This window comes from Haliotis rubra, unplaced genomic scaffold, assembly GCF_003918875.1.
Source record: "Haliotis rubra isolate DU_JTF1 unplaced genomic scaffold, ASM391887v1 Scf168, whole genome shotgun sequence".
Lineage (NCBI taxonomy): Eukaryota > Metazoa > Mollusca > Gastropoda > Lepetellida > Haliotidae > Haliotis > Haliotis rubra.
Genome location: NW_025765647.1, coordinates 1,602,174 through 1,674,262, shown reverse-complemented (window position 1 = coordinate 1,674,262; position 72,089 = coordinate 1,602,174). Strand labels below are relative to the sequence as shown.

Here is a 72,089-nt window from a genome sequence, read left to right as displayed (position 1 = left end):
AGACAACTCCGACTTCGGCAACAGCAGCCCGTTAATGTACGACTTCATCAGGCGACTTACGTTTTCCATGAGGAGACGAGTACAGGCTTACATTGATGCCCGTGGAGGCCATACAAGATACTGAATGTGATACCTGTTTTTGTGACATTTGGGTGTCTGGTAATCAACATTGAACTTTTCATCTGCAATAATGAAATGTTTCATTTGGACCCCGTGCATGTTTGACATTACCATAAGGCAATAATGTTCACGCTTAAAGTTTCATTTTATTGTGAGGAGTTCTGTTGACCATGTGCCTCAATAAACACATGAAATTATCTTTTCAAAAATTGTTAATATTGTGCTATTTGACCAAATCTTTGCCTGTGTACTTTCTTTTGAACGCCAGTTTACAAATACAAAAGTTTAATCTGCACAATAAAAATGTCAGAATCGAAGATCCTGTCGAAATATTTACATATTGTTTTGAAAAGTTGAAATAACCTATGTTACTGATATCACCATTCTTGTCCGTTTATGTAATAGATGTATATTTTTATTCTCTTGTACCACCGTGGGTGTTTTTTGAGAAAAATAAACTTGTCTTTTCTTGCCTTGATGAACGTTGAAATGTCAGGCAACTGCAGACTGCAAATCCAGAGATTCAAGGCGGTCTACGGCGATGTTTCGATGGCGCCACACGGTCGTGGCATGATGATTTCCTCTTTTCCAGGCAAAAACGAATGACAAAATTTAACACAACGTTTGCCTTAGTTTTTACAGTGATCGATACCGCATGCTGTTCCGCTTACTTGCACGTGCATTTTGTTTTGCATGTTTTCTTGGTGACGTTTTGGCAAATATTACTTCAAACGCTTCTAAAACAAGGGAAAAAGTTATAATTGCCGCGTTTCGGCGATAAGCTGTTTACAATCACACAAAGATGACGCATTGCTTTTGCCGCAGCTACAAGAGTCCAACATTCTCAAAATCACCTGTGCGTTTTTTGCTTGTTTTTATTTTTTGCTTGAGTGTATATGGCGGCGATCTCTAAATAATCGAGTCTGGACCAGTCAATCACGAGCATCGATCTACGCAACAGGGATATGATGACATGTGTCAGCGAGCCTGACCACCATATCGCCTCATACGACAAGTATGGGTTTCTGAACATTAACTCTAACCCGGATCTTCACGGGTGCCGTGTTTGTGTACGTTGGATATGCAATCAAGGAACACAAACTGAGGTACATGTAATCGAATTTGAATTTTATCATTAAAACAATATCTCAAATGTAGCTTGAGTATCTCTAAAAGAACGTGTGCACACAGGGGATGATCAAAGGATTTGGGATGCTTCACCGCAAACGCTGAAGTTTTTTTCAACAGCTTTGACTGTTGACCGTTATTGCAAATGCACTGTTATCTCTTAAGAGATTGTCAAACTGAACTCGCTGTCTCCTTGGCATATATGAAACGTCAGCGCCAGAGAATAAAGAGAATAACCAGTCCCGATTGCCTCTCCCATACCACCACCACCACCACCACCACCCCAGCCCACACCCCGTCCTCCGAGACCGCCTCCGTGGTGTAGTGGTTAGAGCGTCCGCCCGGAGAGCGGAAGGTCGCGGGTTCGATCCCCGACCGCGTCATACCAAAAGACGTTAAAATATGGTACTTGTTGGTCCCTGCCTGGCGCTCGGCATTAATGGGTACAAGAAGGACTGGTCGGTATAATGTAAGTCAGTATAATGTGTCTGATTGGGGTATTCATGCTTCACTGCGGCATGGTATCTCAGTGGGCTAGCACTATAAAACCAGCTTAAGTCTGGGCTAGTACAAGCAGCCGCACATACACACGCATGCACGTCGTCATATGAGCGAAATATTCTCAAGCACGACGTTAAAACCCAATTCACCTCACCCATCCTCCGAAACAGATTCCATTGAGTGTACAAGGCAAAACGGAGATGTAAATAATGTGATCGGGTCCATGGATATCATTGGTAAAACCAGGTATTACGAATGAGTCTTTCTATATTTATCTCATTAAGTGCTTCTCCTGGGATTTTGCGTTCCGCAATGGCTTGGAAATTACGGATAGTTATCCAATAGCTGTTGTTGAATTGTTAAAACATCATCATGCCTTTATACAAACAAAGCCTGAATTGAGTTTATAAAATAAATAAAGGTTTATTTAATGTCATGTTATGATAACTGATTGCGTAACCCACGAAGAATCACTGTTGGAATATGACGCCATCAATCTGTGTTTGTCTACTGAAGAGATCGGGTGGCCGTGCAACAACGACAAAATAAATATTATGCCTTCATTTCCACAATTTGATACATTGATTATGATTTGCTGTAGAACGCCGCTCTCAACAATATCTAAATAGGGCGGTGGGGTAGCCTAGTGGTTAAAGCGTTGGCTCGTCACGCCGAAGACCCGGGTTCGATTCCCCACATGGGTACAATGTGTGAAGCCCATTTCTGGTGTCCCTCGCCGTAATGTTACTGCAATATTGCTAAAAGCGGCGTAAAACAAAAGTCACTCACTCACTCACTCAACAATATCTCTACATGCCCGCGGCTAGTAAAATGTTCGAATTTGGACCAGACAATCCAGTGATTCATATTGTAAACAACGATCGACGCCATTGAGGTTCGAATACATGCCATCAACCCGATCCATTTAGACGGATCTTAAATGTGTATATCTGTTATATTACGAGGTTACATTTTATCTGCAATATTTAGGTTAATCAATGTGTAGTAGTCGGTGGTTACTTAAGGATTTTTAAAAAAAGTCACTTCACATTGTTTAGTTTCGCTCTTAATAAACCCCTGGGTATATATAATATTCACATAATACAGTTAAAAACGGTAATATTTCATTATACAGCTTGTATTAGGAATCTAAAACGCACCTCCCACGAAAGCATTTCGCGATTACGCAAGATAATGAGGTAGCTGGTCTCGTGGTCGCGTGACGTCATACCCGAGAGTCGCTACATCAACACACGGAAAATACGATAATACCGAGCCTGTTCGCTCACTCGGGTCTGCTTCTAGTTTAGCAAATAAATCAATCCACGAAGCCAAACCTGGATTTGGATGGCATTCTATCTGCAGATAATATCACATACATACAACCTTTTCAATTTGAAAGTATTTCTAGCGGCAAGACCCACAGGAATATTGACGACGACTCCACCAGTTGACAACATTTAGCCGTGGGACTATCCCGATCCCGACTATAGACCTACTGCAGACTGGTATGCAAGTCACTTGCCTATCACATGTTCATGGAAAACTGATTAGATACTGAATTGATTTTTCCGCGGTCACGGTCAAATTTCCAGTCATGATAACCTGATAACGGCAAGGTTCGATCAATGTGTTGAGCCTGTCTTCCGGTATACACCGGTATAGGAAGGCAAACACTGATATAGTTTCGTTTGAGGTTCATGATTTTGTGAACGTTATTAAGTAACTTTCAGCTTGATTTCATAAAATGTGTCTTCTGCTAAAAGGTTTAAGTATTTCATAAAATGTGGCTTCTGCTTAAAGGTTTAAGTATGGTGATAATCTTTTCCATGAAGTACGTACCGTTACGGAAGTCGATAAGTTCGATCTCACTACTGTATAGAGAAGTACCCTAAATTCGTTAGTGTATGTTTCCGGATAAGTCGGTGTATCGTCTCTGATATGGTGCATCAAACATCAGTTTTCTACATTTTCAATTTCCATACACATGTAAAGCATCGGTTATATGTCGTGATGCTTAGTCAAATCTGCAAAATATACATAAAATGTAAAATGATAAAGACCTGTACGTGTAACCTCCTTAACAGCTAATAATTGATAAAATAAATAACTATAGAGGCCAAAATTAGAACTGACAAATCCTTATCTTTCTCTTTAACTGTCAGCTAGTGAAAAAGAAAATTCTTGATTATGTTATAGTAGTAATGTGTAAAGTGTGATCAGTCCCAAAGAAAGACCATCATTAAATCAAGAAACCAGCACACAAAAACTAAAGCAAATATTTTATTTGCATACAAACTGTTTATGTCAAAATAATGAAACAGTGTGTACACCAACATCATGAAGGCAAAGGCTTGCGTGTAAGTTAACTGGATGGACTGGTAAAAGCCTAAGAAAACAAGATTGCTCTCCAATAACACCATGTCACACAGTGGTGACTGCAATTTGGAAACATTTACCATCTGAACAAGTCCCAGGATTCAAACAGACGAATACAACAGACCGCAAGACATCAGGCACAACTGGTTTCAGTTCACACTCTAAACACATATACATGATTTCATTCTATATCTTGATGTCAGTGAATTCACCAGTTCCTGTTTACTAGTTATAAATGATGTGTCTGGCAGAATATCCTGGAAAAATAGGCCTGTTGTGTCCTGCAAGTCTGTAGGAAGGAAACATGTTTCTTCTCTGAGAATGGCCCTGAGTAGGAATTCCACATACTCTGTGAATAAATTTTACATTGAATTAGAGACATTTTGTAACACAAATTCAGTATATTTTGTTTTGGCAACCATAATAATAATTTTCTTTGAAATCTGCTCTAAAGAGTAAGTACTTTTGTCTTAACAAATGCCGAGAGGGAAAATAGATATGAGGATTAAAAAACAATGTCTTTGCAAACAAGACTTAGTGTTGACTCATTAGTTGAGGAAAAACAAGCAGTAATAGGGACAATGTTTTTATTTCAAGCTTGAGTGCACCAGTTCAACAATAAAAATATTGATTGTCTGAATTATAAAACCACCTGTTGGTTCTTGTTCACTGGCTTGGCCTCTTTGTTTAGGCCTAGGGGGTAGCTGAATGCCCGCTTTGGGTTCTCCAGTCTTGGTCACTTCTAGGGTACTTAGGCTGTTTTCATTGATGTGAAATGCTGCCATGTCCTAAAAAATAGCATTAAAGTGGCATTTTTACATTTGCCAAAAACAAAACCCACAAAGAAATACATTATCTGAATGAACATATTTCCCTGATTTCCCATTTTTGAAAGTGGGTTAAAAGTTACCTATATATACAGCTGCCATGATGTTTTCACAAGGGGTCCATAAATACTTAAGTTTTATGCCAGTGGAGAGCAGTCATTTTCATTGTATTTATTGTACATTGCCTTGACGAGAGAAAGAGTGAGAGTCAACATTTTAATCATGCCCTAACACACACACGCACACACACACACAAATTCACATACCATTTTAACATGGTAGGGGACCAGTGTCTGGTGGATAATTATCTGATATGACTCATTTTTAATCATGTTTTTAATAATTATGTGCTCTCTCTCACCACCGCACCCATATGTTGCAAATTCTCATTTGTCCATGCCCACCCCCATCCCAATCCCTCCACACACACTCACACCACAACACACCCGTCTCGGAAAATAGCTGACTTGGGCCTACTGAGTTGCAGTAACACAAACAGTTAGTTCATATGAATAAACTCGTATTCCAGCCAAGGCCTACATCGAGTTTATACGACGAGTGCATTTTCTTTGACGCACCTTTCCGCAAGAAATTTGAGCAGAACAGTTTTAGGCAAAAATAAGAATGAAGACTCAACCTATCGACTAATGCATGTGCATGCATTACTGAAACAAACAATCATCTTCAAAACAAGACACTACCTCCACTAAAATCGACTCACTTTATTACTAAATGACCTGAAACATAAAGACCCCCCGCCAACTTTCCACCATTTGTCGACCATTTTGGTTATGGTAATTAGCAGTTGTATAAAAAAAAGGAATCGTATTAAACGGACCGTGATTACATGACGCTCTGAAGTCGGAGGAAGGGGAACGAACTTTTAGCAGTTTCTATTTGTGCCTAAATACGTTTTAATGCGTTTCCACTCCAAAACAACTACACACTTAACACTCACCTGCAACCAACGTCGCGTCCGGAATGCAACTCTCTCGGTCTCAGTCCCAAGTTGACATTTCGGCCTCTGTGTTTGTTTGGAATGTCGTAAGGAATGCCCGATATATAGCATCCTTATAAAGTTTAAGTTTTGCCTATTCGTATCTATATTTTGCCAGAGGTTAGGTCTCTTTCATAGCACTTCTTCGAAAAGTGTCACGAACTCAGATGGCCGTGCGTGGAGGGGTTCACAAAATCCGCACGACGACGGTAAACAAACTATGCCCTTCCTCTTGTCAAATAGAATTTCTCAGGAAATGTACATCCGTGTTGTTTACGCAGTTGGATAATCATTAAAACTCGAAGTGCAGTTGTCAGTTTCCAATACATAATCACAGCAACACTTCATTCAAAATATTGCGCTTCGTGTCACTTTCAACTCGATGGCGTATTCACTACTGAAATGTCAACACACTGAGCGGACTCTCGGGTATGACGTCATACCGCTAAAAATAAAAATATGCATACGAGTGTGCGGGGCTAAAGTGGTTTTAGTTTTGGTGCATATTTATAATTTTTATGACTATTTTTCGTAAATGGATGGTGCAGATGTGGTATATATTCATGTTTGAATGGCATTATGTAATAAAAATGCATAGTGTTTAACCTTTTTAAAAATCCTTTAAGGGAGTACCAAAAAAGGGATCGACATTTACGGATGCCGAGGCTCTCACCAATGCAGCTAATAAACATGGCCACCCAAAACAGACCACATCTCCATGGTGACACTGTAAATGGCACGGAAGGATAAAGCAGGGGCGGATACAGCTTTTTGAGAAAGGGGGGGTGCACACTATTGAGAAAAGGAGGGGTGCACACTTCATTTTCACCCGAGTTTCAATGGTCATTTAACAAAGTTTCAGCACAAAAGGGGGTATGCGCACCCCTACCCCCACCCCCTCTGGATCCGCCTATGTAAAGATCAACGTTAGATTCCTATAAACACAGACAAAAGTAAATAATGTCGCTGAATACTCCCAGCCAACCACAACATGATTTAAAAAATAATGTCTGCAGAGGAACGGGGAACTGTTGGATCATCATCTGTTCTTGTCACCTGGCAATACATTTATGCAAATCTTTGTTTACCTGCAATCAGGGTTGAAGCGATCTCGCTGACATACGGCATGACACGTAGAAAAACAGAATCTGATTAATCCATAACAGGTTTCGCAACGTCTCGCGTTGTCAGTGCTTTTCGGTAAACGTTCTTGAGTAACCAGCGACACAGCGCGGTCCTGAACGGAACTAATCACACAACTGCATGGAAAGTGACATGTCAAATGCACGATGCAAGGGTAAATGATGAAGAACCCGAGATAAAGAAGCTCATATAGAATGTCAGCGAAGTTCACATAGGATGTCGGAATAAGCTACCAGGTCAGTCATGTATCGTTCACACACACCGACCCAAATAGTCACTGACGCGTTAATACCATTCAAAGAAGTTGCCATCTTTATGTAATCTGTATGGTGTTCATATGTGAATATATTATTGTGAAAATAGTATCAAAGAATAAAACAAGAATTTTGGGTAAAACCCCATTAAGACAGTGAAACTGTTTCACCATCCCCTGAACCCCTCATCGTTTTCTTTTGATGGCTAAATGATAATGTTTTAGACAATGTTTCAAACACGAAAAACAATGCTGCAAAAGGAGCGGACGAAGGTTCTAATATATTTTCAAAACACATCTTTTGATAATTGTGCAGAAAACTACTTATTCGAGTAAAAATAAAACAAATATTCCTGTCCGGAACAGTTTACTATTATAAAAACACACCACACAAATCCCACTACTTATGTACCGCTATCAAATCTACTTATGCAGGTGTATTTACAGCTGATAGGTTTCTGAACAACATTCATAGATCCTTGACGAACATTTAGTTATAAAGTGAGCATATCCTGCTCCACAGGTGACAATGGTCAAAACACGTGCAATGGCAACTCAACTACCCTGAGCAAACACGACAACATATTATGCAATTGAAATTTGGGATTTGAATTGACATAAGTTTGGTCACAGAAACGCCAAATAGAAATGTCCTCTACCCGTGTACCATAAACATTTGTTAATGCTTTCCCGAAGCCTTTATACTGTAACTGTCTCTTCAAATCTTTGAAGGAGAATTGTCGGTTGTACAACGTCATATACCTCAGAAGATCAATGTAGTCATGGAATTCAAACATTCAGCGCCAAACAATAATGAATCCGACATATCCGAGAAAAAATGATGTCCGAATGATTCACTATTTTTACTTTTTAAGTTCCCGTGGGTTGGTTTTTTTTCAGGTGAACAATTGACTAACCTTTGCATTTGTTGTTTACGGGTAAAGGACTTGTTCACCTTTTCGGGAACACCCGTTATCGTCATTATTACAGTGATTCACAAACACATGTTCACGATAAATTCGGAATTGTACAAAGGACACTGCATTGGCAGATATATGGATGTACATGTATTTCGTTTAGTAGGGAGTGACGTCTTTGATTGGCATTCTATAAGTTGAGGAGATGAAGGATGAATGGGGACAAGTATTTATGGATATACAACTTCTTGTTCTGTCAACCTCTTCTATTGTATAAACAACTCATTTTCGCCTCATACATCATCTGTTGTCCAAACTTCTCTTGTATATATCACCCAAAATTACTTCTCATGTACCACTTGCTTGACAACGACATTAGAATCTATGTCAAAACGTCGCCTATACAGAATAAAGAAGTTGTATATCCATAAAAATTGTCATCATTCTTCAAGTATAGTGAGTTTAGTTTTACGCCGCGTTTAGCAATATCCCGGCAATATCATGGCGGGGGACACCAGAAATGGGCTTCACACATTGTACCCATGTGGGGAATCGAACCCGTGTCTTCGGCGAGACGAGCGAACGCTTTAACCACTAGGCTACCCCACCGCCCCGACTTAATTAGTGAAGCACAGTCGCCTGTACGGGGAAACTGATCACCCGGGGCACTATAAGTACCAAAGAGCACCTCCTGTTCTAAATATTTTATTCCAAAGAGATATTATCAAATAGAAAATCCAGTTTTCTTATCGGGGTACATGTATCTGAATATAACTGAGTATAGCTGAGTATAGCTCACAATTTGTGTCAATTGATCCTACTCTTCACCTGTATTCATTTTTAAGTATAAGTGAGTGGCATATAAGTCCAACATGAAATATGACCCAAACCGTGCATCAATCTTATTACTTTTTGACTTGACTCTAAAATCTGAAGACATTTCTGTTTCTCTTTTTGTACTTGAATCCATAGATCAATAAGAATCCGTGCGAGAGATATATTGATGGGTCCAGCAAATGTACCTCCAATCCCCAGTCTCCAAGATTAACCACAATGATTTTTGATTTAATCACATTCGTTCATGTCTACAAGAATGTAGTTCAGTTATATTCACATGCCCTGTTGCTTTTCTATATGACAATATCTCATTTAGATAGATCTATAACACTTGGGTGAGTGAGTTAGTTTACGCCGCGCTTAGCAATATATCAGCAATATAACGACGAGGACACGAAATGGGCTTCAATATTGTATCACATATGGGGAATCAAAATTCTGACGTGACAAATGCGAACGCTTTAACCACTAGGCTACCCTTCTGCCCCTATAGCGCCTAGACAAGGAGAAGATCCTCGTGGTTATTTGTAGTGCCACTCTCTCAGCTGTCAAGACACAAAACAATAACCAACTTGTGTAAATCAAGATGCTTCCGGTACGATAGGGGACACTTAGTCTTGATCAACACCTGGTGTCACTATGGATACAGAGGAGTGCTTACTCACTTATAAACACCTGGTGTCACTATGGATACAGAGGAGTGCTTTACTCATCTTATAAACACCTGGTGTCACTGCTTACTCATCTTATAAACACCTGGTGTCACTATGGATACAGAGGAGTGCTTACTCATCTTATAAACACCTGGTGTCACTATGGATACAGAGAGAGTGCTTACTCATCTTATAAACCTCTATGGATACAGAGGAGTGCTTTACTTCATCTTATAAACACCAGGTGTCAATATGGATACAGAGGAGTGCCACTCATCTTATAAAACACCTGGTGTCACTATGGATACAGAGGAGTGCTTACTCATCTTATAAACACCTGGTGTCACTATGGATACAGAGGAGTAACTCATCTTATAAACACCAGGTGTCACTAATGATACAGAGGAGTGCTTACTCATCTTATAAACACCTGGTGTCACTATATGATACAGAGGAGTGCTTACTCATCTTATAAACACCTGGTGTCACTATGGATACACTTACTCATCTTATAAACACCTGGTGTCACTATGGATACAGAGGAGTGCTTACTCATCTTATAAACACCTTATGGATACAGAGGAGTGCTTTACTCATCTTATAAACACCTGGTGTCAGCACGTAATGCCAGTGATTGATTCATGCACTTTCCACGTGTCCTTTATGTTTAACACACAGTTGAATCTGTGTCGTGGTAATCGATACTGCGTACTTTCTAGCGTTGACTTTATTTGTTGAAAAATACGTGAATATAATTTTATAATGACGCATTTACTTAATGCTGATATAGGCTCCTTAGGTCACTAATTGAATCCTTTGTCATGCAACAAAGCACCCAAAACATTATCGTGCGTGTACATTTTCACAATATGTGCACATGCAATCACACAAGCTTGCACACAATGTCCACACATTATAGTGCACCATACACCCTCATGACCGATCGACATGTACTGTATTACAGCCCTAATGTCTACTGGGGCACGTCCCAGTGTCACTTGCATCTTGTATCTCATGGGCCGATTCCATTTGCCTGATTCAAAATTAATGATCCACAAATATGAATTATTTGAAACCAGCTTCCGTTTCGCAGCGGTAAAAGCATCGACACAATTGATGCCACTACGAGACCGCTTACCTGGAACTGCAGGCAACAAGTCCACAAACACAGGAGTTAGCATGCGTCGCTATCAACGATGCCATTTAAATAGTTTCTTCATAAATACTGAGAATGAATGTGTTCGACGTGACGAGCTACCGCTTTAACCACTAGGCTACCCTACTGCCCCTGAAACAAATAAGTTTCCACAATGCTCCATGTCTGCAAGAATGACTGTACCATTGTTTAATGGTCATGCACTACACGATGGGTAGCCTAGTGGTTAAAGCGTTCGCTTGTCACGCCGAAGGCTCGGGTTCGATTCCCTACATGGATGCAACATGTGAAGCCCATTTCTGTTGTCCCCCGCCGTGATATTGCTGGAATATTGCTAAAACGACGTAAAACCATGCTCGCTCACACCACAGTTAGTTAAACCAAACTTAGACCTGATTTAGTTAATATGGACAGGAAAACCTTTCTGAAGAATTGATTTCTATCATTTTTGAGTATACTAAGAGGTGCTATGGCATTACTGAATAATTAAAAAAACATTGAATAATACTTAAACTCAAAACGACCGTTAATCAACGGAAGCAATATTTTCAGCACATCCACACACGATGTTCAATTACTTGATTGTAAGAGATGTTTTGCAGATATGACAGGTGGGAATTGTTTTTGATATTATCTGTATTATACTTACTAATACAGTAGAGACGGTGGGGTAGCTTAGTGATGAAAGCGTTCGCTGGCCATGCTGAAGACACGGTTTCCATTCGCCATATGGATACAATGTGTAAAGTCCATTTCTGGGGTCCCCCGCCGTGATATTCCTGGAATATTGATAAAAGCGGCGTAAAACATACTCACTCACTCACTCACTCAATCAGCATAAACTATGCCTATAACGAAAACGCTTAAAACAACTGTTTCATGTTTGTCAAATCGCGCATAACGAAGTACGGTTATAACGACTAAACATGTGGTCAGTTCGAGATAACCATAGTTTACTGAATCAACAAACAAAGGGCTCAAACTTAACCTTTTCCAAATGTCTTAACCAATGGGCATAGGTGTGTTGGAAAAGAAATAATCTTGAAGTATTTTCTTTGAAACTAATTATGCCAGCTATTGCAATAGTTAATGTCGACATTTACTGTAAACTATTAGTTTTTAATGTGAATTTAAAAATGTGTAACTGTGATGACCACTGACTGTGATTGTGGCCTGACCAGTAAATATTTTTTACACAGCAACAATGCGTGTGGACGTAAAGATGGCGGACACTGGCACAACAGATAAGCAGTCAACAAAGTATGGACTTAAAGATCTGTGGGATGAATTTACTCACTCCACAGGCCTTCATGCAATGGACAAGATTAAAGCTCCTTCGGTCAAGCCATTTTAGCATTCGTGGGTAAGTGTACTTGTTCCTGAAATTAACATATTATTTGTATCCAATGATTTGGTTGGTTTGGTAGGTTGGCATGTTGTTTAACACAGCAATATTCCAGCTTTATGACAGTGGTCTGTAAATAATCGAGTCTGTACCAGACAATCCAGTGATTAACAACATGATCATCAGTCTACTGGGCAACTGACTTGGTAGTGTGTAGTGATTGACCGACCTTAACTGAATAAAGAGTGTGTAGGGGGGATTCACCGATCTAAATAAATACAACACAAACCGAGTGAAAGAACTCCAAGATGGTTGCATCCGTGAAGCTCTGGGTTAAAGTGATCTTCAGCAACCCATGCTTGTCGTATGAGGCGACTAACAGGATCGGGTGGTCAGGCTCGCTGACTTGGTTGGCACATGTTGTCGGTTTCCAGTTGCGTAGATCGATGCTCATGATGTTGATCACTGGATAGTCTGGTCTAGATTCGATTATTTACAGACCGCCACCTTATAGCTGGAATATGGCTGAGTGTGGATTAAAAGTAAACAACTTTGGGTGTGTTTCATAACAGAAGTCTGACGTCATCCGTGAACGTTTACTCTTTTCTTGAAGCCCACACAGGGGCTTGTAACGCTAAAAACTGCCATCAATGTATGTACTATCACTAACGGGGTCCCAGCACTATATAAAAGGAAAGGGATGTAACGAGGTCAACACACCAAGTTCGTTTCAGGGCGAATTCAACAATGCCCACTGTATTTATCCCATTTAAAGTATGCACACATATCAAGCCAATAGATTTACCTACAAAATAAGACAGTTTGTAAATAATCGGGTCTGGACCAGACAATCCAGTGATCAACACCAAAACCATCGATCGACGCAATTTGGATACGATGACGTGTTTCAACCAAGACAACGAGCCTGTCCCCATTCCCGTTAGTCACCTCTTACGCATGTTTTGCTGAAGACCAATTGTAACCTAGATCTGCGCGCGTCACAAACCATGTGAATATAAATCACTATCATTTGATTCAACAGGCTCCTGTGGGTGTTAGCTATCTGTTCTACTACCGCGTTTCTCATCTACAACCTTATCGATGAGTTAGAGCTGTATTACAGTTATCCCAGCGTCACCAAGGTAACAGCCAAAATAACGCCCTTCGTTGAGTTCCCTGCCGTCACCATCTGCAACAGATGCACCCTCAACAAAACCCGTCTGGATGTTTACCCTGAAATGGAAAAGTATTTCTTCAATGTTTCTCAAGAACTGATCAGAAATAGATCATTTTCTGAACCAACTTCAGATTTGTTTCACAAACCATTGTCGTTAGAATGGTGGAGGAATGTTTCCATGGAAGGAGCCAAAATGCTGGTGTCATGTTCCTTTGGTGGTGTAGATTTTGACTGCATGAGCAAGTTCAGACCTGTTTTCACCACTAACGGATTGTGCTATAGCTTCAACTACAATGACACTGAAATTGTCAAAGCGTGGACGGCAGGTGACGATGCTAACCTCGTCCTCGTTTTCAACACCAACCAGAACGACTACACATACAGGGCTAACATGGCTGCGGGGATCAAGGTAAACTGTGTATGGATAATTTGTTTTGTTTGTTTGTTGTTTAACGCCGCACTCAGCAATATTCCAACTATCTGAGGGCAGTATGTAAAAAAACGAGCCTGAACGAGATTATCCAGGGATTGACATTTTCAGCATCGTACTAAGCATTAAGTTTGGATTACGATGACATGCATCGACCCGTGGCCTCTTACGACAAGTATGGGCTGCTGATGTCAAATTCTAACCCTGATCTTCACGGGATCTTGATAGTGTAAAATATGCAGGTGATATGTATAAGGTCCTGTATATATTTTCAGGTGCTGCTTCACAATCCTCGACTACACCCAGACGCTAGCTCAACCGTCGTGATGGCCTCGCCCGCATTCACAACATATGTTTCCTTGCAAAAAGAGGAGGTGGGTGTATCTGAATATGCAAGAATACATAGTAACTGAGTGAGTAAGTTGGAATTTCATCGCCGCTTGGTACAGTATTCCATTTTATGACGGTGTGTCTGTTTAACGTGGGAGAAAAACCCGAAGTAATCGTGGTATCTGACGTCTACAACTTTGGTGAAACCAACACGTTTTATTACTGACAAACGTGATAGCTTAACTGAGGTGAACAGGGATTTGATTGGTTGGTTTGTTGTTGTACGCCGCAGTATTCAATCTATGTGGCGGCGGTCTGTAAATAATGGAGTCTGAATTAAACAATCCAGGGATCAACATCATGAGCATCGATCTGCGCAATTTGATATAGATCACCTATTTCAAACTGAGATCTATCCCGATAAATAACTACAAAATACTGTGAAACTTATTGATTATTGCATCTGCTGAGTGCAGCGTTGAACAAGAAACAACCCGTCTTTTATACAGCTTTACATTTTATATCAAATTTATTTATAACACATTTTATAACCACGTCATGTAACGCAGTTCTCTCCATACAAGCCTAAATATAACATTTCTGATCGTTTCCAAGTGTTATTTGCTATGTTTTAAGGAAAACACTAACTGTTGTCCTTAATTTGCAGTTTATGTTCCTGCCCAGCCCCTACAAGGCATTTGGTAATGAGGAAATGTATGGACGCAACTAATCCCGAGTTTGTTAATCCTCTCAAGTACTATTCCCCTACACCTACGACCATTGCTTCATGGAGTGTGTCCGTGTCAAGGCCTTCAATGAGTGTGGATGTGTCGGCCCATCAGATCCACGTAAGTTTGTTTTGATTGATTTGTTAACTTATGATACAACCTCATGTGTTATTCAGAATGTACATCTCTCTGATTTTCTTCCCTAATGAGCGAGGTTGCAGGCAAGGTGATCCATTATCACCACATTTGTTTCTGTTTGTGGCTGAAATCCTTGGATGTGTGATAAGACAAAATAATAAAGGTTATTGTAATTGATGAGCAAGAATATTAGTTAGGCTAATATGCTGATGATACAGATTATTTTTGGACGGCTCAGAGGATAGTTTATATGCTGCGATTGATACAATTAATACTTACTACAATATGTCAGGGTTAAAATTAAATATAGATAAGACTAAGGCAATCTGGATTGGCTCTAAAGCTGGAGGCAGCTGCAGATACATACTTTGTCAAGACTTGAATATAGAATGGCAAAAAAATGAATTCAAAGTTTTAGGAATCAAATTTACTCCTGAGTTAAATCATCTGTGGGTTATCCACACAAAGTTACTGTTATTAAACCACTGGCCCTTTCAAAATTGGTGCATATCTTCAACACTTTACCTAACCCACCAGATGAAGTTATTGCTGTCCTAGAGAGAATATTTTTCAGATTTATTTGGGATAATAAAATTGACAAAATCAGACGGAACATTTTAAAAAAGATTATATAAAGATGGGGGTTTACGCATGATTGATATCAAAACCTGGTTTAATGCCATGAAACTATCCATACTCAGACTATATGTCAAAAAAGCAAATGTAAGTAACCCGTGCAATTTTCCATTAAAAGATATACAGTCAAATCCCGATGAGTCGAATCTCTGGGGACCAAGTAATAGATTTGACTTATCGATGTATTCGAGACATAGGTATGTCTATGAGGTAGAAAAAAAGATGATCCAGTCCTAATTCCTCCGCCTAAGCATTTGTTTACCTAATGATTTCCCTATCACCAATAGGGGCACCTTATCAGTTCCAGTCTGATTAGCACAGACAGTGATTTCCGTAAAATCACTAATCTGCCTTTTGAACCCCCCCGCCAAAGGCGGAAAGGTGTGAGCTGCGCTGGTTTGTTAATTGGATCAGTTTGCTAAACCAATCAACTTCTCATTGACTGACTTCGGCTTATGTATACAAGATTGCTGTTGTTTGAATCTCATGGGACCAAATTTTCTTCTCGAGTCATCGTGTGTATTTATGAGTCGAATTCGTGTAACCGGTATTCAAATGATGACAATTATAACAGGGAATGGTCGGGACCGACAGGTACTTCGAGTTATGCGTAATATTCGAGACACCGGCATTCGACTCATCGGGATTTGACTGTACATGTACTAAAGTATGGCACAAATGTTCAGGATATTGTTGAAATTGAAAATCCTTTTTGGAGGGATGGCTTGAAGGGATGGAAATCATACTGTACTAAAAACACCATTGAAGATGATAACATAAACGAAATCTTATCCCAACAAATATGGCTCAATCATAACTTTAAAAACCCAAACCACTTTATCAGACACTAGGCTAACAAAGGACTTGTAAATATTAAGGACTTGTATGATGAACAAGGTTTGGTCTCTTTTGAAGATTTGCGAAATACATATGGGATAAGGGGTACATATTTAGATCTTTAATATATTTTATGTATTTTACCTGAATCATGGGAAAAGACCTTAAAAGGCTACAGATATATGTTTACAAATGATCTTAGTATAAACTCCTTACAAAAGGATTTCATGACTTCAGCGAAAGGTTCACGAAAATTTTATGATAAATTGCTATCTAATAGTCTTTTACCACATATCTGCCATAAATGTGAAAATATATTCAAATATATTGTTTTTGAATGGCCTTTGATCTTAAATTTATATGATGTTAAACTTTCAGATTTTAAATTTAATTTTTGCATGGAATTGTTTATACCAAACAAAAACTTTTAAAGATGAAACTGTGTACTTGCTGTAATGAAGCGGATAAAAAAAACCAGGTGTCATATATATTGCGAATTCGAGGAAGCAAAACAAATTTGGAATGAACTTCAAATTTGGATTAATCAAAACCTACAGGAATTGCAAATGACAATATTTCACGTTTGGTTTGGTACTCTGAGTATTAACACACAACTTAACCATACAATACTTTCTGCTAAAAGACACATCTATATTTGCAACTTCCTAACTTAGAAAACTTTATAAAGATTTTAAAAGACATATTCATGGTTGAACAAAATGTATATCCAAAAGAAACAACGTTTTTGATAAATTCTAAACAAATGGTCTCCTCTATTCCGATTATTAGATCCAGAATGACCATTGTTAACCGCTGAAATTTGATGTGCAATATACTCATATATTTGATGTATCAGCAATGTCAACTACACATAAACTCGAAATTTGTATTGATCGGAACAGTAAAAATGGTTTTTTTAAATAGTTTGTTGTGAGTTTAGTTTTACACCGTACACAGCAATATTACAGCTACATGTATATGGCGGCGGTCCGTAAATAATCGAGCCTGGACCAGACAGTCCAGTGATCAACAGCATGAGCATCGATCTACGCAACTAGGATACGATGACATGTGTCAACCAAGTCGGCGAGCCTGAACACACAATCCCGTGAGGCGACGTAAGTGTGTACTGATCGTTCTCTTACTCTTACTGTGCTTTGGAACTCTCTCCGATCCCTTGTGTCATTAAAAGCTCTGGCACAATTGTCAGACTTAAAAAACACTGCTTTTCTCAGTATATTACTTATAATTGCATCTGTTAATACTCCAGGTAAACGACCCACATGGGTACAATTTGTGAAGCCCATTTCTGGTGTCCCCCGCCGTGATGTTGCTGTAATATTGCTAAAAGCGGCGTAAAACCAAACTCAGTCAGTCAGTCAGTCCAGGTAAACGTAAAACACTAGAAAATCGTCGTCGTCGTACTCCAGGGTAAATATTCTGTAGCGCTTTGATCATGCCTTAGGGTGTGGAATAGGCGCATTATAAATATGCATTTATTATTATATGTTATTATTATTGTAACTTACATGTACGAAGATAATACTTATATCTTATGTAGATTATACTTTCATCTGAGTAGATGATGCTTACATGTCCTGTCACGCGACTCGTGTGTGTGTTTCTCTGGGCAGAATCATCCACCAAAAAGAACTGGAATCTTCGTATTAAGTCCTCTCTACGGAACATCAACTTTAATATCCCAAGCCCAGATACTCTGTTGAATAAAAACTGTTACTAAAACTTGTACATAAAGTCTCCTTTGAAAGTTACGTGTCAGAGTGTGAGAAGAAATTACAAGCAGACACAGCACGTCGAGGGTTGGGCGGAAACAAACTTCGATCATACAGAACCTTTAAGACTTACGCCCCAGAAACGTATGTTCGAATCCCGATATCAAGAGCACAGAGAAGTTCACTAGCAAAATTCAGATGCGGAGTTGCGCCCCTTAGAATCGAAACAGGTAGATATGAAAACACCCCAGTGGAGGGGAGAGTTTGTTTTAACTGTGCAGAGTGTGTCGAGGATGAAGCACGCGTTCTTTTAAACTGTCCACTTTATAACGAAGAGCGCAAAAACCTCATCACAGCTAGCAGGGATAAGTGGCCTGATTTTGATTTTTTAAATAGGGAGCAGATGTTTAGTCGTATCTCACTTTTTACACTGCCAAAACCTGCCATGACATTTTAACGAAACGAAGAAGCATTCTTTATATGTAAATATATACGTATCTTTTTATTTAAATGTACATATTGTTCATACGGCAACTATATACATTTTACTATTTCTTAATGTATTTTATATTGTAGTTTTATTGTAAGTCTCTCATAAATCGCTGCGCGATTGGTTGTTTCTACATGCTTTCATGTGTACATTGTTAACGGCTGAAAAAAGATGTAAAACAAGTGAGACTGTAATAAAATAATCTGTCTGTCTGTCTGTGTTATGCAACATGGCCGTAAGTGCCTGCGCATTTGTTTATTCAGCTCATCTAGTTGAGCCGTGCGTCCCCTGTGTCTAATTTGTGCTTGTTATGCATTGTAATTAACATCTTTTAACACTTATGTATGTTTCCTCTTGTAGAGGAGTTTACTAGGTTTTTGTATATGTGACTCCCGTCACTGTATCTGTTTTTATAAGGGAGATATAAGCGTTTATGCCGCTCCAGCCTATATGTATACCCCTTATTATACCAGGGTTATGATTATACTAACTACAACATTGTACAAACTATTGTCTCAATATCCACCTATATCTATTTGTAGTACAGCTCACGCTCTTTTTATACATGTATTCCCCTTCAATGTACATACGCTTACAAGTTAGTTATAGTCGTTTATGTACCCAAGTATTAGCACACTTCTTGCTGGTCAGAGGCTAGATGCAAACTTTCAGCTCGCGTCGTGTATTGTCCCCTGCGACGTCCGCGCGTTTACGTTATAGCTGGACGTGGCCAGTTGTCCAACACACTTGGGAAGGTCTAGACTGCTTTGTGCATGTCGACCAGCTACCAAGTTCGCCGCATCGTGGGACGACCTGAGGAGTGAGTGAGCTCAAGACTGTTTTTTGTGATGGTACATCTTGCTCTGGTCTGTTTGTGCGATTGGTCACTTGGGGTGTTAAATGTTTATTGGCCCGATACTCTCCCTGTAAGTGGCAGTAGTTAGGTCCTTATTATCCCCCACTCGTTAGGTGTCACCAGTCAATATATGGTCTCATCCCTGAGCTTGTCTATTAAAGCGAGTTTACTTAGGTAGCTACTTGTTGTTTTTTAGCGGCTTGTTGTTGTGCTTGAGGTTCATTCATGCTTGGGCAGGTACTTAGCTTTAATAAATGGTTGTATCCCACAATTTTGTTGTGTATTTGAATACTACTCTGGAGCACTTTCCGCCCAGTCTCCCTGGCCGGTAGTTGGCGCCGTGACGGTACGAAGATGATGCTTACATCTTTCGTAGACGATGCTTGCATGTACGCACATGACGCTTACATTTAACGTAGATGATACTTACATCTACGAAGATAATGCTTACATCTTACGTAGATGATACGTACCTGTATGAACATGATGCTTGCATCTTACGTAAACGATGCTTACTTGTACGAATTGGATGCTTACATCTTACGTAGATAAAACTTACATGTACGAAGATGATGCTTAAATCGTACGTAGTTAATGTTTACATGTATGTAGGCGAAGCTTGCATCGTTGATATGATGCTTACATATACGCAGATGATGCTTATAACTTACCTTGATCATACTTACATGTACGTAGAATATGCTTTCATCTGCGTAGATATTCTGCTTACATGTACGAAGATGATGCGTATGTCTTACGTGGTTGATGCTTTGATCCCAATATATATTGTTGGTATCGTGTGTACGGTATTATTATTAGACATACATCACTACACTTCACCATCATACCAACATCATCAACTACATCATACCAACATCATCAACTACAATATATATTGTTGGTATCGTATGTACGGTATTATTATTCGACATACACCACTACACCCCACCATCATCCAACATCATCAACTACAATATATATTGTTGGTATCGTATGTACGGTATTATTATTAGACATACATCAGTACACTTCACCATCATACCAACATCATCAACTACATCATACCAACATCATCAACTACAAATATATATTGTTGGTATCGTATGTACGGTATTATTATTAGACATACATCAGTACACTTCACCAACATACCATCATCATCAACTACATCATACCAACATCATCAACTACAATATATATTATTGGTATCGTATGTACGGTATTATTATTAGACATACATCACTACACGTCATCATCATACCGACATCATCAACTACATCATACCAACATCATCAACTACATCATACCAACATCATCAACTACATCAGTACCACCCATCTAAACACCCATACATCCTTTCTGTTAAGCTAAAGGTCAACGATAGGTCATTGTCCATGACATGAGTTTTCACGGATACTGTGCCAGCTCAAATTGTTGATTATAAAGGACCAGCAATATGTAAAGGCTCCTGTGACGAGATGGTGTACTATAGGCGTAATTTGACCTGGAATATCTAAGGGCTTAGGTCATTCACTACAAAAAGAGAACTTAGACACAGTAAAAATGTTTGATATTTGTTGCAGAGGATGGTCGCATATGCTCTCTGGTGGAACAGCACAGCTGCTACGATGCCTTTGTCAGTAAGTATCACTACCATTTACGTGTCACGATATTCTTTGATGTTCTGGGTGGATGGGAAAGATCTGTTCCCAAACGTCCTTTGAGATTAAATCAGATTCAAGCAATGAAGATAAAGTGTACATTGGTTAGGCTATCTTGAAAAATAATACATTTACGTATTGTTTTTGCAGTAAACATGAGAACTTTTTTTCTTTTTAGACAAATTGTCCATTGTTTCCATGTTTTGGATCAAGAAATAAAGTCTCCCTTAGTGTGCTCGTATGAGATAGTGGAATAAAGTCTAGATGAGGTTTGGGGAGGACAGAAGAAAACTGCATTCCTTTCTGAGACTGCTAAACTTCAAGGAGATCCTTAAATATTTTCATCATAATGCTAACATTTGTATAGCGCCGATCATCCGCTCAAAGGCGCTTTGTTTTGAGATTCCGAAGACATTTGGTGTTTCGCTTTCTTTGTGCAACCACTTCATTTGATTGGTAATCCTCTCTCTGACAAAAGCCATAAAGTTGTAAAATTGTTTTCTGGTCAGAGACACATTGTAGGAAGAGTGTGGCCCAATCTGCAGCACAATAGCAACTGGTTAATACCGTTATTTTTATAGAATATTGTTTGTAACGCATTACTGCTTCTGAAGTAAATTAGTTTAATACAATTGATGATACACATATTAATGTGTGGAAGCACAATTTATATCCCAATGATTAATGTACTCGCAAGAGTGACAAATAACTTTGATTTGTTCATCATTTATGACCTAGACAGCGAAGAGAAGAACACAAGGTAGCAAGACGATCAAATCACCTACTGGTTTATCTATAAAGGTTGTTTCTGTGACAGGAAACATGCTGGCCTTATAAATTATTTAAACATGCGTAAAGACAATATGTGCATTAAATTAAAGAATGACAGATCAAAATGGAACGTTTTGTAAATTAAACTAATTACAGTTTGTAATCATATCGCAACGTTTACTTATTTACCAAGGAAAAATGTCAAAGAACGGTACCTTCGTTAAAGAATGTGGTTGTGTCGGTGAGTGCACCCTAAAAAGGTACACCGCCCAGGTGTCCTCCAGCTCCTTCCCAGCAAACATCTGGACCAACAGCGTCCTCAACACCACACAGGCCCGGGACGAGGAGACTATGGCGTGAGCGTTCCGCTTTGTCCAATTGCCAAAATACAAATTTATCGTCTTTGATTTGTTTCAAAACAATTAACTGCATGTGATACACACTCATGCGTCAGGTTTCCAGGTTGGTACATTGCCATCTTTGTCTCAGTTACGTCCCTTATATGCCAAGGTCGCTGCTTATAAGTACTGTTATAAGTAATGTGGCGACCTCAAAATTGATGCAAACAGTGTGCGAATAAAGCCGTACGCAATGGAAAACCAACACATTTCAAAGACATTTTATACCATTAAAATGCATTTAGAAATTTAGCAAATTTAGTGACAGTATATGATGCAATAACAGTGTTAATTGCAACTAAGTCATGAACAATAACATTCACGTAGCAGCAACTCTTGTCAAAATTCAACCACAGGCCCATATAAAGGCTGGATAATAAGGACCCGTGAAGATCCGGATTAGAACTGATCTTCAGTTAACCATGCTTGGCGTAAGAGGCGACTAACGGGATCGGGGGGTCAGACTCGCTGATTTGGTTGAAACATGCCAGCGATATCGTATCCCAATTTGCGTAGATCGATGTTCATGCTGGTGATCACTGGATTGTCTTGTCCACACACGATTGTTTACAGACCACCGCCATATACATGTAGCTGCAACATTGCTAAACTAAACTGACTAACTCACTCGATATCAAGGATGGAAATATGATCTTCACTCTGGTATAATGTCAGAGGAGGGACTCATTTGCTGGCCCACGTATATCGTCTAAGTACCGTCTAGAAAGGCCCATGCGATGCTGGATTAGTCGTTGGTTTAGAATGTCTCCATGAAACTTGAAGTCTAAACGGCTAAAAAATACTATATACACACCACTGATTACCTTAGTTCGTAATACATTCCTAAAAGTAATCTTTTTGAAGCAGAATGTTTTGAACTTCCAGGGAATCGTAATAGAAATAATACTGTCATATAACGGCTCAAAAGCCATATTATTAATAATAATAATAATAATAATTTTCTTGTATAGCGCCTAGTTTCCATCACAGATGCTCAACGGCGCTGCATACATCGTTAAAAACTCAATAAGTGTGAAAAGAGTTCGGTTATACTTCTGAGTCCGTTATCATGCCACGTTCAAATTCGCGGATTTCACCTAAGTGTCAATGCCTGTATTTGCTGTTATCCAGGAACAACTTTCTGGAGTTGAGAGTGTTCTACGACTTTATTATGTTGAAGTCCACAACACAACAAGCTCAATATACAGCGGCCTCACTCTTTTGTAAGTGGATTACGTTTCAGGATTAATTTTATCATGTTAGCATAGATCCGTTTCCAACACGTCTTGGCATTATTCACCCTTGCAAGGGTTGCTATGTTTTCTAAGGCACAGACCAGTATTATCCCAGCCTTTACCGACTTTAATATCGAGTAGACGATGTTAATGTCCTAGTCTGAGTCTTTGAACTGAAAAAATGTTTGAAGCACATACACCAAAGCTTTCTCGCACAACCGAATCGACACAAATTGGTTTTGAAAAAAAAAATAAGAGGAAAAGATGAGGCACAGTAGAATATATATTAATTTAAAAAATCTCAGCATTGGAAACACTACTGCATTTAATGTTTATTCTTATTCAATGAACTATAACGTCATTGCAATAAAGTCAACGTCTCCAACATCTGCAGAACCGGGTGGCGTTATGATATGGTGGAGTTTGATGGGTTCTTATGTCGATGTAGATGTTCAGGCAATTGTGTTGTTGTTTCAGCCAATATCGGGGGCCAGATGGGATTGTGTCTCGGAGCCAGTATGCTGACAGTCGCAGAGATCACGGAGCTCTTGGTGTTCATCATCCTCTTCCTCTGGGACAAGTGTAGAGGAAGAAGAGCTCGTAACAGAATCAACAACTGGTAGATAGGACGACATCCATTCTGTTATGTCCTTACACTACTCTGTACAGTGCACACAAGGCGTAAAGATGCGAGTAAGAACTGGCCATAAGCATTTGTGTTTCTGAATCACTAGCGATTAGTCACCGTGAAGATCCAGGTTAGAATTGGTCTTCATTAACCAATAGTTGTCGTAAGAGGCGACTAACGGGATCGGGTGGTCAGGATGCGTATTCCAATTGCACCCGAAAACAACACCTGAGGAGAACGTATGATACAAGTCAAAATGGGGAATTGCATTTAGTCGCTGACTGAAATTATTGTTCACTAAAGGTCTGTGAATCATGCTCACAGCATATATATCCTTAAATCGTTTCAGACAAGTCTCACGTAACAAGTCTCTTGTTATATACGCCTTTTAGGTTTTACTGTTACCTACTAAGACTGGTAGTGAGGTTTTCCAAGGAGCACCTGATGTGTTGAGGTGAAGACCATTGTATATTTGGACGAAGACTTTTAAACGTCTAGCGATAATTAACATACCCGATAATTATACAAAATAAAATATATTACGTTCTGGATGGCGGGACTCGAACGCACAACCTTCCGGATCAGTAGTTACGCACTGCGCAGTGCACCAACAACTGGATCATGATGTGTGTGCTTCCTCAGGATGTTCCTTTTCATGGCCAGAAATATTTTATGAGCGTCTCTTTTAATATCAGTGATGTTATTTTCTGCACAATCTTATGCACATATTAATGGATGTTGGTTCCACAGATGAGACACAGGAGAATATGCTTATCTTTGGTTTATGTTGAAAAGGAAAATTCTCGGGATCGGAACAACTGACTGAATTCTAAAGCATATTTCATATTTTTGTGAATTATCACCCTATTCCACCAGTTCCACGTGGGACACTGCAGTTCCTGGAAACTGTCACAGATGAAATATCAATGCAAAATAAATTGAAAAACATTGTTATTAAGTTTGACTGACTGAGTTTGGTTTTACGCCGCTTTTAGCAATATTACAGCAACATCACGGCCGGGGACACCAGAAATGGGCTTCACACATTGTACCCATGTGGGGATTCGAACCAGGTTCTAGAGTACAGTTTCCACGTATTCGACACAACGGGAAACAACTATAATATGAATCTGTGATACTTTCAAGAGAATAAGCTACTATATAACTTTGTAAAACTTTGCATAAACTCCAGGCAACTATTGATGCAGTGCCTTAGTTATTTCATGAATTTTTCATTGTTTATTATAAGTGTAGGTTTTATTTGTGGTGCGAAATCATTCATTATCTTTTCATGAAACTTAGCCAATGTGTTAGGCTTATAGTGAGTGGTGTCTGGGTTTTCGACAATCAAATGCTATGAAATTAAAAGTATAAAAATTCAGTTTTCTGGTTTCTCATGCCTGTTATGCAGTACTACTCAAAGCATACTAAGGATCATCACTCGAAACGTCTACTCTAAGTCTACTATAAGACGCTTGAAACGTCTACTCACAGTCTACTAAGTCACTTGAAACGTAATTCGTCCAAGTGTGTGCCTCAGTTGATTAAGCCAAGGCAGTTTTGCTTAAAGGCATGCTTAGCGAACATAAGAAAATGGTCGAGTTCCTGAAGAGTGCGATCCAATCACTGTTGGTACAGTCATCTAGTTAAATATGAGAAAGTCGCCCGGTACAACTGATGATTGCTCACCAGCAACACATCACTAAAATGTACATATTAGTCAGTTATCAGCATCAATTCTTACAATTAAGAGATCCGGGTTAGAATTGGTCTTCAGCAACCCATGTATGTCGTAAGAGGCGACTAACGGGATCGGATGGTCAGGCTCGTTTAAATGGTTGACACATGTCATCGTATCTCATTTGCGTAGATCGATGTTCATGACGTTGATCACTGGATTGTCTGGTCCAGACTCGAACATTCACAGACCACCGCCATATAACTGGAATATTTCGGAGCTCGATGTTAAAAGACCAAGACATCTTACAATTAAATCCTTTTATCTCAGACTAACAACTATTTTAGTTTTGGGATGTTACATTCATTTGCTCTTGTATTTGCTTCTTCATGTAATTTGTTTATTACATCAAGTCCCATGCTCACAGCATCTCTTCGTCCGTCCATTGTTTCACCTTCCCTCCATCGTTGTCTATTACAGCAACTGCACATGCGTTGGCATCTATACTGTTAGGCAGGCGTTCCGAACGCGCCTGTATTTACTGGTGTGAGGAGGATTACAGCTGCATGCTGGGATTCTATCGTTGTGGAGTTTGAATCACCGCTCGAGTTGCTGTTAGTAATTGGATGCGCTTAATGTGTAACCGACCAAAGGCGTTTCGACTCAACATATTCTCAGTCTTCAGCATGTTCCCCAGTTGACATATACGCGTTAACAGTACTGCAAATCTTTTTCAGTGAGATCCCTAATAAGTGAAGTTTAACTTTCCCGAAGCAGATCTGCACATACCTGTTATGAACTCAGGAGCAAAACGTGTCCATACACTCATCTATGGTCATTCGGGGCATTTGATTGACTGATTGTGAACTCTGACCTTTTGGGGGACTACTTTTTGTACACTATGTCATTTCTATTTCGCGGTCTTTGTTTGTTTGTTGTGTTGGGTTGTTGTTTAGTGACGCTCTCAGCAATATTCCATCTAGATGACAGCGGTCTGTATATAATCGAGTCTGAACCAGACAATCCAGTGATCCACGTCATGAGCATCCATGCGAATGGGATTACGCCGGCATGTGTCAACCAAGTCAGCGAATCTGACCACCAATCCCGTTTACCACCCCTCACCAAAACATGGTTTGCAGAAGACCGGATCTTCAAAGGTTCCGTTTTTATTTACGCTGGCTATTCAATCAAGGAAAACAAACTGAAGTAATCTATTTTGAATTTTTATCATAAAATCCAGGTGTCCAGCTGGAAACAATATCACAGAGCAGCTGGAGTATCGAAAAGAGAACATTACCCGTGAAGGTCCGGGTTACAATTAGCCTTCAGTGCTTGTCGTATGAGGCGACTAACGGAATCAGGTGGTCAGGCTCGCTGGCTTGGTTGACACATGTCATCGGTTCCCCATTGTGCAGATCGATGCTCATGCTGTTGATCACTGGATTGTCAGGTTCAGACTCGATTATTTACAGACCGCCGCCATATATAATATAATATTGCTGAATGAGGCGTAAAACTAAACTCACTCACTCACTCAAAAGAGAAAGTGTGCACATAGAGGATGATGAAAGGATTTGGGATGCTGCAGCGCAAACGCTGCAGTTTGACAGTTCCAGCAAATGCACTCTGTTACCTCTTAATGGACAGTAACCAAACTGCAACTTTTCAGATTCCATTCATTGTACAAGGAAAAATAGGGGTGATCGGATCCGTGGATATCATTGGTGAAACCAGGTTTTACGACTATGACATTCCAAATTTATTTCATTAATAGCTTCTCCTGGGATTTTCCGTTCGATCGTCATTCCAGAATGGCTTGTAAAGTACGCATAGTCATCCATTAGTTGTCGTGGAGATATTAAAGCCCACTGGTATCCAAACGTAAACCAAGCCTGAATTGATCTGGGCGAGCCAACTGCAAGGGCGTGTTTAGAAATAAAGATTTATCTAATGTCATATTGTCGTAACATGTCCCGCAACCCACGAAGACTCACTGTTGGAATATGTCGCCATCAATCTCTGTATGTCGGACCAGGCTCGACAAAACAAAGCAAATATATCTTCATGATATAAGATATACCCAAACCCGACCACATCTCTATGTCGACATTGTAGATGGCACGGAAGGATAAAGATAAACAAAGATAATGTCGCGGTAGACTCCAAGCTAACTGCAAACATGTTTTAAAGAGTAATGCCTACAGCGAAACGGAAACTGTTGGACCATCATCTGTTCTTGTCATCAGCCAATACATTTATGCAAATCTTTGTTTACCTGCAATCAGGGTAGAGGCAATATTGCTGACATACGGCATGATACGTAGAAGAAAAGAAACTAATAAATCCATAACCGGTTTTACAACGTCTTGCGTTGTCAGTGCTTTTAGCTTTTGGGTAAACGTTCTCGAGTGACCGGCGACACAGCACGGGCCTGAACGGAACTGATCACACAACTGCGTGGAGGCTGGCATGTTAACTGCGCGATGCAAGGATAAAAGATCATATAGAATGTCAACGCAGTTCACATAGGATGTCGGGATAAGCTACCAGGTCAGTCATCATTTATTGTTCACACAGACCGACCCAAATTGTCACTGACGCGCTAATACCATTCAAAGAATTGTCCCCTGTAAGCCATCTATATGTTGTTCACAAATAGATACATTACTGCAAAAATAGCATGAAAGAATAAAACCAAGAAGTTTGGTAAAACGCAAAGAGAGAGTGAAACCATCTACTAAACCCCGCATCCTTGGGGCGCCTGTTTTCGAATGTTGATTGAATTATAATGTTCTAGTCAATGCTTCAAACACGAAAAACGATACTGCAAAATGAGCAGCCGAAGTTGTTGATGTATTTTCAAAACACAACTTTCACGGACATTTGTGCAGAAAACTACTTATTCCAGTGAAAGAAACAAATATTCTTATCTGGAAGACTTTCCTAAAAAACATACACAACAATTCCCACTACTGTACCGTTATTAAATCAACTTTACAGTTCCTTTACAACGACCTTGGTGAACATTTAGTTATTAAATGCATATCCTGATGCATGGGTGGCATCGGTCAACACACATGCAATGGCAACTCAATTTTCCTGAACAAACCCGACAACATATTGTGCAATTGAAATTTGGGATTTGAATTCACATCATTTTGGTCACAGAAACGCCATATATTGAAATGTTTTCTACCCGTCTACCAGAAACATTTCTTAAAACCCTTCCCGAATTCTTTGTTCAGTAACCGTCATGAGTGAGGTGAGGTGAGGTGAAATCGGGTTTAACGTCGTGCTTGAGAATATTTCGCTCATATGACAACGTGCATGCGTGTGTATGTGTATGTGCGGCTGCTTGTACTAGCCCAGACTGAAGCTGGTTTTATAGTGCTAGCCCACTGAGATACCATGCCGCAGTGAAGCATGAATACCCCACTCAGACACATTATACTGACTCCGAGCCGACCAGTCCTTGTTGTACCCATTAATGCCGAGCGCCAGGCAGGGACCAACAAGTACCATATTTTAACGTCTTTGGTATGACCCGTCATGAGTGAGTGAGTGGGTTAAAATTTCACATCACCTCGGCAATATTTCAGCCATATAGTGACGAGAGTAACCGTCATGAAACTCGTGGCACTCTTCAAATGGAAGGAGAAGAAGAATTCTCGGTTGTGCAACGTCTTATACCTCAGAAGATCGATTAAGCCGTCAAATTCAAACAGTCAGCACCAAACAATAATCGATCCGACACATCCGAGAAATATATGATGTCCGAATCAGTTCATTATTTGACGTGTACCTTACGTTCCGGTTTTGTTTTTCTTTCAGGTGAACAATTGAATGACCTTTGTATTTGTTGTTTACGGGTGAAGGATGTGTTCACCTTTTCGGGAACAGCCGTAATGATCATTATTACAGTGATTCATAAACACATTTATTACCCTCGTGGTCAACGTATGGGTAGTTGCATACTAATCTCGTACGTCACACGAGTGTCGTATCGCGTGTCGTAACGACTTGACCTGAGATTCTAACGATTTGATTGGATAACCGATGACCTCTCAATTAGGTCTCGTTGTGACGGAACTACTTTTTCATTCATAACAAACACGTGAATTCATTCATTCTACAACTTAAATGCATTGTGGGAATATAAACATTGCGAACGTTACCGTATCGCTGTTTAATTGGGAGTCGAACTGAGACATTATATGCGTCGAGAAACATAAACGCAAAGTTTCCACCAGTGATGTTAGCCGAGTGAAGCAACTGCAAACTATGAAACGGGGTGCTACGGAGTAGTTTAATGTAGGAGGCTGTACGAGGCGATGACAACTGACATGCATCGTGACGTCGGTTACCAAGGGGGCAGACGAGCAAGGCGTAGTGACGTCATTACAGTGTGACGTCATGCAAAAAGTGTACTACAGAACAACATTCTTCCGCAACCTCTTTATGAAACCGGTTTCGGTTTGAAACCATAAAAATAACACAAATACGCTATTTTGTCAATTTAAAGCATGTAAGACGTGGGTAATAAATAAAATGCATTACACTCGGTCTCATAACATACAAATTATACGGAACTCGTGATCTTCCTATGGTTTCTGACTCGCTTTCGCTCGGTCAGATACCATAGGAAGGACACGAGTTTAGTATAATTCGTATGTTATGAGACCCCTCGTGTAGTATTCTCTATGTTCATGATATATTCGGAACTGTACAATCGACTCTTGTTCAGCCAGATATTTCTTATAGATGTGGAAATGGGGACACCAATAATGGACTTCACATGTTGTACCAATATGGGGATTCGAGCCCGGGTCTTCGACGTCACAAGCAAACGCTTTAACCACTAGGCTACCCAACCGCCTCTAAACACGTAGGTCTTCGTGGTTGCTAGTAGTGCCCATCTCCCTGCTGGCAAACATCAACGACAAAGAATAACCAACTTGTGTAAGCGGAGGTGCTTCCAGTAGATAGGAGACACAAACTCCCGATGTCTGCACGTATTGGCAATGATTACATCATGCACTTTCCACATCTCTTTTATGTTTAACACACAGTGGAATCCGTTTCGTGTGGTAATCGATACTGCGTACTTGCTATTGTTGACTTTCTTTGCTGAAAAATACGTGAATATTATTTTATATTGATGTATTTACTTAATGCTGGTATAGGCTTCTTAGGTGACTTATTGAATCCTTTCGTCATGCAACCAAACGCCCAAAACTTTATCATGCGTGCATATTTGCACAATTTCTACACATGAAATCACACAGGCTTGCACACAATGTCCACACATTATATAGCACCATACACCCCTCATGACCGATCGACATGTACTTATTACAACCCTCGTGTGAACTGGGGCACGTTCCAGTGTCATTTGCCTCTCGTATCTCATGGACCCTTCCATTTGCTTGATTCAAAATTAAAGGCACAATGTCACGCATTTTCGACAATGTTCTGGTCTATATTATACATATTGGGGCATATGCACTCTTTTTAGCTTCCTATTAATTATGTGAATTTAAAAATGTGTAACTACGACCATGACCGTTGACTGTGATTGTTGCCTGACCTGTAAATATTGTTTACTCAGCAGCGATGCGTGTGGACGTAAAGATGGCGGACACTGACACAGCAGATAAGCAATCAACAAAGTATGCACTAAAAGATCTGTGGGATGAATTCTGTCACTCTACAGGCATACATGCAGTGGACAAGATTAAAGCCTCTTCGGTCAAGCCATTTAGCATTCGTGGGTAGGTCTGCTTGTTCCTGTAAATACACATCTTAGGTGTATGGACTGACTTGGTAGTGCCTAGGGGCTGACCTACCTTAACTGAATACAAAGTTTCTAGGTATTCACCAATCTTTAATGAATGCAACAAACATAAGTGAAAGAACTCCATGATGGTCGTGAGTTTGTAACTTTGGGTGCCATCCGTGAACGTTTACTATTTTCTTGAAACCCATAAGTACGGGTGGGACAATGACATCCCAAATTATAGGCAACCACGCCAAAGAATTTTTTATGAGGGCACACGTGATTTTCCGAGGTCAACCACAACTTTTGTATGGAACACCAAAACTTACTATTTGGTTTTACGAAGAGTTGATTGGGTATAGATATTACATCATCTTGCCCAAGAGATAGTTCCTAATATATAAACAACAAACCATTGTGGTTGGTTGGTTTATTGTTTAACGCCGCACTCATCAATATCCAAACTAACTTGAGGCGGTCTGTAAATAATCGAGTCTGGACAAGACAATCCAGTGATCAACATCATAACCATCAATCTACGCAATTGGGATACAATGACATGTGTCATCCAAGTCAGCGAGCCTGACAACCCGATCCTGTTAGCTCCCTCTTACCATCAATCTACGCAATTGGGATACAATGACATGTGTCATCCAAGTCAGCGAGCCTGACAACCCGATCCTGTTAGCTCCCTCTTTCCATCAATCTATGCAATTGGGATACAATGACATGTGTCATCCAAGTCAGCGAGCCTGACAACCCGATCCTGTTTGCTCCCTCTTACCTATGTGTTGCTGAAGACCAGTTGTAACCTAGATCTTTACGGGTCACAAGCCATTGTGAATATTAATCACTATCATTTGATTCCACAGGCTCCTGTGGGTGTTAGCTATCTGTTCAACTACTGCGTTTCTCATCTACAACCTTATAGATGAGCTCGAGCGCTATTACAGTTATCCCAGCGTCACCAAGGTAACAGCCAAAATGACGCATTTCGTCGAGTTTCCCGCCGTCACCATCTGCAACCGATGCACCCTTAACAGGACTCGTCTGGATGTTTACCCTGAGGTGGAAAACTATTTCTTCAATATTTCTCAAGAACTGAAAAGAAATATTTCATTTTCTGAACCAACTGCAGATTGGTTTCACAAACCATTGTCGTTAGAATGGTGGAGGAATGTTTCCATGGAAGGAGCCAAAATGCTGGTGTCATGTTCCTATGGTGATGTAGATTTTGACTGCATGAGCAGGTTCCGACCTGTTTTTACCACTAACGGATTGTGCCATAGCTTCAACTACAATGACCCTGAAATTGTCAAAGCCTGGACGGCAGGCGAAGATGCTAACCTCGTCCTCAATTTCAACATCAACCAGAAGGACTACACATACAGGACTAACATGGCTGCGGGGATCAAGGTAAACTGTGTACGGTTAATTTGTTTGTCAGTTTGTTATTTAACGCCGCAATCAGCATTATTCCAACTGTATGAGGCGATCTATAAATAATCGAGTCTGAACCAGACAATCCAGTGATCAACATCACGAGCACCGACATACGCAGTTTGGATACGATGACATGCGTCAGCCAAGCCTGACCACCCGGTATCGTCAGTCGCCTCTTACGACAAGCATTGGTTGCTGAAGACCAATTCACGGGTTGATTACCGTTAAAATAACGCGACTTAAAACATTGTTCAGGGACAGGGAATGAAGGCAACCGGTAAGATAATGAAGTTGACACAAACTTATACATTTCATATACAACATAAGTTTAACATAATATAGTTGTACACGCACACACACATGCATAATGTTGTAGCGTTGGTTTAAAAATCACTTAAAGTCTTTGATGTTTTGGGGTATCAGGAAATTAGTGTATATGTGTAGATCACTGTATTGTTTGTTTGTTTAACCCCCTGGCTGCCGAGTTTTTTTTTCAGGCGCACATTTTCATACGGTTTGAAAAGTGATCGTTGTGCGAGAATTGCGCTCGCGTGGTCCTGGATCTACGTACGGCTATAAAATTACACAGAAATGTAGAATATTAAATTTCCTATCCGTTGGTATAAATATAAGTGCAACTACCTTGGCGGTTTGAGAAATAGACACTGCTAAATGTTGTCCAATTTTTTTTTATGCGTTAAGAAACAGTAATTTTATCCGTTTTTTATCGCGCACCGATAAATGCACTGTGCTACGAATTTTTTAATGTGGCATCTTTACGGAAAGTGTTAGCGAAGAAAATACAGCTTGATATCTGAACGACATACGTGTATATGAATTGGGTTTATGGCTTGTGCATAACGTTATACGCTCAACATTAAAAATGACTCGCAATAAATGTCAAAAATGGATTTTATTCTATGACGTCAAACGACGACAGAGAGGTCATACACATATAATGATGGGGGGCATAACTCCGTTATGCGTAACACTAGGTCCATGTAACTCAGATCACTTGGAGAGAATTTGTTGTGGATACGGACGCTATATTTTCGTTATTTTATACCATGGTGAACCAAACTATCCCAATTCAAAGTTCCCTTAATGTGAGCGGATGCAGTTTGGTAGTTTCACAATTTACAAGAAAATGATAACGTATTACATGTGAAAGCACGTAATAGTTTTGAATGAAGCCCTATCCGATATATAAGTTAGTTCTTAGATTCCCATATTGTCCTTGTTTGTGTAGATGTATTTTGACTAATTTTGCATCGTTATTACCAGAGTACTAGCCATATCTTCAAATGTAATGAAATTGCTGAAAATAATACACCATTTTAGTTGACGTCATTGCTTGTTTTATGCATTTTGCGACGTCGGAAAAAAGAACGACTACTGGTATGCTGTTTAGTACATATCTCACCTAATTTCCTTTAATTGTGTGAAAGGTCTCGGCTTCTATATGTCAGAATTTAAGACTCTTTAGACAAAACATAAAATGACTGATTTTTTTCCATTTAAAATAGTGTCCTGAATATATCAACAATTAGACAGTTTGACTGTGTATCTTTTGTGAGAAACAGCGCACCTGTTTGGCATCAATTTAACGTAAATGAAAAATAACATTTCATTTCAACACTCGACTATTTTGTTTAGAGATAAAGAATTTTCTTTGTTTATGATTATGTAGCTATTTCTCTTCATAAGTATGCAATGGAAGATGCAAAAGATAGCTTTTTTATATGGAACTAGTACGTACTATATATTAGAATATGGATGTAAGATTTGTCCAAATTAAGACATGACATGGTTTATATATTTTCAAACAATTTTCGTATAAATATAGTTAGAGTTTGATATCCTGTCATCATCAATATTTTAAATCGAATATGAATTGATTATATTATCGAAAACAATGATAGTGAATCATAAAACGTTTCCGACAAACGCGCACCTGGCCAATCAATTTACATCATTGTTTTCATAAACCGACACAAATGTGCAAAAAAACAAGACAATTCCTTTAAATATGTGTGCATATACATTTCATACCATATATAAATCATTTTCATTAATATTATCAGTTTTACTTATAAGGTTGAATTAAATCACCGTTCATTAACCCAGTTCATGTGAAACTGCAATATTAGTCCAAATGCATTGAATATTATACATCATCGGAACTGGTCCCATTGCAGTTATGGCTACGTTTGATCTTCTAACACTTGTGTAAAGGTTTAGAATATGGTGTATTGCACTAAATATGTCAATTTCCTATGTAAATATGATTCAAACAATCAAAAACTTTCAAAGAATAAAACACCGTAAAATACGCACGTATGATATGATGTTGAACAAGGCTAAATATGGATGCTGAAGTCAGTTTCATGAAAAGTATCTGAACGTACGCAAAAATATACACCATAATACTGACAGTGTAATCGGAAGGATTATGGCGATTGTGTTTACTCTTGTTCAACCGACCTTCACCTCAAAAGATATTATGTAACATGTACGTTGATGTTGACGTATGACATCACTACCGCTGATCCGATTTCTTACAAAATGGCTTTGCTGACAAGGGTACACAAGATTTTGCGAGGACCCTTCCATTGATTCAGGGATCGTTTTGTCCATAAATATGAGATGTAAGTAATCAGAATGATTCTGACTATCTGTGTATTGTTATATGTTTTATCGTTTTCACTAAAGTAAAGAGAAAAGACAGAAATCAGATAATTACCGTTGTCGTTCTGCGTGGTTTCCGTCAGTCATGGCGTCACGTTGCACGGAAACTTTGACAATTTCTTATGATTATCAAATCATTGCATTGTATCTATTTATAATTTCCTATTTCTTGCTGCGATACTCTTTCCATGCATATTCCAAAAGGTATTGAGCCATTGCAAGCAATGAATAGACGGATGAATGTTGGAAAATTTCAGAAAATGCTGCGCAGTGTAAAATAGGTTTTGTCTTTGTTTACATTTCCGAACCAGCGCAGTTTCGAGCACAGCGTTCGTTTTTCACACCAAATATGTTTCGTCTCATTTTATCTGAACTGGCTGGCATTGGTGACAAAGACCACTTGCAGTTTGAGTCTAAAATGTATGGGGAGTTTTATTGATGCATTTTTTTCCAGAAGCTGAATATGAAATTATACGTGATGTAATATGCGTCTCAATGCCGAAAGACGTGATTTTGTCAAACACTATCAATATGGCGGAAAGCGCTCTGCGGCGTTCGTGTAAGTGCATTTTGAAAACATCCCACCGATTCTAGATTCATCGGCAACGTTTGAGAATTTTACTTAGCGATTTCATGTAAAACTGATATGAAAGTGATCATGAATATGTTATTTTGAAATTCAATACTCTCCCAGTAATTATCCGGTTTCATTTTAAAACATACAGCAATAACGCTGTGAATCGCGATTTCGTACTGTGTCAAAAATGGCGACATTTTTTGATGAAGCCTATTTTGAAGGTCATTTCAGCACTTGAATTTTGTAATAATAGTGGATGGTATCAGAAACAGAAATTTCCCGAAGAATTTCGAAACTGTGAAGTGATATTTTGTGCGTGGGATATTTTTTATTTTTATTGGACTTGAAATTGAGGTTGAAGGAAGGACATATATGTCCTTCCCTTCAACCCCTCAATTTGAAGTCGAATAAAAATCAAAATATCCCACGCAATACAAATACACTCTCACAAAGTTTCGAATTCTGCGGAAATTCCCCGTTTCTTGATGATACCATCCACTATTATTTTAAACAAAGCTCGCGCTGAAAAATGACCTTACAAAATAGGCTTCATCGAAAATGGCGACATTTTGACACAGTATGAAATCGCGATCTCACAGCGTTATTTGCTGTATGTTTTGCAAATGTGAAAATCGGATAATTACTGTGAGTATTGAATTTCAAAAATAACATATTTATGATCACTGATATCAGTTTTACATGATTTCGCTAATTATAATTCTGAAACGTTGCCGATGAATCTTTAGAATCGGTTGGGGATGTTTTCGAAAAATGCACTTACACGAACACCGTAGAGCGCTTTCCGCCATATTGAATAGTGTTTACAAAATCACGTTTCGCGAAGGCCGGTATTGAGACGCCTTATTACATCACGTATATTTCATATTCAGCTTCTCGAAAAATGCATCACTGAATTCTCCCCCATACATTTTAGAATCAATTGAAACTGGTCTGTGTCACCAATAATAACTGTCTAGATAAAATGAGACGAAACATATTGGTTGTGAAAACGAAACGCTGTGCTTGAAAGACTGCGTTTGTGTGAAATGTAAACAAAGACAAATTCCGATTTTACACTGCGCAGCATTTTCTGAAATTTTCAACATTCATCCGTCTATTCATTAGCCTGCAATACCGCTCAATGCCTTTGCAGAATATACATGGAAAGAGTATCGTAGCAAGAAATAGGAAATTATAAATAGATACAAATGCAAATGATTTGATAATCGACAAGAAATCCGTGCAAGCGCAGTGACGCTATGACTGACGCCAAATCACGCTAACAACGATAACGGTAATTATCTGCATTTCTGTCCTTTTTCTCTTGCGTATAGTGAAAACGATAAAACATATAACAATACACAGATAGTCAATCATTCTGATTACTTACATCTCATATTTATGTACAAACGATCCCTGAATCAGTGGAAGGTCCTCGCAAATCCTGTGTACCCTTTGTCAGCAAAGCCGCCATTTTGTAAGAAATCGGTCAGCGGTAGTGATGTCATACGTCAACATTGTTGTACATATTAGGCAATTTCTTTGAGGTGAAGGTCGGTTGAACAAGAGTAAACACAATTGCCATATCCTTCCGATTACACTGTCAGTATTATGATGTATATTTTGCGGATAGTTCGGATACTTTTTCAGAAACTGACTTCAGTATCTACATTTAGCCTTGTTCAATATCATATCATACATGCATATAGGGTTTACGGTGTTTTATTCTTGAAAGTTTTTGATTGTTTGAATCATATTTACATAGGAAATTGACATATTTATTGCAATACACCATATTTTAAACCCTTTACTACACAAGTGTTAGAAGATCAAACGTAGCCATAACTGCAATTACTTTAGTTCCTATGATGTACAATATTCAATTTATTTGGACTAATATTGCAATTTCATATGAACAGGTTAATGAACGGTGATATAATTCAACCTTATATGCAAACTGATAATATTCATGACAATGATTTATATATGGTATGAAATGTACATGCACACATATTTAAAGGAATTGTCTTGTTCGATGCATAATTTTGTGTCGTTTTATAGACAAAAGAATGATGCATATAGATCGGCAAGGTGCGCGTTTGTTGGAAAACGTTTTATGATTCTCTATCATTGTTTTCGATAATATATTCAATTCATATTCGATTAAATAATATTGTGAAGACAGGATATCAAACTCTAACTTACTTATAGGAAAATTTGTTGAAAAATATATATACCATCTCATGTGTTAATTCGGACAAATCTTATATCCATATTCTAATATATAGTTCCATATATAAAAGCTATCTTTATGCATCTTTCATTGCATACGTATGAAGAAATAGCTTCATAATCATAAACAAAATTCTTATCCCAAACAAAAATATTCGGGTGTTGTGAAATATTATTTCTATTTACGTTAAATTGATGCCAAACAGGTGCGCGTGTTGGTCACAATAAAGATACGCTGTCAAACTGTCTAATTGTTGATATATTCAGGACACTATTTAAATGGAAAAATCAGTCATTTTATGTTTTTGTCTAAAGAGTGTTAAATTCCTGACATAGAAAGTCTAGACCTTTATACAATGAATGGAAATTAAGTGAGATATATGCTAATCAGCATACCAGTGTCGTCGTTTTCCAACGTCGCAAAATGCATAAAACAAGCGATGACGTCAACTAAAAAATGTTGTATTATTTTCAGCAATTTCGTTACATTTGAAGATATGGCTAGTACTCTGGTAATAACGATGCAAAATTAGTCAAATTACATCTACACAAACAGGAGAATATGGGAATCTAAGAACTAACTTATTATATATCGGATAGGGCCATCCAAATCGCTATTACGTGCTTTTTCATGTAATACGTTGTCATCTTTTCTTATAAATTGTGAAACTACCAAAAGCGCATCCGTTCACATTGGGGAACTTTTGAATTGGAATAGTGAGGTTCACCTCATGAATATAAAATAACGAAAATATAGCGTCCGTATCCACAACACATTTTCTCCAAGGATCTGAGTTACATTGACCTAGTGTTACGCATAACGGAGTTATGCCCCCTTATCATTATACGTTTATGACCTCTCTGTCGTCGTTTGACGTCATAGAAGAAAAAATACATTTTTGACATTTATTGCAGTCATTTTTAATGTTGAGCGTATAACGTTACAGTGCACGCCAATACATAAACCCAATTCATATACACTTATGTCGTTCAGATATCAGGCTGTATTTTCTTCGCTCACACTCTCCGTAAAGATGCCCCATTAAAAATTTCTAGCACAGTGCTTTTTATCGGTGCGCGATAAAAAGCGGAGAAATTTACTGTTTTTTAACGCATAACAAAAATTTGGACAACATTTAGCAAGGTCTATTTCTCAAACCGCCAAGGTAGTTGCACTTATATTTATACCAACGGATAGGAAATTTAATATTCTACATTTCTGTGTAATTTTATAGCCTTACGTAGATCCAGGACCACGCGAGAGCAATTCTCGCACAACGTTCACTTTTCAAACTGTATGAAAATGTGCGCCTGAAAAAAAACTCGGCAGCCAGGGGGTTAACACAGTACTAATATATATTCCAACCACATGATAGCGGTCTATAGATTATCGAGTCTGAATCAGACAATCCAGTGACTGACATCATGATCATCGAGCTAAGCATTTGGAATACGACATGCGTCAACCAGTTCTGTTAGTTGCCAGTAACGATAGATATGGGTTGCTGTTGATCAATTCTAACCCTGATCTTCACGGGATCTTCCTTCCGTTAGCTGCCAGTAACGATAGATATGGGTTGCTGTTGATCAATTCTAACCCCGATCTTCACGGGATCTTCATTCCGTTAGCTGCCAGTTACGATAGATATGGGTTGCTGTTGATCAATTCTAACCCCGATCTTCACGGGATCTTCCTTCCGTTAGTTGCCAGTAACGATAGATATGGGTTGCTGTGATGATCAATTCTAACCCTGTTGATCTTCACGGGATCTTCATTCCGTTAGCTGCCAGTTACGATAGATATGGGTTGCTGTTGATCAATTCTAACCCCGACCTTCACGGGATCTTCATTCCGTTAGCTGACAGTTACGATAGATATGGGTTGCTGTTGATCAATTCTAACCCCGATCTTCACGGGATCTTCATTCCGTTAGCTGCCAGTTACGATAGATATGGGTTGCTGTTGATCAATTCTAACCCCGATCTTCACGGGATCTTCATCCCGTTAGCTGCCAGTTACGTTAGATATGGGTTGCTGTTGATCAATTCTAACCCCGATCTTCACGAGATAGATCATAATGTAAAATAAACAGGTGATATGTATGAGGTCCTGTATAAATTTTCAGGTTCTGCTGCACAATCCTCGACTACACCCAGACGCTAGCTCCACCATCGTCATGGCCTCGCCCGGATTCTCAACATATGTTGCCTTGCAAAAAGAGGAGGTGGGTGTATCTGAATATACCACGGACATACATAAACTAAGGCCCCCGTTCCACCAAACCGACCGGTATACCGAGCGCGATCACTGCGACCAGTTCGTTCGCAACCGGTCGCAGAGTTTTTGCGACCGATTTTGACCCATTTTGACTTTCCGGTTACATTTGTGTATGTTTCCTAATATTATTTTGGTATTTTGAAGGGACACACTGCTAACTTTTGTCCTGGCTTTGCAGTTTCTGTTCCTGCCCCGCCCCTACAAGGCATTTGGTAGTCAGGAATGTATAGACACAGCTAAACCCAAGTTTGTGAATCCTCTCAAGTACTACTCCCCTTCTCCTACGACCATTGCTTCATGGAGTGTGTCCGGGTCAAGGCCTTCAATGAGTGTGGGTGTGTCGGCCCATCAGATCCACGTAAGTTTGTAGTGAGTGAGTGAGTTTAGTTTCACGCCGTGATCAGCAATATTCCAGCTATATGGCGGCGGTATGTAAATAATCGAGGTCTGTACCAGATAAACCCAGCGATCAACAGCATGAGCATCGATCACGCAACTGGGATACGAGGACATGTGTCAACCAAGTCAGCGAGACTGACCCCACCCGATCCCGTTAGTCGACGTACGTGTGTGGCTTATCTGAGACACATACATACGGAATTCGAGAAGGGACATTGTCGCGTTGTCGCATTGTCGCCCTTTTCGATTACCGGTGCGCTATGTGTAGAAAGTCAATTAGTCTACGCTTGCGCAGAAAATGTTATACTCTATTTCAGACTTCACTGGTCTTTTGTTACCGCCAGTGGTTTTAAATCAAATAGTACTCGCAATGGTAATGAGGGCTGCTTTTCATGAACTTTGAACAATCTGTTAATCTGAGGATATAGAATTAGGAATTAGGTTTCGTGAGGTGTTTGAAACCTGAGGAACCTTGAAATGAGGTAAAAGAAAACATTTGACTGTTGTCTGCAAGGAAATCAACAATGGAGAGCACAAGACTACTTGGCAACAAATGGCGGCATACACACGCATGCGCATTCCTTCATTATTTTATTGTACGTGTTCAAACAGACTTCACACTGAAAACGAAAGGGCGACAACGCGACAACGCGACAATGCGACATTTCATCAGAGGCTATCACAAGCATGATTATTTATCGATGTTTTGACAGGGCAGAGATGCCTAGGGATTCGAACTCAGAACAATAATAAATGAACGTACATGTGGCCGTGAAGTCTGTGGGTTAAGGGTCGTTGGTTTATGGAATGGTTGTATTCAAACTGGCCATTTTGCTGGAAATTATTATGATTGAGTATGTTTGAAATGATACAGGTACATGTGTATCGCTGGGTATAGTATCGTCTGAGAAAATCATCGATGGATTGTGAATCATGGCATTTCCAGGATTAATTATGTAGATTCAAACAGAATTGAAAAACAGACATTATTGTGTGATGAAATACCTTGCTACTCTTACCAAGCTCCTTGTGAGTGAGGAGTGGAGGTGGTGAGGAGTGAGTGGTGGTGAGTGGAGTGAAATGAGTGAGTGAGGAGTTGAGTGAGTGAGTGAGTGAGTGAGTGAGTGGTATGAGTGGGTGGGTGGGTGGGTGGGTGGGTGGGGTGGGCGGGTGGGTGGGGTGGAGTGAGTGAGTGGAGGAGGAGTGAGTGAGTGAGTGAGTGAGTGAGTGAGTGAGTGAGTGAGTGGAGAGGAGTGAAGTGAGTGAGTGAGTGATGAGTATAGGTTTTCGGCACTTCAAGGGTACGCAACTCTGCCGAGCGATTTCATCGTTTTTAATATCATAATGATAGCAGTCCATTTGTATGGCGTTTTCCCAAGAAAAATATCACGTTCAAAGCCGACCTAAACTGTTTATGAGGTGCTGGAGGGTTAAGTGATATTACCATCTCATTCTACCTGGTATCCATCCACTGCTGGCTGAACAGAGGCACATCTCGGACAAATTCATCAGCGTGGGATAGGACTGTCCCAAGAAACTCTGTCAGGTATGGAATCCGAGAAGGGACATTGTCGTGTTGTCGCCCTTTTTTATTACCGGCGCGCATGTGTAGAAAGTCAATTAGTCTACGCATGCGCAGAAAAATGTTATACTCTATTTCAGACTTCACTGGTCTTTTTGTTACCGCCAGTGGTTTAAAAATGAAGTAGTACTCGTAATGGCAATGGGGGCTGCTTTTCTTGAACTTAACGCAAATCTTCCATTGTTGCTTTGCAAATTATTTCAAATATTATAATTGTATTTAGCCAATCAAGTGTGTTTTCGCAGCAAGAGAAATTATTAGACAACTATTCATTGTCATGACGGCACACGGTGGCCCTGTCATTCTAGATGGGGCGAATTAGGGTTGCGTCGCAGATGATGCTTACATGTATGATGCATACATCTAACGTAGATGATACTTACATGTACGAAGATAATGCATATATCTAACGTAGATGATGCTTACATGTACGAAGATAATGCATACATCTAACGTAGATGATTCTTACATGTATGAAGAAGATGCATACATCTAACGTAGATGATACTTACATGTACAAAGATGATGCTTATGTTTTACGTCGTTGATGCTTTGTTCCAAATATATATTATTGTTATCGTATGTACGGTATTATTATTAGACATATATCACTACACCCTACCATCATCCAACATCATCAACTACATCATACCAACATCATCAACTACAATATATATTGTTGGTATCGTATGTACGGTATTATTATTAGACATACATCACTACACCCCACCATCATCCAACATCATCAACTACAATATATATTGTTGGTATCGTATGTACGGTATTATTATTAGACATACATCACTACACCCCACCATCATCCAACATCATCAACTACATCATACCAACATCATCAACTACAATATATATTGTTGGTATCGTATGTACGGTATTATTATTAGACATACATCACTACACCCCATCATCATCATCATCATCATCAACTACATCATATATACATTGTTGGTATCGTATGTACGGTATTATTATTAGACATACATCACTACACCCCACCATCATCCAACATCATCAACTACATCATACCAACATCATCAAATAATCTACAATATATATTGTTGGTATCGTATGTACGGTATTATTAGACATACATCACTACACCCCACCATCATCCAACATCATCAACTACAAACATCATCAACTACAGTATATATTGTTGGTATCGTATGTACGGTATTATTATTAGCCATACATCACTACACCCCAATTATTAGACATCATCCAACACTTCATCATCAACTACAATATATATTTATTGTTATCGTATGTACGGTATTATTATTAGACATACATCACTACACCCCCAACCATCATCCAACATCATCAACTACATCATACCAACATTATCAACTACAATATATATAGATATATTGGACATACATCACTACACCCCACCATCATCCAACATCATCAACTACAATATATATTATTGTTATCGTATTGTACATTATTATTAGACATACATCACTACATCCACCATCATCCAACATCATCAACTACATCATTGCATATGCCAGCAACATACGTACATCAACATTAAGTACACAGTACCCATCTAAACAACCATACATCCTTTCCGGTAAGCTAAAGGTCAAAGACAAGTCATTCCCTATGACATGTGCTTTCGCGGATACTGCGCCAGCTCAAGCTGTACCAACTGTTGATTATAAAGGACCAGCAATTTCTAAAGGCTCCTGTGACTGGTCTACTATAGGTATAATCTGACCTGGAATATCTAAGGGGTAAAGTCATGCACTACATAAAGATAAGAAAGTCAGTACAAATGTTTGATATTTGTTGCAGAGGATGGTCCCATATGCTCTCTGGTGAAACATCACAGCTGTTACAATGCCTTTCTCAGTAAGTATCGCTACCATTTACGTGTAACGATATTCTTTGATGTTCTGGATGGGGAGAGTTTGGGGTAGATGGGAAAGAACTATTCTCAAGATTCCTTTAAAATTAAATCAGATTCAAACAATGAAGGTTTCAGTAGACATCAGTCATCATGTTATCCTGAGAAATAACTTATCCGACATTTTACGTATTGTTTTCGCAGTAGACACGAGAAATTTGTTTTCTCTATTAACAAATTGTCCATTGGTACCTAGTTATGAAGCAAGAAATAAAGTCTTCCTTAATTGGTTGTGTCAGATATAGTGGAATATACATAGTCAAGGTTTTGGGAGGACAGAACAAAACTCCATTCCTTGTGAGATTGCAAAACGTCAAGGAGATCCATGAATATTTTGAGATTCCGAAGACATTTGGTGACATATTTCAGTTTCTTTGTGCAACCACTTCTTTTGATTGGTTATCCTCTCTCCGACAATGGCTATAAAATTTTGAAACTGTTTTCTGGTCAGAGACACATTGTAGGAAGAGTGTGGCTTCAATGAAATCTGCAGCACAATAGCAACTGGTTAATTTATTTTGTTATAGAATATTGTTTATAACACATTAGTGTTTCTGGAGTAAATTGTTTCAATATATTCGAAAATTGTAAACACATATGTCCCAATGTTTAATGTACTTGCAAGAGTGACAAATAAGTTTGATTTGTTCATCACTTACGAGCTGGACTGCGAACGCAAGAACACAAGGTAGCAAAAAGACAGAAAACACCTACTCATTTATCTAGAAATGTTGTTTCTATAACAGGAAACATACTGTCCTTATAAATTATTTAAACATGCGAAAAAGACTATACGTGCACGCATTAAATTAAAGAATGACAGATCAAACTGAAACGTTTTCTAAAAATAAACAGCTTGAAATCAGACCTACTAGTTTACTTGTTTACCAAGGGAAAATGTCAAAGAACGGTACCTTCGTTGGAGAATGTGGTTGTGTCGGTGGGTGCACTCTAGAAAGGTACACCGCACAGGTGTCCTCCAGCACCTTCCCAGCTAACATGATACACATATTAATGTGTGGAAGCACAATGTATATCCCAATGCTTAATGTACTCGCAAGAGTGACAAATAACTTTGATTTGTTCATCATTTATGACCTAGACTGCGAAGAGAAGCGCACAAGGTAGCAAAACGATCAAATCACCTACTGATTTATCTATAAAGGTTGTTTCTGTGACAGGAAACATGCTGGCCTTATAAATTATTTAAACATGCGTAAGACAATATGTGCATTAAATTAAAGAATGACAGATCAAAATGGAACGTTTTGTAAAATAAACTAATTACAGTTTGTAATCATATCGCAACGTTTACTTGTTTACCAAGGAAAAATGTCAAAGAACGGTACCTTCGTTAAAGAATGTGGTTGTGTCGGTGAGTGCACCCTAAAAAGGTACACCGCCCAGGTGTCCTCCAGCTCCTTCCCAGCAAACATCTGGACCAACAGCGTCCTCAACACCACACAGGCCCGGGACAAGGAGACTATGGTGTGAGCATTCCGCACTGGCTAGGACCAATTTCCCAAACACAAATTTACCATCTTTGATATGTTTCAAAACCATTAGCTGCATGATCCCCACTCATGCATCATGTTTCCAAGATGGTGAATTGCCTTCTTTGTCTCAGTTAAGTCCCGTACATGCCAAGGTCGCTGCATATAAGTTCTTTTATGTGGCGACCTTAAAATTGAAACAAACAGTGTTTGCCGTACGCAATGGGAAACTAACAAATTTCAAAGAAATTTTATACCATTAAGGGATTTGTAATAGAAATAATGCTGTCATATAAATAAAAAGTTCAAAAGCCATATTAACATCGGTTATACTCGCGAGTCTGTTATCATGCCATGTGCAAATTCATAGGTTTCCCCTATGTGTCATTGCCTGTATTTGCTGTTATTCAGGAACAACTTTCTGGAGCTGAGAGTGTTCTACGACTTTATTATGTCGAAGTCCACAACACAACAAGCTCAATATACAGCGGCCTCACTCTTTTGTAAGTGGATTACGTTTCAAGTTTAAGTTTATCATATTAACATGGATCCGTTTCCAACACGTCTTGGTATTATTCATCCTTGCAAGGGTTGCTATATTTTCTAAGGCACAGACCAGCATTATCGTGTATGGACTTTAATATCAAGTAGACGATGTTAAGATCCTAGCCTGGCCAGAACCATTTGTCTGCTTGAGTGAGTGAGTGAGTGAGTGAGTGAGTGAGTGAGTGAGTGAGTGAGTGAGTGAGTGAAGGTGAGTGAGTGAGTGAGTGAGTGAGTGAGTGAGTGAGTGAGTGAGTGAGTGAGTGAGTGAGTGAGTGAGTGAGTGAGTGAGTGAGTGAGTGAGTGAGTGAGTGAGTCAGCAAGCGAGCAAGTGAGTGACTGAGTTTAGTTTTCGCCGCACCCAGCAATATTCCAGCTGTATGGCGCCGCTTTCCAGCTGTATGGCGGCAGTCTTTGAGCTGAAACAAGGTTTAAAGAAGTGTAAACCAAAGCTTAGTAAAATATATATCAATTAAAAAATCTCAACATTAGAAACACTACTTCAATGTCCCACATGTCATTGTCGTAAAGTCAACGTCTCCACCATCTGCAGAACCGGGTGCCGTTATGATATGGTGGAGTTTGATGGGTTCTTTATGTCGATGTAGATGTTCAGTCAATTGTGTTGTTGTTTCAGCCAATATCGGGGGCCAGATGGGATTGTGTCTCGGAGCAAGCATCCTGACAGTCGCAGAGATCACGGAACTCCTGGTGTTCATCGTCATCTTCCTCTTGGACAAATGTAGAGGAAGAAAAGCTCGTAACAGAATCAACAACTGGTAGATAGGACGACAGCCATTCTGTTATGTCCTTATGTTTCTGTTAGAAACATCTTGGTGTCATCTTTCAATCAACAATGTCATTAGAAAATCAAATCAAATCACTCAGCAAAGGATGCTTCTACCATATCTTCAATATTAGCAAGATCCGAACTCTCTTAGACTTCAACACCGCCCAGCTTCTAACGACCAGCCTTGTTCTCTCTAAACTTAATCACTGCAACTCCCTCTATTACAACATTCCTCAACAGCTCCTTTCACAACTCCAACGGATTCAGAATTCAGCCGCCCGTGTTGTTGCCCGTGCACCACGCTACCAAACTGTGACACCAATCCTCCAAACTCTTCACTGGCTTCCTGTATCAAGCAGAATTCAATACAAACTTCTTCTCCTTACACACAGCTGCATCTATGAAAACATGTTTTCTCAATATCTTAAAAGCCTCATTCATCTCCATGTTCCAAGCCGATTGCTCCGCTCGTCAAACTCCCTACTGCTTACACAGCCTCACGTCAGCCTCAAGGGATCAAGAGCGTTCTCTGCTGCAGCCCCCTATCTCTGGAACATTCTACCACTCACCCTAAAAGAAATAGAATCTGCTGATGCTTTCAAAACTGCCCTCAAAATCATCTGTTCAAACTCTCTTTTCCATATACATTGTCTACAATCTTTTCTCTTCATAGCGCCATTGAGCAATATCCTTTGGAAATAGGCGCTCTATAAATCAATTATTATCATTTTTATTATTAAAGTGCAAATAAGGACGCGTAAAGATCTGAGTGAGAACTGGCCATGCTTGCAGGAAACGTTGTCTGACGCGATCGTGTGGTCTAGCTCTGTGACTTGGCTGACGTCATCGTATCCCATTTGCGTAGATTTGCTCTTGATGTCAATTATTGGACTGTCTGGACAGTCTAGACAGAACGCTGCCATGTAGCTGGAATGTTTCAGAGTGTGGCGTTAAATATCAAAGAGAAGACAAAAGCAGTGCAAATAGCGAAGGATGAGGCGTCATATATTGTCCTCGACCAACTATTGGATGGTTCTAAAAGACGAAAATACATTTGATCTTCGTTTATATGACAACGGTTCTGCTGTCACGGGTGGTCGTTACTGAAGATTTCTTTATATTGTGCCGTACTTCATTCCTGCAGCCTAGTGGTTATGGCGTTTGCTTGTTACGCTGAGGACCGGGGTTCGATTCCCACATGGGCACAATGTGTGAAGCCCATTTCTGGTGTCCCCCGCCGTGATATTACTGGAGTATGGTAAAAGCGGCGTAGAACTAAACTCACTCACTCATTAACTCATCTTGAACGTTTTCCCTCACTACTACATTCTATAAATCATGACCCGTAATTGAGAAGGTGTATCTTTGTGTATTAAGGCGTGCCCTCAGAAACCACACAATCAAATGCATCAGCTCGAAACTGATCTGTTTTAAAATAAAAGCGACAAAGTCATTTCCACATCCAAAAGAGCACCAACGACGCTGACACGACATGGTCCATGACGATGACGTCCTTTCTGCAAGCATTGCTGATTCCAATCCAAATGTGATTGAGTTCAAACGACGTCTTTGAAGCTGAAGTTGCAATCCATAGTAGCAAATGCTGTGCACTGTAATGACGTGCAACGATGCTGTTACGATGCACCCAGCCAGAATCTCAAACATACAGTGTCAACGACTGCATACCTCAGTCCGTTTACTATGAAAATGAGGTCCAGTAAGGGTTACCCAATCATTGTGCGCAGGCAACATTGAGAGTAATGGTTTCATTTTCAAATCTGAATGATGATTTAATGTGTATTTTCCTACTGAGACAGTAAACTTTTAAGACCAATATTTTGTTTTATCATGGGATTTCCTTGTACCACAAAATAATCACAACATTCTCGATTGCAAAACCGTAGACTGACTGACTGACTGAGTTTTGGTTTTACGCCGCTTTTAGCAATATTCCAGCAACATCACGGCGGGGGACACCAGAAATGGGCCTCACACATTGTACCCATGTGGGGATTCGAACTCGGGTCTTCGGCGTGACGAGCTAACGCTTTAACTACTAGGCTACCCCACCGCCCCCAAACCGTAGAGGGAAAATGAGTGAGTTTAGTTGTACGCCGCACTCAGCAATATTTCAGCTATATGGCGACGGTCTGTAATTTAATCGAGTCTGGGACCAGATAATCCAGTGATCAACAGCATGAGCATCGATCTGCGCAAATGGGAACCGATGACGTGTCAACCAAGTCAGCGAGCCTGACCACCCGATCCCGTTAGTCGCCTCTTACGACACGCATGAGTTACTGAATATTCTAACCTGGACCTACATGGGTAGGAGAGAGAAAAAGTTTGAGATGCCGGTCCGCATACCTCCGCCGGGTCGAGGTTCATATCCCTCCCAGCTGTATGTGTGTGTATCTTGATTATTGTGCGTTTGAATTGTTGAATGATATTGTTTGTTTGTTGTTTAACGCCACACTCAGCAGTAGTCCAGGTATATCACAGTGCTTTGAAATATAATCAAGTGCAAATCATCACATCTAGTGATTGATAGCATGAGCATCAACCAAGCAAGCCTGACCACCCGATTCATCCCGATCCTCTTACAACCATGGGTAGCTGAAGACCAATTCGGACCAGGATCCTCACGGTGGCAATTGTTGAATAAATGAATGAATGAATGAATAATTAGTTCTTTAATAATAATAATATTATTATTATTATTTCTCCGGAAGGTTCTTGGTTCGACTAGGCAGCGTTTCCTGGGAGAAGTCCCATTCGCTGTCTGGGCTGCGTGTAGAGGGGGGCAAGGGCCCTGAGCTGATGATGAGCCTTACCAGCCTGACTGTGCCAGGATCACCCGAACCCTCTCTGCTGCATTTTCATCTTTAATCTGTAAAACATAATAATAATAATAAGTGCATTTATATTGCGCTATTTTCCATCAGGTATCAAGGATAGTACTTGGAAAAGACATGGGTTTTAAGTTAGGACTTGAAGACAGCTAAAGATGGGGAGGTTTTGATATCAAAAGGAAGACAGTTCCAGAGAGAAGGAGCACAGAATGAGAATGATCTCTGGCCGAAGGATTTGAGATTGGTCCTGGGGATGGTAAATAAAAGTTGATCATTGGATCTCAGGTTGTTGGGATCTTTACGCTGCATCAGCAATATCACAGCTATTCGCGGAGAAGATACGTCAATAAAATCTCCAATATGTGCATGCAAACTTTATCCTTCTTAGATCGAGACAGATCGTTTCCTTCCATGTAGAGAGTGAGTGAGTGAGTTAAAATTTAACGTCACATCGGCAATATTTCAGCCATATCGTGACGAGAACATTTGATATTGAAATGAAATATATGAATATTATAAAAAAAACTGCCGACGAAGGACAGTAAAACCACTAGAATATCACTGATGTGTATGTAAAACTAGTAATTAAATCTAAAACGTTTTAACTAAAGGGGAAAAACAATACAGTATAAAAATGGGCTATAAATCGCCAATAACTGAAGGTAGATCACCATACCAGTGACCATGGGGACTTACATTACTTTTGCTACCTGCATGGACCCTAGTTGGATTTACACCATCCCTTCAGTCATTGGCGACAGAAGAGAAATCTAGCCATAAATTAAAAGCACACATATTCTACGATTAAAAACGTGGTAAGCCTAAATTTACTCTAAATGTGTTGGGACTTACGTACCCTCTCAGGACTCCATGTAGAGACGTTCCACAGGGGAGGTTCTGAAAGCACCTAAACATAATGTCATACCCTGATGGTGAATGCTGTCCAATACTCGTAACTATGATTTGCGAGCTGAACCATGTATAAAACATCCGTAATCGAGTTTAGACCTATTTTAACTTCGATAAAGACGTAGAAGCGTTTTTTATCCCCACCCTATGTAACATTTGACACAACTTTCAGAATATGCAGTGCTTTTAAACAGTTCTTTTCTAGACTTTTGGTGTGGGGTATAAATGATAATTTACTATTGTTACGGATTATAAATTACCGTGACAAACCTCCTGTGAGTCCCCTTTAAACCGGCAAAAATAGAACACAGACACGTCTATAATATTCATACATATATTGAATAAAAACAAGGTAAAAATTAATGACAGCACAGATTTCTAGTACAATACAATTGAGTCACAAATCAAAAATACTAGGTCACAATTTTAAAATGTAACTCACCAAAGTCTTGATATTTCTGGTAAACAGGTGTACTGATTGAACATTGTTGACAGCTGTTGAATGATCAGTGTAGACGAGGCCTAGGTCTTGAAGCGTCGATGCTTGCAGACAAATGAGAGTAAATCCAAAGCTGTAGTCCCCTCGTACATCTCAACAACCATCCTTTATATACCTATTATACAGTTCTAGATATTTCTAGCAAAATCTAAGCCAAATCACTATCATTTAGAAATTACGAGAATCCCACTGTCTTCCGCCGGAAGCAACAACAACAACAAAAGGGAGGTAACTCTTAACTCCTTAGCTTACTCTTAAGCGGTGAAATTACATAAGTTCAGGGTGTGAGTTCCAATCCTCACCCAACGCTTTCAACATTTGTGACCCATAACAGCTAAAAGTCACCTAATGTGACATAATTAACAAAAAAACACATCCTCAAAACACTATCAAAAGTGACGCCTAAGAATTTGGTTTCTTTAACGACCTTTTATTGATGTCATATTTCAAATAATTCTTGGTCAGCATGCATTTTCCGTTTAATACAAAAATGAACAGAGCACGTTTTAGATGTAGAAAATCCAAACCCGTTTTCCTGGGACCACTTGTGTATTTTGTTGAGACAAAGTTGTAACAATCTTTCAACATTGTTTATATTTTGTACCCCTGCATGAAATATTAAAATCATCAACAAACATTGACCCATTAATATTTCAATTAAATAATGTTATTTATTTTAATACTAAATAGTGACTGATAAAATACTATCTTAAGGGACTCCCATTCCCTGATCATATAATTCAGACTATGTGGAACCCACCCAAGGGGCGGATACAGCTCTTTAAGAACGGGAGTGGGGGTTGGGGTCGGGTGGGTGCACTCTCTTGAGAAAAGGGAGGGGGTGCACACTTCAATTATTAAACTTTCAGGACAAAGGGTGGTAAGGGGTAGCGCACCCCTGCACACACACATCCCTCTGGATCCGCCTATGCCCCCATGACAAATTTTCTATTGTCTGAAAATTGAAGACTGGTATACGACCACGCAGGCCCATGTGGTTGTGGTCTTTAAGGATACCATATTTTCACGTGGTGTTGTAGGCCTTTTCCAGATACTAGGTGTTGCGTTTTAATAAAACTATTACGTACAAATGATCAATAGTGATCCTCTGGCGTCTGAAGCCAAGCTGGATATATGTTATCAGATTATTTGATTCGAAACACCAAACAAGACGTCCATTCATCATACGTTCCATTGGTTTACATACACAACTGGTCAGCGCAATAGGACGATAATTAGTAGGGTAAGAGTGATCTTTCCCTGGTTTTGGTACAGTTGCTTCACGCCAGGAAGGTGGAAACTCGCTTTCCCAGACATCGTTAAATATGGATAACAGGGCTAAAAGAGATGGTTCAGGATGATGTTTTAATAGTTTATAGTGTATATCATCCGGACCTGATGCTGCATCATAAGCTTTGATCAACCCTCCCTTTAACTCGCTCAAGGAAAATGATTCGTTGTAGTCCTCAGAATTATTTGACGTAAAATTTAGCGTTTTCTTTTCCTGTTGATTTTTAATTCTTTTAAACTGAGGATCATAGTTTGCAGACACTGAATTTGCGCTTATAGCTTCTGCCAACGCATTAACAATGTCTGTTTTAGTTGTTAATATCTTATCATTTGATTTTAGATGATGTATACAGCTTGTAGGTCCTTTTTACCTATTATTTTCTGTACCAGGATCCATGGCCTATTAATGGGATTGGGAACATTCAATTTGGAGACAAATGTATTCCAGCTGGTGCATTTAGCTTGTTTAATTGTCCTGCGAACCTTTGCTCTTGATACATGTAAATGCTTTAAGTTGTCTTGAGTAGGATGTTTATTGAGCGTTCTTTCTGTTCCTTGATGTTTTACAGTCATCATTGTACCATGGTGTTTTTGTACGTAAAGTTGCCGAGGTCTTTGGGTTGAAGTGCCAATGTCAAACAATTTATCAGAAAATGATTTGATCTGGTCCAGATCACCAATCAAATTTTCCAACATTAATTCATCACTGCATAAAGTACTAAGGTGTGCCAGTCAGCCTTACTAAACGTCCATCTAGGAATGGAGATGTCAATACATGGAGTGTAAGCTTGAAGTATGGTCGGGAAATGATCGCTACCACACATGTCATCATGTACAGAACACAAAAACTTACACGGATCTGTAATGGCTAAATATAAAGCGGAATACGACAGTGTTTGCTAATATCCCCCATGCAAATACGAAAATGTTTGCTAACATTGCCCATACAAATGCTTGCTAAAATGCAAACACGTGGGACTTGCATCCGAATGCATATGTCAAAACAGTGTATGTTTACAAGCAGTCAGGTGAAAACAGTGAAAAAGCTGCATACGAACAATAGCAAACAGGCCGGTGTACCGAGCATCCGACCAAATTAAACTTGCTCTAATTCTGTTCACAACAAATGAATTATATAATTCATCGATCTTCATTATACCCACATGAAAACACTGCAAAGCCGACAACACTGAACTGCAACAATTGGAAAAGTACAAAATGAAAATTACATCGAACACCGTCACAAAATCAGCCACATCAAGAGATCTGATGATGAGAGGATTTTAAACCTAAACAATAATGAACACATCTACATGACAACCAATGATGGACGTGAGAGTGTTCAACATCTTCATGTGATCCTGGTTATTGTTATCCCTCGTTTGCCTTTGACGTCCCGTGGAATCTATTTCTGCAGATATTATCAGAGGACCTTCCGAATCCTGCATGCATCATGTATTTGAGCAAACATTTCTTTCAGTCGGAGACTCACTGACATTCAGAAACATATGGACAAAAAAGGCTGTGGAGCATCGGTACGAACATATCCTTCAGTAGTCTTTGTGTACGAATACTGGCTTTCTGTACTGAGTGTACCCACTGGAAATAGAACATTTACTATATGCATTTCTGAGATCGTCACAATTTGAATTTACGCTTTGTGGTCTTTGTATATAGACAGTGGCATTGACATATTTGCGACTAGACTTGACGCCCATTGTTGTTAATGAATGTATTCTCATGGGTACATGTTTTATTGACAAACAGGTTGAGAACATCGGCCTCCATGGAACTAACGCAGCTGCATGTCGAAGGGTACTGAAGTTTCTGTGCACAGTGAAGACGGAACTGAAAATATCCAAGAGAAGGTAATTTCTGTGTATTAACACAAGTAAGTCAAAGTTTATGCTTACATATTTATATATCATATGTAAAGTTGATAGTATTGATGATACTCAAGGGGTGATGGGGTAGCATAGTTGTTAAAGCGTTCGATCGTCACGGTGAAGACCCGGGTTCGATTCTAAACATGGGTTCAATGTGTGAAGCCCATTTCTAGTGTCCCCGCCGTGATATTGCTGGAATATTGATAAAAGCGGCGTTAAACCAAACTCACTCACTCAGTGATACTCAAACAGTTTTTCTCTTGATTACATATATACTGGAATAGCGTATACACTGTTCACAGAGACAAATTCTAGTTGTATATGTACGTAATCGTTGATAGTATGATGCCATATATATAGAGAGTAAGTAAATACTGGTCTGGTACTCACCCACTATGTACATATGGTATATTGATTTATTATCTAAAGTGTTGTGCAGTGTTAGAATATGGTGAAAGACTCACATCAATTCCTCTCACATCACTCATTCAGCAGAACATATTGAAAATAGAATTGCCTCAATACTTCATACAATTATTCACGAAAATTACAATGAAAACGGTTCGTAGTATATTTATAACAGTCGTTGTTAATAACATCTTTTACCAAAGAAGTTTTATGTATTGCTTTACTCTCACTCTTGGTCAAATATACATATGGATACTGAATTGCGTAAATGCGTTTTAAACATTTTTTTAATTATCCCACTTTGGAACCATGTAAGTATGCGTCCTTTGAAGGTGGGAAGATTGAAAACATTAGACATTAGCATTATTCCACGGAGCCCCGGTGTTAATCCTTTAAGTACCATTGAGCGAAGGTCATTGAGTCATTGATGCGCTTGAAGTTGGGCAAATCAGCAGGTATTGATAAACTTTGTGCGGAAAAGTGTTTGTATGGTAATCCATTTCTCATTGATAAAATGGTTAAGCTGTTTAACACTGTTTATGATTCAGGTGTTTTCCCTTCGCAGTGGTCAGAAGATATTATTTTCCCGTTGCACAAAGGTGGATCTCGTGAGATAATTGTAGAGGTATAACGTTGTTGTAAATCTTTAGCAAAGTATATATTGGTATTATTAACAGCAGAATACCTAACTGGGCTAATGATGAATCGCTTATTTCAGAATCTCAGTCCGGGTTCAGAGCCGGATATTCTACGACTGATAATCTTTTTACTCTGTGTACACTTGTGCAAAAATATTTATCCAAGAGGAAAAGTAAACTCTATGTTGCCTTTGTTGATTTCATAAAGGTCTTTGATAGTGTTAATAGCAATAAGTTGCTGTTATTTCTTCGCAGAATTGGTTTAAAGGGAAAAGTTGTTTCGTAGCGTTAAGAGTATGTATAAGGTTTTCAAATCTTGTGTCAAGACAAATGACGGTTTTTCAGATTTCTTTGAATGTCCGAATGGAGTAAGGCAAGGCTGCGTCTTAAGTCCTGTACTGTTTTCCCTGTTCATTAATGAGTTGGCGAATGAAGTAATTAATTCAAACGGTAGAGGTATCCAGTTGTATCCTGATATCATTGAAGTTTTTCTGTTACTTTTCGCAGATGACGTTGTTCTTGTTGCAGATAGTGTAAATGGTCTGCAGAAGCGTCTTCATATTCTCCAAAGTTATTGTAAAACATGGAATTTGACGGTTAATATGTCTAAAACTGAAATAATTGTTTTCAGAAAAGGTGAAAAATTATCACGTTTTGAAAAATGGACTTACAGTGGGAATAATGTGGATGTAGTTTCTAATTATAACTATCTTGGTCTAGTTCTTACAAACCAATTAAGTGTTTCACAGAGCTGCAATTTTGTTGCTATAAAGGCCAAAAACAACTTATTTGAAGTTTTAAGAACGATGTATCCCTATGGGCAGTTTACCTATAAGGTTGTCTTTACAATATTTGATTCTCAGATTTTGCCAATGATATTGTTCCGAGTTGTGGGGCTTTCAGCGTCTAGAGTGTTTAGAGAGAAAACAACATTTAGCAATCAAACGGTTTCTTAACATTAGTACAAGAGCTCCGAATGTTTTAGCTATGGGCGAATGTGGCAGATTCCCAGTTTATTTGTCTACTTTGTTGAGATGTGTTAAATTTTGGCTTAGAGTAACTTGTATGCCTGGCCATAGGTATCCACGTAAAGCATATGAAATGCTGTACTCATTTGATAACGTTGATCGCCATACATGGGCTTCATCGGTTAAGCAAGTTTTATTTAGCTACGGATTTGGTTACGTCTGGCTGTTCCAGGCTGTTGGCTGTGCAGAAATATTTTTGTCAGAATTTAAGCAACGTGCTACTGATATCTTAACTCAGGAATGGAAATCTAGCTTGCATTGTAGCAGCAGATATGACACTTATTCTTCATTCAAATTGAATTTACAACCGGAATTGTATTTAACTTATATGGTCGTGACTTGACGAAACTGCGTATTGGCATGGTCAGATTACAAGTTGAACTTGGGCGATATTATAACGTAATAAGAACAATGCGACTGTGTAAAGTGTGTAAGTCAGACATGATTGAATATGAATTTCATTTTGTTATGACATGTCCAGCTTATGAAAGCTTAAGATCTAAATACCTACCGTTTGTCTGTACATCCTATAATATAACAACTAGTTTCATCAACCTAATGGCATCTAAGGATACAAACGTTATTATTAAGCTACAACTATATTTTCACTGTGCACTACGTCTGAGATACTGAAATTTGTAACATGCAAATGCCAACCTGTTGTATCATCTGTATATGGGCCGGGGGGCCACACATGCGGAATAAACGATTGAATTGAATTGAATTGAGTGAAGGTGAAGGCCATCCGGTTTGAATGTAACTCATTTGTAGCCAAATAAACAACGAACATTTTTTTTTATTGTTCAGATGATAGGGTGTAATCATGACGAAACGAGTTGCATACAAAACCACGCCAGAAATAGACGCGAAATACATAAAAACTGTTACTGAAAACTCTAGAATTTGTCACCTGAAATTCTAAAGGTTAATAAATTCGTTATTAACCAGGCAGTATGGGATCGTACGAAATTCCATTTTCGATGGTTCAAAATCAACACCCGGGCCCCGTTGCACAAAGATATCTTAGCGCTAAGACTACCGTAAGCCTATGTTAAAGTATAGTAGTTACGATCATATTAGCTCTAAGAGCTTGTGTCAGTGAGTGAGAGTGAAGGCTATCCGGTTTGAATATGGAAAATGTAACACATTTGGAGCCATTTCTGTATCTCATTGTTCAGATCACTGGGTGTAATGTTAATGTAATGTTAACATGAAATAAACTTCATCTACAGAAACAATGACTGTGGATGAGAAGACAGAGGTTGTGACGTTTGACGCAGACCGGCGTTCGCCAAAGTATAGAATGAAAGATCTGTGGATTGAATTCCGAGATTCTACAGGTCTTCATGGTGTTGATAAGATTAAGCCTCCTTCAATCAGCCCCTTTAGCATCCGAGGGTAGGTGTGGATGTGTGTATGTTTGTTATTTAACACCAAATCTATGTAAACACGACTTAACAATTATCAAATGTAGGCAAGGAAAGCTAGTGTTATTGTAACAACCCATCCAAGCAATCAGGGCCCTGCAACACCTGAATCCTAAGTCATCAAGTTCATATGATGCATTTAAGCCTTTCTTTGGGGCCTACTTTAACAGGAGTTTTAGCAACACGATGCTATGCTTGTGTGGGAAGATGTATTTAACTAGCGTTCTTGAACGCAAAAGAATTGCCTGCAGTATCGATCTCAGAGCTATGGCTTTTGCGGTTCTTGAATTGAAGACCAAAGACAAAAAGAAATGACTATTTTGTTGAAAAGATCGCTTGGGTTCTTTATGAAGAATTTCTTTCAGTTGGAGGTGATTTTGAAAACAACTAACTAACAACTGTCATGTTACCGTGGTCCTCTACAGGGTTGTAAGGAATACATTGGAATGAGGATTAGACATTAAATAGTCACAGGGCACGGTTTTGTAGTAAGATTTTGCATGATTAACTACCAAAATGCGTTGGTAAATGGTCATAGTATCGAATATTCGTTTATTATCTCCATATGGATTTGCACTCTAAGAGACCCCTTCATATATACACACCTTATCCGTTTGTTGTGTGTGACAATCTAACAATGCTCATTCTAGTCATCTTACTTTGACAGTTTGAGTTGCTAAATGTTTATAATATCTACCGTTGGTTTATTAACTCCATATGGATTCACACTATGAGAGGCCCCTGTACATATATGCAGGACTTACCTGTTAGATGTGTCTGACAATCTACCAATACTCATTCTAGTCATCTTACTTTGACAGGTCGATTTGGATGATAGCACTGTGTTTAACTACGGCCTTCCTGATGTATAACCTTGTCGATCAGATTGGAGACTACTACCGCTATCCCACCATCACCAAGTTCACACCCAGGATGGTGCCCTTCATCGACTTTCCCGCCGTCACCATCTGCAACAGATGCACCCTCAACAAAACCCGTCTTGACGTTTATCCAGAAATGGAGACCTATTTCTTCAACAGATCTATAGGATTGGTGAATGCAAGCTCATTTCCTGTTTCAGATGTGTTTCAGGAACAATTGTCTTTAGAATGGTGGAGGAATATGTCTATGGATGGAGCCGAAATGCTGATGTCATGTGTCTTTGGTGGTGTACAGTTTGACTGCATGAGCAAGTTCCGACCTATTTTCACCACTGAGGGATTGTGCCATACGTTCAACTTCAATGACAGTGAAATTGCCCAAGTGAAGAAGGCGGGTGACTCCAAGAATCTCATGGTCTTAATGAACACCAATCAGGATCACTACACATTTGTAGCAAACATGGCAGCAGGGATTAAGGTAAATCACAAGTTCTCTAAGTACCTGAGTTAGGGCAACGAAATAACTGGAAAAGTCACCATCTGAACGTTTCTTGAGATCGTTCAACTTTGAAGTGTTGAAACAATCTGATATATTTTGCGGTGGTGATGCTGTGATGTTTTACATTCCTCTTAAGGTCATCTTCAGAATTGTGCAATTAAATCTACTTATCTGAAACATTTACAACCGTGATTTCAGGTGATTAGTGTTAAATCAGTTTGTAATGTACCACATATTATTCTGCTTCATCCCTTTATTGATCTCGACTTTCATTTGGAGTGGAAACTTCCGGTAGTACGGGAAGAGCTCATCCATCTAGCTTATTCTATCTGGATCAATTTATCCCCAAGGAATAATTAAATGTCAAATCTAAAAAGAACGAAAATCTGTAGGTAATTTAGAGAAACAAACATGGAAAGAAACGAGTCATGTTGTACTACTGATATCTTTGGTGGAATGACGTTAAAAAGTCCTGTCCTTTCAGTCCTCAAGAAGTGTCAAAAACCGAGAACAATCGGTTATAACCTCTGCCAACTGCAATTACTTCCCTGACTCTCCTCTTCACTGACTTAATCGCGTCACATTCTTGTCTCTTTTACAAAGATGTCAACAATGAGAGGAGAGTCAAGCATTTCACATATTTTTTTTGTCGATGAACTGCAAATGGCATTTGATTTCATGTTTTGACAAATTGTCCTAAACCTCTGAAGATAGATATGTAGGTATATCTGTGTTCACGACGTTTACTCACGAATGCCCCATGGATCAAGGAGGTATTCGATCCTTAAGTTTGTTATGTGGGATAGTGGTTTAAACTTGGTCCATTTCTGAGATTGTAAAATTGTAAGCAAATTCTTTGCGTTTTTGAGAATCCACATGGTATTAATTCCGCTTGTCTAAAATACCCTCAGTGAATATCGGGAAAACCTTTTCTTGAAGGATTATGGTTAGACTGAGATTTGGTGGTACATTTGCTGGACCCAGCAATATAATTCTCTTTGCACGGATATTTATGTAGCCTTTGAATTCACTACAAACGAGTAATGAACATGCCAAGCTAAATGTTGATAGCACCGTGGAATGGTTTTGGCAGATTTCTTCCTCAGTTACCATGCTGGCCTTATAAATCAACAACGACACGTGCCTAGCACTGCCGCCCAAGACTGGTCTTGTACTCAGGGGATGGTTATCGAAATGAGGCACAACAACCTTGTCTTGGATGTCAGCCACGTACCGTTGTCCAGTCAGATTTTGTCTGATTGTTGCAAGGTCACGTTTACAGTCCTATGAGACCATCAATGAACCCCCCCGCCAAACCCCCGCTGTTTTGTGCTCTTGGACGTCTGATAGGTCTTCTAGCTCCTGATCCGGCCGATTTTAGGCGATTTCGGACCGTTCTGTTGGACAAAAGACTCTCTGTTTAACACGCCACGTGACATGAGAGGATGAGCTCTTGTGATCCTAAGAATCCTTATGTTTTGTGGTAAATCGGCTGATTGACGAATGACAACCAGCTCTCTTGCAATGGCCCTCAGTGACAAGTCTCAGTGCCTTCTATGAACAGTTGTCAGTTAATTGCTTCTCCCATATGTATTTATAAACAACGAGTTGTACGAACAGTGTGTGAAAAATTGAAAATTTGCAGTATGGTGCGCCTGCAGAGACAAAACACAATTATGATATGAATTTAAGTTGCTATGTTGGGATGAATAATCATAACAGCTGCAATCATTTTTGCAATGTGTATGGATAAGACTATTAGCTTTGATGCCTTTGATCTTTATATCTGCACATCAATATAGAATTGGCTTTGAGGAAATGTTGTGTATACATGCAGGTATTTCAACTTCAATGACAGTGAAATTGCCCAAGTGAAGAAGGCGGGTGACTCCAAGAATCTCATGGTCTTAATGAACACCAATCAGGATCACTACACATTTGTAGCAAACATGGCAGCAGGGATTAAGGTAAATCACAAGTTCTCTAAGTACCTGAGTTAGGGCAACGAAATAACTGGAAAAGTCACCATCTGAACGTTTCTTGAGATCGTTCAACTTTGAAGTGTTGAAACAATCTGATATATTTTGCGGTGGTGATGCTGTGATGTTTTACATTCCTCTTAAGGTCATCTTCAGAATTGTGCAATTAAATCTACTTATCTGAAACATTTACAACCGTGATTTCAGGTGATTAGTGTTAAATCAGTTTGTAATGTACCACATATTATTCTGCTTCATCCCTTTATTGATCTCGACTTTCATTTGGAGTGGAAACTTCCGGTAGTACGGGAAGAGCTCATCCATCTAGCTTATTCTATCTGGATCAATTTATCCCCAAGGAATAATTAAATGTCAAATCTAAAAAGAACGAAAATCTGTAGGTAATTTAGAGAAACAAACATGGAAAGAAACGAGTCATGTTGTACTACTGATATCTTTGGTGGAATGACGTTAAAAAGTCCTGTCCTTTCAGTCCTCAAGAAGTGTCAAAAACCGAGAACAATCGGTTATAACCTCTGCCAACTGCAATTACTTCCCTGACTCTCCTCTTCACTGACTTAATGCGTCACATTCTTGTCTCTTTTACAAAGATGTCAACAATGAGAGGAGAGTCAAGCATTTCACATATTTTTTTGTCGATGAACTGCAAATGGCATTTGATTTCATGTTTTGACAAATTGTCCTAAACCTCTGAAGATAGATATGTAGGTATATCTGTGTTCACGACGTTTACTCACGAATGCCCCATGGATCAAGGAGGTATTCGATCCTTAAGTTTGTTATGTGGGATAGTGGTTTAAACTTGGTCCATTTCTGAGATTGTAAAATTGTAAGCAAATTCTTTGCGTTTTTGAGAATCCACATGGTATTAATTCCGCTTGTCTAAAATACCCTCAGTGAATATCGGGAAAACCTTTTCTTGAAGGATTATGGTTAGACTGAGATTTGGTGGTACATTTGCTGGACCCAGCAATATAATTCTCTTTGCACGGATATTTATGTAGCCTTTGAATTCACTACAAACGAGTAATGAACATGCCAAGCTAAATGTTGATAGCACCGTGGAATGGTTTTGGCAGATTTCTTCCTCAGTTACCATGCTGGCCTTATAAATCAACAACGACACGTGCCTAGCACTGCCGCCCAAGACTGGTCTTGTACTCAGGGGATGGTTATCGAAATGAGGCACAACAACCTTGTCTTGGATGTCAGCCACGTACCGTTGTCCAGTCAGATTTTGTCTGATTGTTGCAAGGTCACGTTTACAGTCCTATGAGACCATCAATGAACCCCCCGCCAAACCCCCGCTGTTTTGTGCTCTTGGACGTCTGATAGGTCTTCTAGCTCCTGATCCGGCCGATTTTAGGCGATTTCGGACCGTTCTGTTGGACAAAAGACTCTCTGTTTAACACGCCACGTGACATGAGAGGATGAGCTCTTGTGATCCTAAGAATCCTTATGTTTTGTGGTAAATCGGCTGATTGACGAATGACAACCAGCTCTCTTGCAATGGCCCTCAGTGACAAGTCTCAGTGCCTTCTATGAACAGTTGTCAGTTAATTGCTTCTCCCATATGTATTTATAAACAACGAGTTGTACGAACAGTGTGTGAAAAATTGAAAATTTGCAGTATGGTGCGCCTGCAGAGACAAAACACAATTATGATATGAATTTAAGTTGCTATGTTGGGATGAATAATCATAACAGCTGCAATCATTTTTGCAATGTGTATGGATAAGACTATTAGCTTTGATGCCTTTGATCTTTATATCTGCACATCAATATAGAATTGGCTTTGAGGAAATGTTGTGTATACATGCAGGTATTTCAACTTCAATGACAGTGAAATTGCCCAAGTGAAGAAGGCGGGTGACTCCAAGAATCTCATGGTCTTAATGAACACCAATCAGGATCACTACACATTTGTAGCAAACATGGCAGCAGGGATTAAGGTAAATCACAAGTTCTCTAAGTACCTGAGTTAGGGCAACGAAATAACTGGAAAAGTCACCATCTGAACGTTTCTTGAGATCGTTCAACTTTGAAGTGTTGAAACAATCTGATATATATTTTGCGGTGGTGATGCTGTGATGTTTTACATTCCTCTTAAGGTCATCTTCAGAATTGTGCAATTAAATCTACTTATCTGAAACATTTACAACCGTGATTTCAGGTGATTAGTGTTAAATCAGTTTGTAATGTACCACATATTATTCTGCTTCATCCCTTTATTGATCTCGACTTTCATTTGGAGTGGAAACTTCCGGTAGTACGGGAAGAGCTCATCCATCTAGCTTATTCTATCTGGATCAATTTATCCCCAAGGAATAATTAAATGTCAAATCTAAAAAAAGAACGAAAATCTGTAGGTAATTTAGAGAAACAAACATGGAAAGAAACGAGTCATGTTGTACTACTGATATCTTTGGTGGAATGACGTTAAAAGTCCTGTCCTTTCAGTCCTCAAGAAGTGTCAAAACCGAGAACAATCGGTTATAACCTCTGCCAACTGTAATTACTTCCCTGACTCTCCTCTTCACTGACTTAATGCGTCACATTCTTGTCTCTTTTACAAAGATGTCAACAATGAGAGGAGAGTCAAGCATTTCACATATTTTTTGTCGATGAACTGCAAATGGCATTTGATTTCATGTTTTGACAAATTGTCCTAAACCTCTGAAGATAGATATGTAGGTATATCTGTGTTCACGACGTTTACTCACGAATGCCCCATGGATCAAGGAGGTATTCGATCCTTAAGTTTGTTATGTGGGATAGTGGTTTAAACTTGGTCCATTTCTGAGATTGTAAAATTGTAAGCAAATTCTTTGCGTTTTTGAGAATCCACATGGTATTAATTCCGCTTGTCTAAAATACCCTCAGTGAATATCGGGAAAACCTTTTCTTGAAGGATTATGGTTAGACTGAGATTTGGTGGTACATTTGCTGGACCCAGCAATATAATTCTCTTTGTACGGATATTTATGTAGCCTTTGAATTCACTACAAACGAGTAATGAACATGCCAAGCTAAATGTTGATAGCACCGTGGAATGGTTTTGGCAGATTTCTTCCTCAGTTACCATGCTGGCCTTATAAATCAACAACGACACGTGCCTAGCACTGCCGTCCAAGACTGGTCTTGTACTCAGGGGATGGTTATCGAAATGTGGCACAACAACCTTGTCTTGGATGTCAGCCACGTACCGTTGTCCAGTCAGATTTTGTCTGATTGTTGCAAGGTCACGTTTACAGTCCTATGAGACCATCAATGAACCCCCCGCCAAACCCCCGCTGTTTTGTGCTCTTGGACGTCTGATAGGTCTTTTAGCTCCTGATCCGGCCGATTTTAGGGCGATTTCGGACCGTTCTGTTGGACAAAAGACTCTCTGTTTAACACGCCACGTGACATGAGAGGATGAGCTCTTGTGATCCTAAGAATCCTTATGTTTTGTGGTAAATCGGCTGATTGACGAATGACAACCAGCTCTCTTGCAATGGCCCTCAGTGACAAGTCTCAGTGCCTTCTATGAACAGTTGTCAGTTAATTGCTTCTCCCATATGTATTTATAAACAACGAGTTGTACGAACAGTGTGTGAAAAATTGAAAATTTGCAGTATGGTGCGCCTGCAGAGACAAAACACAATTATGATATGAATTTAAGTTGCTATGTTGGGATGAATAATCATAACAGCTGCAATCATTTTTGCAATGTGTATGGATAAGACTATTAGCTTTGATGCCTTTGATCTTTATATCTGCACATCAATATAGAATTGGCTTTGAGGAAATGTTGTGTATACATGCAGGTATTTCTCCATGATCCATCTGTCCACCCAGACGCTGGCTCCACCATTGTGATGGTGGCATCCGGCTTCTCCACATATGTCTCCATGAAAAAATATGAGGTCAGTACGTATGAATATTCAAGCAAACATCGTTGGGGCTGTGTTTCGAAGTGAATAACTTCCCTGCGCATTCCTTCATTATTCCTGCGATCTCAAAACGAGACTAATAATTACTCATGGCAATCTGAATGCTCGAAGATACGGGGATGAACTTTTGCGACCAGTTGTGTTGCGATTATCTAGCAACAACCACGTGGCATTGCACGATAACGTAAGGCCTCATACAGCAAAGTTGACAAACGACTTTCGCCACAACGCTAACATCGTTGTCTTGACGTTGCAAGCATGTTCTCCCGACATGAATCCGATGGAACACTTATGGGACTACCTGGATCGACAAATCAGAAGACTACCAGCGCCACCTGTCACCGCTCAACAACTGGAACAAGGTCTCCAAGAGGAATGGCAACGGATCACGTCTAACGTCATCCGTCGTCTTATGTCATCAATGCATTGACGTGTTTTGTTCATTTGTGTAAAGTTCACACTATGATACCACGCGTCTTTCAGTGTCAGTCAAACGGTACCTCGACTTTGTATGAAATGAAATTGTGTATATTTGCTGTAAAATTGAATGCTCTATTGAAATTAGCAGATGTTCATTATTATGCGTTTGGTCAAAGTTTGGTCAACACACTGTATACTTTCTTTTGAGCACTAGTATATTATCTGTGTAAGCTAACCATAGCATTGTGCAATTAAGTCCTACATTTCAATAAGGTGATTTCGTACTAAACACAAATAACGTGAAGCTTTGTTTGTAGTATGTCTACCAACCGCTTCCCTACATGGCGTTTGATCACGTGGACTGTGTGGACACAACTAGTCCCAAGTTTGTGAATCCTCTCAAGTACTACTCCCCTTACACCTTTCACCATTGCGTCATGGAGTGTGTCCAGACCAAGGCCTTCGACCAGTGTGGATGTGTCGGACCTTCTGATCCACGTAAGTTATTAACTCATTTTCAAAACGATTTCATCGCACGTGTATTTCAGTATTTTTTTATTCAATGGAATTCTGTAGTAAAAAAATATAATTAATTCCTTTCTTTCTATCTCGTGACGGAAATGGTAGTGCTCCGTGAAGGAATGGTTGCGTAACAATCACATTTACAGATTTATATTGCAGGGGGTGGTCCTTTGTGTTCATTGACCAGAGAGGATAGTTGTTACAAGCCCATTCTTGGTGAGTATACGGGACTAGGAATTTACCGATAACGGTAGTCTTTTACAATGAGGTGAGACCTCTTCTATCGTGGTATATTATATGTGGAAATATCCAAAACGTGTTACACTGTGTAATCATTTGCTGGATGCTGGATACAGCCATAATACTGCTGAATGTGGCGTCAAAGAAACAGATACTCACGGTATGGTCAGAATTGTACAATCGACCCTGCTTTTAGCAAAGACGTCTCATTGATGTGGAACGGGTTTTGTCGTGTCTTTTCACAAGATGCAGAGTCCAGCAAAGCTAACTTCCTGGAGGGATGTGGGTGTGTCAGCGAGTGCAAGTTTGACAGTTACACTGCCCAGGTGTCCTCTAGCTCATTCCCAGCAAAGGTCTGGATCAACCACCTCCTGAAGACCAGAGGGGCACAGGACAAAGAGGCCATGACGTAAGACTTCCGCGTGGACCAAGGCCTCGTTCCAGAGAGCGATCTTAGCGCTTGGGTGACCATAACATCCATACTTTCACATGGACGTACATTCATTGTAGCTCCAAGATTGCTTTGAGAAACGTGATCTAGTCTCTGTTTCCGTAACAAAAATGTCATAAACAACTATTGTTTATTTCAATCTATGGATGCGAAGGAAATGTGATACATTTGTGTTTCAAACCAATGTTTCAGTCTTCTATTCGTTTGAAACAGCGCCCAGGGCATTGAATACTCAGTATCAGCCGTACATCTAAAGCAGCGTAATGTTGTTGTTTTGTAAAATGTAATTCTTTATGTTCTAATGGGAATATGTAGCACAATGGAAAGTCCTTCATGAAAGGTTCAGAAAAGAAAAAGGTTGATGAGATGGACCGAAAGCACAAAAGACGCACATGTAAATTTTCAAAATGGCGGCAGTATTACTCCCATCACACTGGGTAGTAGATGGACAAATACTTCATGATGTCTTTGATTCAGAGAGAACTTCGTGGTACTGAGAGTGTTCTACGACCAGATGATGGTGACAACCATCACACAGCAACCTCAATACACAGCAGCCTCGCTTTTTTGTAAGTGCCATATATCTTAGCCGAATAGTATTGTTTGACAGCGAGAACCTAGTACTGCATTGGCATCTTGAGTTTTCGATTATGAAAATCATATTCGTGTCCTTAATGTTCAACTGAAAACTTCCCCGACCGCGTCATACCAAATGACGTTAAAATATGGTACTTGTTGGTCCCTGTCTGGCGCTCGGCATTAATGGGTACAACAAGGACTGGTCGGCTTGGAGTCAGTATAATGTGTCTGAGTGGGATATTCATGCTTCACTGCGGCATGGTATCTCAGTGGGCTAGCACTATAAAACCAGTTTCCGCCGGGCTAGTACAAGCAGCCGTACATACACATACACACGCATGCACGTCGTCATATGAGCGAAATGTTCTCAAGCACGACGTTAAACCCAATCTCACCTCACCTCACCTCAAATGAAAACGAAATAGTGTCAAAACAAACTTACACACACCGAGTCGAAACTTTTGTTTATTTGTGTGTTGGTTTATTGTTTTGTTCAACGCCACACTCAGCAATATTCCAGCTATATGACAGCAGTCTGTAAATAATCTAGTCTGGACCAGACAATCCAGTGGTCAACATCATTGGCATCTACGCAACTGGGATACGATGACATGTGTCAAAAGTCACCCACCCTGACCACACGATCCTGTTAGTCGCCCATTATGACAAGCATGGTTTGCTGGAGACCAAGTTAAATCCGATCTTCACGGGAATAGTCGAAACGTATCCAGAGTCAGAAATAATTTTAAGAAGAGAAGTATATTTAAAGCATACTTTTTCGTATCACTCTACAGGGTACGGGGAGTCGTCTTGATATTTTGGAGTTCCTTATGTCGATGTAGATGTTCAGGCAATGGTGTTGTTGTTGCAGCGAATATCGGGGGTCAGATGTGTCTGTGTCTTGGAGCCAGCATGCTGACAGTCGCAGAGATCGCGGAATTCCTGGTGTTCATCACCCTCTTCCTCTTGGACAAATGTAGAGGAAGAAAAGCTCGTAACAGAATCAGCAACTGGTAGACAAATTGAAGGCAACAAACATGAGGATAACCATCGAATAACGAATCCAGCCAGTCTAATGGGTCCTCCTCACACTATTGCAAGACTGATTACTGACGAAAGGATAGCTTTGTTTGAATACATGTGATTTCTTTCAGCCTCAGTAAAGGTAGAATCAGATCTGTATTTGTTACAGATTAGTTTTAATTCATCACAATAGCGTTGTGAACAATACATATACACAGTACACGTTCTGATTTGCATTGGTTATAACCATGATCTTTGATCCTGATTTTTTTCTTTCAACCTTACCAGTACTATTTTCTATTTGGAATAATAATTCAACATCTTTTGTACAAATTCCAAAATGAGTAAAGATAATATTTTCTTGGCATTTTTATATCATTTATGTTTTCTCATGAAACACGAACATATGTTAATTCTTTGTTGTTTGTTGGTTTCGTTCACGTTTAAATCGTTTGTGTATAGATTTCTAGATTAAATTATTTCTTTCAACTTGGAAACAATGGTTTTTTTAGCAAATATTCTTTTTGTCATACAGCTTTTTGTCGCTACGAATCTGTTTGCAAAGATTTAAAGATGAAACACTTGAGGCTTACTCACATGCCGCCCTTATTTCAGGTTCAGTTGGGTAAATCAGAGGAAAGGAATAAACTACCTGATGGTCACTGAACGATATCAGAACCATCGACATACCCTGAAGCTTAAGTTAAACACCTTGGCCAAATTCCTGTTGTTTGTTTTGCCAACACGAGCAGAAATTCAGATTCATATCCATTGAGACACAGACCTGCAATGAGGGAGAGTACAACTGGTGCCCATGAGGATGCTTCTACTGCTTTATAAATGTTTCATCCCCAAGGTGTAGGCAGATGTAAACCATCGAGGAAATCCAGCATTTCACATATTGTCTTCTCAGTAAACTTCAAATGACCTTTTGCTTATATATTTCCTCAGTGGGATAGCGGTGGACGACGTTGAAATACACTCAGTCAAAAAAGAAACTTCACACTCATAAATTTCTAAATATTTTCTTGAAACTAAATACAAGAGTTATTATTATTATTATTAGGGGTAAATGCGTTGTTAAAGACATCATGACACACAGCAACTCCGACGTGCACAAGCATGCAGCACGTGCGAGCGGACATCTCGTGTTCCTAGTCACGTGACCTTATGAGACACGTGCAATTGAGCCCAAGTTAGCACGGTAGAGTGACATCTCGTAAAACAAGTTCTTACAGTCAATTATCCGTTGATTTGCAATGCCACGACTGTCAAACATTCAACGTGAACGTGCCATTGGCATGCTGAATACAGGAACGTCGGTCACTGACGTTGCCAGGATTGATGGATGCAGTCGACGGACTATCCATGATCTTCGGACACGTCTCCAAAAAACTGGCACCACAGCAGACCGACCTCGTTCGGGCAGACCACGTGTGACGACACATTTGCGAAATCGTAATCGATTTCTCACTGCAACGTCCTTTGCCGACTAAACAATATGTGAAATGCTTGACTCTCCTCTCATTGTTGACATCTTTGTAAAAGAGACAAGAATGTGACGCATTAAGTCAGTGAAGAGGAGAGTCAGGGAAGTGATTGCAGTTGGCAGAGTTTATAACCGATTGTGCTCAGTTTTTGACACTTCTTGAGGACTGTAACAGCGGCAGTGTTGGGTCAACGTTCGTCAATGTAGGTCAGCTATGCACGTGACAGGTATGAAGAGGTGTTCATTGCTAGCAAATAGCCGGCGAATGACATCTCTGATGACCCTGATGTCAAAAGAATCTAACTTTGGATGCCTAATTTTGTACAAGGATTTGTTTATTGGTTGTTGGTTTATTTTTCTCAATTTTTAGCACGATGTTCTTTTTCATGCCAAGAGCAAAAGTTGTACGTTTCATGTAATCCGACACCTTATAAATCGGTTTTGCTACGTTTGCTCTCTTTTAAAATAAATTCAACACATTTCTAATTAAACGTTTAGCATCATCTGAATAAGCTTTCATGATGGCAGCTAGAAGTAGTCAATGTGAATGATCCAAACGGTCTATCACTGTGCATTGCACAGGTAACTATCATGAACTGCACGTGCATTGACCTTTATGACCCAACACTGCCTCTGTTACAGGTCATTGGCTCCTCCGTCTGCAAGCAGTTTGCGTTCTGCTGTTTATTTTGTTGACAGTTGCAAAGACAGATTCTTAAATACAAATGCATAAAATCGGTGATTTACAATGTGATTAGGTTGTCTGACAAAACATCCACTTGCACAGTTTGAGATCGATTGGAGGAGACGCGGTGAACACAACGCCCAGTGTTGTGTGCAGGAAATGGACCGTTTTGGGGGTGGTAGTGTTATGGTTTGGGGTGCTTTTAATGGTCCTGCCCGTTCCAGACTGATTGTCGTTCAAGGAAAACTTAACTGCTGCAGGATACAGGGATCAAGTGCTTATTCAAGAGCTCTTGCCATTCATGGCAGCTCATGGCCCAGGTCTGACATTCCAACACGATAATGCCAGACCTTATACGGCCAATTTAACGCGGAATTGTCTTAGGAATGCTGGCATCAATGTCATGGAGTGGCCCTCAAGGTCTTCCGACCTCAGTCCCATAGAACATGTATGGGATGTGTTGGGCAGAAGACTCCGTCAAGTAAGGAACCCTCCACAGAATTTGCAGGAACTTGGTGCCATGTTGGTACAATTATGGCGACGCATCCCCCTAGCTGTGTTCAGACGCATCATTCAATCCATGAGGAGACGTTGCGTCGCAGTTGTGAACGCTCATGGAGGGCATACGCGCTATTGACATGCTTTCATCAAGTTGTAACTGACAATTTTTACTCTCTTACATTTCCGTAGCATTTCCGGTGGAACTGGT

At 39.5% G+C, this 72,089-nt stretch overlaps 3 protein-coding genes and 1 pseudogene across 6 annotated transcripts; all 4 read left to right on the top strand.

Moving 5' to 3' along the window:
- Nucleotides 1–12,777: 12,777 nt before the first annotated feature.
- Nucleotides 12,778–22,393, top strand: LOC124272264 (annotated as a pseudogene).
- A 9,223-nt stretch (nucleotides 22,394–31,616) lies between these two features.
- LOC124272263 (acid-sensing ion channel 4-A-like) lies at nucleotides 31,617–42,106 on the top strand. Its single transcript, XM_046707427.1, has 5 exons — nucleotides 31,617–31,756; nucleotides 32,634–33,177; nucleotides 40,828–40,926; nucleotides 41,158–41,337; nucleotides 42,092–42,106. Exons 1-5 carry the CDS (start codon nucleotides 31,617–31,619, stop codon nucleotides 42,104–42,106), a joined length of 978 nt encoding a protein of 325 aa, XP_046563383.1.
- Nucleotides 42,107–54,456: 12,350 nt separating this feature from the next.
- Nucleotides 54,457–60,106, top strand: LOC124272245 (acid-sensing ion channel 1A-like). 4 transcript variants are annotated; one of them, XM_046707406.1, is made up of 4 exons: nucleotides 54,457–54,601; nucleotides 55,037–55,160; nucleotides 58,462–58,627; nucleotides 59,478–60,106. In XM_046707406.1, the coding sequence occupies exons 3-4, from the start codon at nucleotides 58,467–58,469 to the stop codon at nucleotides 60,046–60,048; spliced, it is 732 nt and encodes a 243-aa protein (XP_046563362.1). In that variant the 5' UTR covers nucleotides 54,457–54,601; nucleotides 55,037–55,160; nucleotides 58,462–58,466; the 3' UTR covers nucleotides 60,049–60,106. The 4 variants fall into 4 exon arrangements, with proteins under 4 accessions (XP_046563362.1, XP_046563361.1, XP_046563360.1 ...); XM_046707405.1 differs by having other exon boundaries at nucleotides 54,457–54,804; XM_046707404.1 differs by having other exon boundaries at nucleotides 54,457–55,137.
- A 683-nt stretch (nucleotides 60,107–60,789) lies between these two features.
- LOC124272262 (acid-sensing ion channel 1A-like) lies at nucleotides 60,790–69,579 on the top strand. Its single transcript, XM_046707426.1, has 10 exons — nucleotides 60,790–60,809; nucleotides 61,874–62,003; nucleotides 63,305–63,420; nucleotides 63,859–63,988; nucleotides 65,846–65,944; nucleotides 66,709–66,889; nucleotides 67,073–67,129; nucleotides 67,400–67,562; nucleotides 68,082–68,173; nucleotides 69,055–69,579. The coding sequence occupies exons 1-10, from the start codon at nucleotides 60,790–60,792 to the stop codon at nucleotides 69,198–69,200; spliced, it is 1,134 nt and encodes a 377-aa protein (XP_046563382.1). The 3' UTR covers nucleotides 69,201–69,579.
- The last annotated feature ends 2,510 nt before the right edge of the window (nucleotides 69,580–72,089 follow it).

Bases quoted from the DNA above. Each gene is read 5' to 3' on its own strand.
- LOC124272263 (XM_046707427.1), top strand. From the start codon at position 31,617: ATGGCGGACACTGACACAGCAGATAAGCAATCAACAAAGTATGCACTA. The intron at 31,757-32,633 runs GTAGGTCTGCTT...TTGATTCCACAG, and splicing joins AAGCCATTTAGCATTCGTGG to GCTCCTGTGGGTGTTAGCTA. The intron at 40,927-41,157 runs GTGGGTGTATCT...CTGGCTTTGCAG, and splicing joins TTGCCTTGCAAAAAGAGGAG to TTTCTGTTCCTGCCCCGCCC.
- LOC124272245 (XM_046707406.1), top strand. From the start codon at position 58,467: ATGACTGTGGATGAGAAGACAGAGGTTGTGACGTTTGACGCAGACCGG. The intron at 58,628-59,477 runs GTAGGTGTGGAT...TTACTTTGACAG, and splicing joins AGCCCCTTTAGCATCCGAGG to GTCGATTTGGATGATAGCAC.
- LOC124272262 (XM_046707426.1), top strand. From the start codon at position 60,790: ATGCCCCATGGATCAAGGAG. The intron at 62,004-63,304 runs GTAAATCACAAG...TCACGTTTACAG, and splicing joins ACATGGCAGCAGGGATTAAG to TCCTATGAGACCATCAATGA. The intron at 68,174-69,054 runs GTAAGTGCCATA...TTGTTGTTGCAG, and splicing joins CACAGCAGCCTCGCTTTTTT to CGAATATCGGGGGTCAGATG.